The sequence below is a fragment of the Haemaphysalis longicornis genome, unplaced genomic scaffold (genome assembly GCF_048455015.1).
Source record: "Haemaphysalis longicornis isolate Haplotype H1 unplaced genomic scaffold, Haemaphysalis longicornis Haplotype H1 scaffold_10, whole genome shotgun sequence".
Taxonomy (NCBI): Eukaryota; Metazoa; Arthropoda; class Arachnida; order Ixodida; family Ixodidae; genus Haemaphysalis; species Haemaphysalis longicornis.
In genome coordinates, this window is record NW_027526204.1 from 83563353 (window position 1) to 83635441 (window position 72089).

The window sequence follows — 72089 nt, forward strand, 5'->3', positions numbered from 1 at the left end:
GAAAGGAAGTTGGAAATAACAGAGCTTAACGTGCGTTGTTTGATTGTAGAGATTAATTTTGACCACCTGGGTATCTTTAGCGTGCGCTGAAATCTCGAACACACTGGCCTTTTTGCTTTTCGTCTCCATCAGAAAAGCGGCCGCCGCGGCCGGGAATCGAACCCGCGACCTCTTGCTCAGCAGCACAACGCCTTACCCACTGAGCCACCGCGGCGGGTGAGTTTAACGCGCGACGTGTGTATGTAAATGCTAACAGTAAAGCCCACGTTAAGGAGCTTTGATGATGGCGAAGGTGGGGATGACGACGACCTGAATTCTGGTTCACTGGTCGATGGGTAGGCCGCGGGTGCTTCGTTCAGCCGTAGAGCAGACGGTTATGCGGGCACACCCTCGTGAGCGTAACCGTGAGCGACGCACGTATTCCGAAGTTCGTCAGGCGGAAGTGGAGGTCAACATTGGGTCTTATCAAGATTAGGGTGTTTCACGTTGTTCTTTGGGAAAGGAACGAATAATTTTTCTAATACATTTGGGCACGATTGGAAGGTTATGGCGTGAGAATCGACCGGATAAGCGCGCCAGTGGCCTAGGGGTTCGTGTCCATGAAAACCAAGATATCGCACTCTTATCTCCTTTGTTGGATGTTTAAAACAATAGCCCCCATGACTACTCGCCACCCTTTCTGTTTTAAGCTTTACATTCGTTATGATAAAACGCAGACTTTATTGCCTTTTATCTACACCGGATATAACTTAACTGGCAGGGAATATCTGCTAGAACTGGTGTTTCGTCTGCTTCGTTTGAAGGAGTTGCGCTCCCGCGATAACCTTGAAATCGCACTCGACTGTACTCGTGGCACATTTGTTTAATATGCCGGTGAAGCAAGCAAACGGGCGTCCTCATCTCCAAGTAATCGCCTTTTGGTTATTTTTGTTTGTGTTCTTAACGTCCCTAAGTACAAATACACTCAGCGTAGCACCTTGATTGATTGTGGTGTTAACTCGCCGACGCAACGCAGGCGATGAGGCGGGCCGTAGTGGAGTGCTCCAGGTTAATTTCGACCACCTGAGGATCTTTAACGTGCGCCAAAATCTCTAACACACGGACGTTCTCGCTTTTTACTTTCACCAGAAAAGCCGCCGCCGTGGCCGGGAATGGAACCCGCGTACTCGTGCTCAGCAGCACAACGCCTCAGCCACTGAGCCAACGCGGCGGCTCAGCGGAGAAGATTTTTTTCACTATTCTTAAATATTATTTTGTTTCTAGCTGTCAGGTCGAACAGACACGTCCTCCGTAAAATTGCACTTAAGCAAATACGGAATGCTGATTCTAACCACGAGGGAGGTCAAGGAAACAATTGAATAGTGTCAAAAAGACAAAGCTCCGCAATAAAGTGAATCGTGCAGTTTTGTTGGTTGGAAGGAAATACAAGATGGGCACAGCAATGCTTTTCATGCAGCGGGAATTATTGAAGTGCAGTAGTCAATGAAAGGCGATGTCGGTAGGAAAAAAAAACATATCAAGATTTGGTAGTTGACTGAAGAAAATACGGTGAGAAGCTCTGTAACTTATTACACTTTGTACCATAGTAGTAAAGACAAGAAATGACACGCTGGACTCCAGACCGGAATGTACGCATATATGAGGCCTTTTGTGCTGTTCCGCCGTTTCCCGACCTTGCTGTTCAGCCAGCGAAACAGCGCGACTGCCTCTATCGGCTCGCTGCGGGTTCCTGGCGCAGCTCCGTGTATGGTGCGCGAAATGCAGCAGGAGCGATTCGCATTCGGGCACGTCACCTGACTTTATATGTTTACATGTACAGAAAATAGAATGGCCACAGGGTTGAGACGTTGGCGTAGTCCCTGTTTTTTTTTTCTTTTTTTTCATGAACGAGAATGTCCTTAAAACTGCAGGTTCGAGCCTGCAGGCGACTTCAGGCGGTTCTTCAGGCGAGTTGAACCGAACGCCAGCCTGCCATGAAAAATTTTGGAGAAGGTGGCACTAGCCCGTTGTGCCCCTCCCCTTCTTGATACGCCTCTGATTGGAACGTATCAATGATTTGTCGATCGTCTCAGGGACTGGCGCTTGGAATGGCCGACGCTGCATTTCTTTTCGTAGAATATACAAGCACGATCTGCCTTTTCTCGGAGGTGAGGTTTGGTCAATTGGTCAATCTTTTGCGGTTCTTTCGATGGCAGCTCATTCTCCGAATTTCTGCCCCCAGTTTTAAATGGTCCCTTCCTTACGGTTGGCGCCGAATCTGGGAGTTACAGGGTTTGTACCAGGACTACGGCTGCATTTTTTGTGATCTCCACAAGCTCCCTTCATAACAAAATGGAAGCAATGCTTTTATTGATTCATTTTGACGTTTAACCCGCTGACGCTACGCAGGCCATGAGCCGCGTCATGGTAAAGGGCTCCGGATTGACTTTGGCCACCTTGGGATCTTTAACATGCGCCGAAATCTCGCACAGGCGGGCGTTGAAGCAATGCTCTATGGAAGAAAAACAGTGCCAGATTACCTAATCTGTGCGGCAGCGGAAGCCTTTTTGGAGAGACAAAGTACAGCACACGAGGCGGACATAACAAATCACAGCTTTGCGTATAGAAAGGAAGAAAGCATCCTTCTCTTGCCGCAATTTGGGTTTTTTTATTCAGTTCCTCGAAAATGTCAGTCATTGTTGGAAAATAGGAGGAGGAAAAAGAATTGGTTTTACTCGTAGCTGGGAGGGAAAGACGGTACGTAAGTGTTTCGCAAGTTAGAAGTCACTGCAGGGTAGGGTTTACCGCTATATACGCCCTTACATTGGCAAAGGCCCCATCTTACCGAACTCCTTTGCCTCCGTCATGTAGTGGTAGCGAGGTGGACGAGCAGTCTAGTAGACGAGACAGCCGCCTCGGTTTGACGACAAAGAGCCGAAGGCAGCACTGAACTGTTCTACTTCATGGCGAGAGATGAATCTCGACGATACAGAAACAGCACCCTTCCGGGCGAGCTTACAGCATTATTCGGGCAGGGCAACGCCCCTTACGTTCTCGAAGCGTTCTTCCACGGGTCACTGAAAAAGCGGGATTTATGTCCAAAAGCGTCAACAGTTCCACCGCCTTGCACCGATTCGCCCCGGCATAAAGAATACATACACACATGAGCACCCGCCCCTAGTCTCTTGATACGTGACGCACGTTGTGTCGGAGAGAGGGGGGGAAATGACAAGCCTCAATGGACTGAGTCATTCGCAGAGACAGGTCTGAGCACGACGCCGCTAGATCCAGTTTGTTCCAGATTTTGCAGCTACCGTGGAGTGAGTCATCTCCAACGAGGGTCCGCGCGACAGAATCCCTCAGGCTACTCGTGACTTGTTTGAGACGGGCGGGCTTCACCACGCTGCACCTGACTTGCATCACGCGTGCACGGGGTAGCGGTGCGCTGAACGGTAATAATGCTGAATGGGGAAAGCTAGGGAAGTCTTAAGAGGCAAAATACCACCTACACCGGTTTGGAAAAAGGGGATGCAACTAACAAACTCTAACGACTACGAAAAAGAAAAGTTTATTACTTCGACGAAACTGCAGTACAGGTATATGGAAAATAGACGATGGTTATTAAAGCTTCGCTAGCTCTGGCTCATACCAAAGCGAGCATTAGGACGTATGGCATGCGTTATGTAGACAAAATGAAGTTAAATTGTGCCCCGCAAAGTCTGAAGCGTGTTCACTGGCGATGCAAAATTCGTATTTCAATAATTATCGTGCAACCACCAAAAATAGTCTTCCTTAGTGGCGCGGCCAGAATCTGTTTTCGTAGAAATCGGCAGACAACCTATCAGTAACACTGCGGATGTTTATTAAAGACATCTATAAGTTTACTCAGAGCCTATGTGGTTACCAAACATATGCCTAATGACGGGATGAAGATTGAGAATGATACGAACTACTGCCGCCATTTTCTCACTTCTTTCCAACCCCGACCTTATTGCCGTCCTTATTTGAATAATTACTTCTCAGATCACCATCCTATTAGAAATATCTTTAATGTCTGCTTTAAGCAGTCAGGTTCTGGTAGTACATCCACCGAGCTCAGTGCATCATACCATATTAGACTCTTCCACGTAATAATGGTGACGCACCTTGTACACTGCGCGTAATTGCGATGCATCTCCCACTAATCCCTGTTGCATGCATCTGTTCCCTAATCGCATGCATGCAACTGATCCCTGTTGCATGCATGCGATGCATCTCCCACTAATCCCTACTAATCGCTGTTCCCTGTCGCCTACTTATGTAGGCGACAGGGAACAGCGGCAGTCGCATAATCTCTATCCCTAGTAAAAGGGAAACGGCATCCCATTGCCAAGAAGCATGTTCGACATGCGCGCCCACTCAATCCTCGCGTGAGCAGTGGTCGTGCATGAGCGTTGGTGTGTGCGCGAACGCACACGTGCCGGCAGGAAAACGTATCTCCATGGGTAGCTACATCCTTTACACGTACGACTGGGTACAAAGGCGTGTGGCGCACGATTATGTCGATAGAGATGATTATGCGAAGAGTCGCCGCGTCTTAATGTCATCGCTCCCCTATTAGCTCCTCATTTGTAATCTGCCATTTCTTTTTTCTTCGATTGGAGGACATGGTAAGTCACTCTACACGCAACTGCCTTTGTTGATGACAACTCTGAGGTGGAACACATCTTGCATTACATTCGTCGCTGCTTTCTCGACGAGAGAAAAAAGAATAGTAGAGCAGAGCAATTATAAAGCAGAGAGATATTGATGGCTGGGTTGCCATGGTGGGGCCCAAGTTCCAGCCTTTTTACCCGACCCTCCCCACCTCCTTCATTCGTTCCTACTGGAAATAGTTTGCAACTACACTGCCATAAGACGTATAATCACCTAGGCCGCAAACAGCGACGCCCTCTTCTTCTTGTCTGCGCAGCTGAGCCGTTCGTCAACGTCCTTCTTAGTGAGACAGTGCACGAACTGTGGCATCGATTAGAATCGGACACCCCCTTGCTCTTTTCCTCATGACATCAGTTCCGGTTCTTCCGTGCGGAAAATCCTTTGTAATTTCTTACTCAACCCTTCCAATATCAACTTCCCAAAAGGAAAAAGTGGTGTAGAGAACGAAGTGACCCAGCGGGCATCAGCGGTCCGGCCTGTGTGGCAAATCGATTTGTGGTGGTGTAGTGGCAGAAGTGAGGCGTGGCAGGGACGTCCTAAAGCCGCGCTTCTCACTTTCGTTTATGTCTGATAAATCAGTTTTAACGTTCTTATTTTTGTTTCTTTACACAGGGATAGGAAGAGGAGTGTTTCTGGAGGGCGTATCGGATATACGCCGAGAGGGAAGAAGTATAGCTAACAGATGACGAGTCAAAGACACAGTCTGTGATGAGTATTCTGGTGGCCTATGGTTTCAGCTTAAAAAAAAACGGCCAAAAAATATCACAATACGGTGCTAGAATTCCAGCACTCCGACCCCGAACATGGTTTCTCAAGCATCACTACGAAGGTCAAACTGGTGACTGAAGAAAAGACAGGCAGATATTTCTCGCGTCACGAAGTCTGGGTAAATTCGGAAAGAAGGAAAATCTCAATGAATTATACAAATTATGCAAATTATTCTCATTATAAAGCAATAGAGAGAACCGAAAGAAACGGAAGAAAACAAGTAGAGAATAAATGCCGTAGAAAATTACCAAATTTCGTCAGTAATCGCCACACGACCCAGATAACCAGTTTGGTAGTGCGCAAGGAACCTATATGTGATCTATGGAGGGCTCTAGCTGGCTTTTCGAGACGATAAAACTAGAGATTGTGTGGCACGGCTGTGTCGCCATTGGCCGCCGTGTCCTACTATACTAATATAACACCAGTTGCTTCTGACGCAATGTTGTGTAATAACTACCCTGGTAAGTTTCGGTTAGGTTTTTAAGAAACAACGTACAAAAACAAAAGAAATATATTCCGCACGAGTCGATCACTTGGCCCGCTCAGGAGACGCTGTGTATTTGGCCGTTCTCGCAGCTATTTTTCTAACCAACAAATGTCATCCTCTTTCTCTACTTTTCGGTGCCCTTAAGTTATAAACAAAGGTATGACACGTGCTGCGTGTTTATTCTCGTCTGGGCATGTCGGCGCTATTGTCGAGCCCGCTCCCGTTTGCATTTCAATTTCGTCGTGTTTTTGAAAACTCTGTCGGAGGTAAACATTTACACGTACCAAAATACGATCAGCCAGTGTGACGACGCCGTGTTTGGGTTATGGCCACATAGAAAACTTGCCATGGTCTTGTTGCTTGGCAATGCAGTCGGCCAGTTTACAGGTGCTGGCAGAGCTGAAATAGATCGAGGTTTTGGTGCAAACGTCTTTTGCCCTGTGGCCTGTAGGCAGAGCCCGTGTAGGGGACGTACCGCTAATGGCATTTCCTAATAACTGCTTTGGTCATTGATTATTGCAACCGAAGTGCTTGATCCTCCAGCAATTTGAAGGTAGTGACTTCTGGAGGCTGAGGCTGTGAAAAACAAATAATGGTAACACCAGCAACTAAGCAGACGATGCGAAACCAGAAAAAGGACTCCAGTTTCGACGTGGATGCGGCATTGCAACCTCATCCGTACTATATCTTTGTCTCCCTTGAAGACGTTCGCACTAGCTCTTCCCATCTTCCCTGGAGTGACATGTCGTGATTCGCCTGGCCCCACCAACTCGAATGGTGCTGCTGTTACCATTAAATCCATATCGCCGCTTGCGCCATGGAAATCTATCAGCCATAATCGCTTCTTCTAACCGATCAACGAATTAAAAGCTTTCAACAAACAAAGCACAGTTTGAGTGTCTGCGGAACGCGCAGCGCCTCTTTGGACACCCTAATGCTCCTTGAGCTTGCCTAGACGCTTCCTGGATCGATTGTCTCCGACCAATGCATCCAAACCCCCGTATAACCAGCGTAGCTGTAGCACTTTCTGCTCGCCAATCTGAGCGCGACATGTTTTCCACTCTCTGCACAGATAGCACTTAAAGAGAAGAGCGAACCAGTGATGTCGGCGTCGATTGTACCGCCAGTTCAATTTCTGCCGCTCTGTATTTTACACCATGAAGAAAAGTTGGGCGCGGAAATTGCTAAACCACTCGCCCGTTTTGTATCGCGTTCTTTGTGGTTCTTCTTCGCTACACATTACTCCTTTCGACTTGTCGCTAGCCATTTATATTTCTGTTTGGCGCTTTTGTTAGGTCGCAGCAGACAGAGTGTATACACAGCACCGCACCAAAGTCAATGCAGGCCATCTTACTGTCTGGGTGCGACTCGTACAGTTTGCGTGGTACAAAACGTTCCGCTGGGGCTTGTTTTCAAATACGGCTGTTATTTCGGTCGTTTCCAGTTTCCGCCTACCCCGATTGTCTGACATGTTTCCTCCCTGTGCGTTGCTATGCAGGGCTCATTTTTAGCTCCGTTTCGTTTCTTAGACGAGGTTATAATGGTGAAAACAGAGGCCTCTCTGTTATCGGCTTTCTAGCCGCATTGTTCTTTGCTGCAACGATCATCACCGCTCCTTCCACAGAAGGGCTTTTTCTCGTTCCACAGCGCTTTACTCTGAGATATTGCGAAAAGCGAAGGTCGTTCCAGCACTGAAGCCTCCACTGGAGGGCATTCTTGATTTGCACACGCCGTCGTCATTTACTTGGGTTCAAACAAAAACGCCTTTGTTTTTTAGCACTGGCCAACTTTTCGCTCGGAAGTTTCTACTTGATTAGAGTCGGAGCGTTTGGCCAAAGTTTCTTAATTCGTCGTTTAAATGATAATTTACCGCACCGTTCATATATATTGCCCCGAAGTTTTAAAGGAAGGAAGGAAAGCCTTCTCTTTCCGATCTCTTCTGGCCCTGCTATCGTTGCATGCCCACTCGTGTTCGCCATAAACTCGTGTTTGCTCTCCAGCCATGACTCACGAGGGACGCTTAACTACGTTTCATATCTTTTATGCGCAAAGTGTCACTCCGAACGGCATTTGTCGGCCTAGAAACGCCAAACTGGTAGTCGCTTTGCAAACATTCTGCACGTGCGGCGCCAAAACGTTTCTTTGAAACGCCAAGCCGCTCCTTGTGAAGCCGCGCCAACTCGACCGATTGCGAAATACAGCCGAGCGTGGCGAAGCCAAGTCGAAACGTGCCCGGAAGCCAAGTCAAGACGTGCCCGGAAGCCAGTGACGCGTCACGCTTCTCCCATTTTATCACGTATCCCATTTTCCTCGATGCGCCTCAATTGTCACATCCCCATCTCCTTTCAGCACGCTATCTTGCGCAAAAAAAAAAAAAAAAACCTTCAGGCTGATTTCTTTGTTGGCGACGATATTCGCAGAAAATTCCCGATGATTTAACCGCCGTTCAAGTGTTGCCCTTCTTTCCCCACGAATTCGCTGACGTCTTCTGTTCCGCTTGTGTTTTTTGTTTCCGACTACCATTTGCGCTCTCCGTAGTATTTCAAAAAACAAAAAGCTTAGGTTCTGTTTTTAAACGGGCAAGTTGCTCAATTTATCTCATGACCACTGGCCCAAAGGTGTTTTTTAGAATCCCCAAAAATTGGTGTCCCCTTTTTGTACTTTTTTCTGGCCAGTTTGTTTTGCCGTCTGGTTTCCAGGACCTAAAGGCGTCCCTTGAGGAGGCGATATTTCCTTGTGGCGAAAATTTGTGAGTTATCAATATTTCCGTTCAATAATTTGCACCGATATTGTGGGTAGTTGGAAGTTAAAATTAAGGACTGTAAAATAAAATCAATCAATCAATCAATCAATCAATCAATCAATCAATCAATCAATCAATCAATCCATCCATCCATCCATCCATCCATCCATCCATCCATCCATCCATCCATCCATCCATCCATCCATCCATCCATCCATCCATCCATCCATCCATCCATCAATCAATCAATCAATATCTATCAAGCAGGCAAGCAAGCTTTTAGCGACGGTCCTAAAGCACATACATTAACTGCTGCCATTGGGACACGTTAAGCCTCTGGCAATGTGCGGTATCATTAAAGGGACCCTGCAACACTTTTCTCAACTTTTTTTGAAATCTTAAAGGCTGCAGAACGTAGTGACCCAACACATGCAATACTTAGATTAGGGGTTCCCAGAGTACCTCAGCCAAAGATTACTGCTCTATACCGATAAGATAACTTGGAAACTCTCTAAAAGAAAAATTCCCCCGCATTTCCCCGAAGGGGAGTATGAGGAAGTGCGAAGCACGGGGTGATGCTATGAGGGGGAGTTCGTTGAAGTTTGGTGGCATTTTGCCCGTTAGTTACATTAACACCCCCTCGTGATCACGTTCGGCTTAACACGCCTCGTTTGTCCCTCTGCGGAAATCTTGGTGAATTAACGTGTATGTTCGAGAGATGTTCGAGAGGGAATGTAATCACGCACACACACACACACGCAAAGTAAAGTGAAACGACAGTATTTATTTCAGCACTTGTTTGTGTTGTCGTTGTATGCGACGGTCATTACGACCGCCTTGTGGTCGCTAAAGTGGACCGTTAAGGGTTGTTGCAGCCGCTATAACGCCGCTGAGTCGCCAACGCACGCCGCTGACGGCGTAGTTTGAATGCGTTAAAGATATAAGGCGCGTTACTAACACTGATATCAGCGTCGCGCCTCGTAACGTGCACCGTGGCCCTTAACACATACACGGCTAAGCAGAACTCAAGTACCCGATGGCTAATGAACTCCACAGTACTTAAAAATGAGACATTTGTCGAAAACACTCAAAAAGAAATTGAAGCACTGCGGTCGGGAACCATTAGTGTGGAAAAGTGGGAAACTTTTAAAGCACGCATAAATAGTTTTGCAGTCACCATAGGGGGCGAGGAGGCCGCACGAAAAAAAAGAAAAAAAGGGCCGCCTCACGGAGACTCTCTGCGCGCTCATCGAGGCTGATGAAGAAAGACCAGGGGAGTTTAAAGACGATATCCGGTTAATTAAAGAAGAGCTCCGGGGAGAGCTTGAGAAGAGTTTTTGGGGAGCCCTGGTGCGGAGCAGGGAGCAAAAGGGAGAGTTCGAGGCAAGGCCATCGAAGCTTTTTGCAGCCTTCGAAAGGGAGAACTCGGCACAGAAAAACATCACGGAGGTCAAACATCCCGCAGGTGTTGCAAGAAGCAATGAGGAAGTCGCAAGAGCTTTCGCTGAATATTATGCAGAACTATTCTCTCGACGGTCAGCCCTAGATGCAATCCCAGCTGAAGTACTAAATCAAATTCCCAAAATACCTGAAGAAACCAAAGATTTGATCAACACCCCCATAACAGAAGCGGAAATAGAGCGTACCATCAAAAGCCTACCGCGGAACCAATCTCCTGGACCGGATGGTATCATCTCAGAGTTCTATATAGCCTTTAGAAAGGAACTGAGCCCCATCCTAGCCATGGTCTTCGAAGAAATAAGAAAACAGAAGCGCCTGCTATCCTCCATGCGGACAAGCCACCTGGCCTTAATCCCCAAAAAAGTACCCACCGATTCTATCCCCGACGTCGCCGACTACCATCCGATCAGCCTTCTCTCAACGGACTACAAGATCCTGGCCCGAGTTCTCGCCAGACGGCTGGAGAGTGCACTAAGCGCTGTAGTTGGTCCTCACCAGACATGCGGTTTCAAGGGGCGGTCCATCAATTCCAACCTACATCGCATGAGGGTAGCCATCGAGGCGGCTGAATCAGGTCTGCTACCTTGGCCATCGTTCAACTGGACCTGAGGAAAGCGTTCGATCAGGTGGACCACAATTTTCTACTGGATCTCCTCCAACACTGCGGAATCGGTGACACAATGATCGATTGGATCAAAACTTGCTACGAGGACATATCTACCTGCGTAGTAACAAATAGGTCTGTGGGAACGCCCATAGACATCCACAGGTCGGTGCGCCAGGGCTGCCCCATGTCACCCATTATATTCACCCTCTATCTTGAGTCACTTTGCCGTATGGCCCTTGCACCCGAGGTCATCAATGGCCTGAAGATGGGAGACGAGGAGCTCCGTGTTCTCGCCTATGCGGACGACGTGGCCTTCATCTGCACTCGTGGATCACAAGTGGGCGAGGTAATTAAACTAGCAAACCAGTTTTGCCGCTTTTCGGGAGCAGAGATAAATTTACTTAAGTCGAGGGGAGCCTGGTTGGGTGATTGGGCTTCCAAACCAAGTCACCTATTTTGAATGGCCTGGGAAGAGGAGATGTCCAATTACTTGGGAGTCAACCTCAACCAAAGCGTCGCAGTCAAAAATCGGTGGAAACCCAAGCTGTCAGCTGCGGAAAGAAAGCTGCAACCATGGAGAAATAGAAACATTGCTCTGTTCACGAGGGCTCATGTGTGCAATGCGATTGCATACCCCGCAGTGCTGTAAGGGGCCCGCATAACTTCCATCGACGCAGACACCCTGAATAGGCTGCACCGGTCCTGGGCGGTGTTTCTCTGGCGGTTCACATTCGAGCCCATGCGCCGCTCAAACCTCTTCTGGAGCCTAGAAAAGGGTGGATTTGGGCTCGTCAACGCGGAGCTCAAACTCACTATCCAACGATTCTTGTACTTTCTGGGTCTACGCGATCCGTTCCTAGTGGCAGCCACGCAGTGCCTGGGCACCAGACACTTGGCCCCGTGGCTTGCCACGACAGCATCACTCTGCTTTGACACGCGCGGAACGAGGTTCTACAAAGAAATCGCGCTAGCCTTAGCCCTGCTCGAGCAGCATTTCTCTTGGGATTATCTGCTGAAAACAAAACCCAGAAAACTATACTGGGACCTCGTGGAGAAGGTCCTGCCGCCCCCTCTCTACCGACAACCCCCAATACCCAACGATGTCTTGAAGCGAGTAAGACGACTCCCTGGGCCCACCGCCTCAAAGGACTTTTTCTTCCGCCTCCACATGGGGGTGCTGCCCGCAAAGGCACGTCTGGAGGATAAGGGTTTCTTTCTCCATGGCGGCGCGGGTTGTCTCCTCTGTGGAAAACGCGAGACGGCAGAACACGTCCTCACAGATTGTAACGCCACGGCCGTCTTCTGGGACGAGCTGCAGACCGCGTACACCGAGCGATGGGACCTGTCGTGGTCAGGCCTCCGGCACCTGAGTGCGCCCACAGAGAACAAGGCGCTTCGGGACTGCGTGCTTGTTCTGGGGCTCCACTCGCTGTGGAGGGCTCGAGTGGATGCAGTGGAGTGCGCCAGGAACCCCAGGCCTACCTGGAGGCACTTCACGGCAAAGGCTGAATGGACAGTGAGCGTGTTGGGGGCATCAGATTCTGACCCGGAGCTCCGCGACTCACTGCAAAAAGGATGCCAAGCACTGCAGCGCTTTAAAGAAAAAGAGATGCAGCGCTGGCAATGGCTGTGATCTTGCCTCACTAGTACTTTGTAGAGACGCTTTTCCCCTCTGAACAGGCTTTGTACATCCTTGCCCAGAGTTTACACTCATATGTGAACATGTTACCTTCACACGATTCCCAGTTCACGTCCTCTGATATTACACTGTCTCAGGATGTCATATTTTCCTGCTTGTTTGTTCGTTGTTGCCACCGCAGTCCCACTACGTTGCTTACTCTGCGGCTCAAGTGAAGGCACGCCTAAAGGTGATTGGAGTCCCTGCGGCGACAGTATGTACGTGTACCAGCATTGGTCACCGCATCGAGCGTGCCAGTGCATTATGTATATATGTATATCCTTGTAAATAAAAAAATTGTGTTTGGAAAAAAAAAGTCGCGTCCGTGGCTTAGTCGGTAGAGCGTCGCGCTGCGGCCGCAAAGTCCTCGGATCGAAACCTGGCGCCGGATGCTGTTTTTTTTTATATAGTGTAGTGGCCTGGCTGGCGCGCCGAGAGAGGGTGTTGCGAGCTGGAGAGTAGTAAAGGGGCTTTAGGAGAGTAGGCGAGGGGGGAGAGGAGGCGCTATGCGAGCGCCCTCACGCGTCGGAAATCCGGCGCCGTTGCTAGGCACGGTAGCTAGCTCCGTTGCTAGGCTGCGGACGGAGGACGGCGGTGGAAGCAGGAGTAGGCCCGACTAAGAAGTGCTTCGCACTTAAAAGACTTTTAGATGCGAAGCAGCTTATGGTCGAGCTTGTTTCCTCCGCCGTTGTGTGGGCGCCGTTGTGCGGCGTCCACAACCCTACTGCGCAGGCCTAACCAGGCACCGCTGATAATGATTGTGGATGGATGCCCCTAGAAATTGGCCAACCAAAGAATCTGTAGGAAAGCGGAGCCGTGGACTCGGTGAGGCGATGTGGCTCTCCTACATTTATTGGGGTGTGCAAGGCCCGGCCGGAACTGGAGTGGGAGCGGCGATGGCAAGAGACCGCCCAGGCGCTCGGTCGTGTTCCGATCTCTTCTCGCGGCGCGTGGCACCGCTGACGCAGCCCGGCAAGCACCGCCGCTGATGATGATTGTGGGATGCAGGGGTGATGATGATAGTGGCGCTGTTAGCGGGTGAAGCTGCCGCCACTACAAATCCATCACGAGATAGCTTCGCGTTCAACCACCGTCGTCATCTTCCCGTAGGGGAACCCTGAGTAGTATGCGAGGCATTCCTTCTCTCCTCTCCGAAACTCCTCTCCTCTCCGGCATTCCTCCTCTCCAGCTCCGAAGCTCATGACCTCGCCGGGATTGCGCAACGAATGGCAACACCTGCGGCTCCGCGCGCGATAATGCGAAGCAGCTGAGGGTTAGAGGCGCGACGGTAGCCGCTGCATACTCCGCTGGGGGCGCCACTGTAGCTCCGCGGTATATATGACGCGCGCGCGCGCTCCGCTGCCCTCATTCTCCTCCCGCAACGCCGAAATCCAACTGAGAACTAATGGGAACTTGAGTCGACCCCATGGCTGCTTCGCATACTACTCAGGGTTCCCCTACGGGAAGATGGTGAAATTTTTTTTCTCTCTTTTCCGGTTTTGGCATTCTTCGACTGCTCGAATTACGCCACTAAGGCTATGTAGCGGCTGTTGGCAGGCTTTCCTTCAGTTGCAGCAATGAACACTTTTCGATAGCAACTTTTAAAAAAAGAAAAGCCATAACAACAAAGCAGAAATGGAAGGCGTATTTGGTGCGACGAGCAAATCACGCAGTGCCGGTCTTGACTGGCGATAACTATAGCTTTCGCAATGGTTCCAGTCACGAAGGAAAGAGTGAAAGCGCTTATCGAAAGTGTTGCAAGGTCCCTTTAAATTGCCACTTCAAACCACAACTTGCATTTTATAACGACGTAAGAAACCGGTAACCTAAGACACAAACTTGCCACCTTACTCATTGCCTGCTGATACATTCACGAGCTTATACCCAAAGACCTTCTCATGCCCCCATTTTCACGGACGTGTCGTTTTTTGTTACAGTCGCTGCCAGCCCTCTATGCGTAAAGGGGGGCGTGTGGGAAAATCGCAGGGCTTGTTACGAAAAGCTCGTTGTCTGCGTGGGTTGGCAACCCCATATGCACATAATCACCATAACCAGACCACCGTGTTAACCGTAGCGCATTAAGTGAAGGTGACGCAACGAAAATGTAGAGAAAATGACCGCGTAGCTCACTTCGCGGAAAATGCCATTGAAATACCATAATCTAGTGCCGCCTCTGCCATATAGAGGCCTGTTTTATCTCCCCCGCCACCTCTTGTGCTCTTCTCCTGCCTTTGGATCCTCCCACGATAAACATGGAGGAGGTTTTCAAAAGTCACTTCAGTTTTCCCGCTTTTCCCTGCTCACGCTGTCTACTAGAACCTTTTGTTACGGTTTAACTCAAAACACTACCAGACGCTTCAAGAGCGGGGCACGCTTTCGTCTACACCCCGGCGACGGTACCTGCCAACAGTGCGGATCACCTGACAGCCAACAAGTCGCTGACCTTGACTATCTGCTATGGAGCTGCCCTGCCTTGAAGGACCCGAGAAACCGCGCACATGCGCTCATTCCTCCTCAAGTCATGACAGAAACGCTGCGGGATTGGACAAATCCCGAAGGGTCTACAGAACACAGGAAGATGGTTCTGAACTCTCTTCTGGTATATGCTCGAGAAGCCGCCGTACAGGACTACGTTTGGTCGGGACGGTCACTGCCCCCCTTCCTCCAACTTCCTCCCCCCCTCTCCCCCTCCGGCGATGACAAAGGTCAAGGCACAGAGTGTAATTAGGATGAATAAATACATATTACAACAACAAAACACTGCCAGAAGGTCCCGGGCCACGTGAGCTGTTGTATTTTTGGGTCGTACTATTGTTTTTGACATGGATTTTGCATTTGATTTGGCAAAAATCAAGCACACTTATTTTTTAATAAAATAACACTGCGAGTACCGGCTGCGCATTGACTCTTCCCCTTAAATGCGCCTGATGTTTTCTTTTGCACAAGATTGGGCGCTCTTTGCAACAGTTGGCATTGTGCCATACAAATCCAATCATCATTATCATTTATTTTACACAACAATGTCGACATGTATGGTTCCAGATTAGGTTGTTCGGAAACATTACGGCTATATAAATTTCTCGTTCCAGAGTTCTTCTAACTTTTGTCCACACGGCTGAATCGAAGGATAGAGAGCCTGAGATATTACAGATAGGCCAAGATTTTCGAGTACATGTAGCAAAACCGGGATGGGGTCTATCATAATTTCCTTTATTCGCAAGAAGCTTCTAGAGCACTATGAAACAAATAACTACGTTATTTCCGCATTTCCTTTCGCATCTGTTCTCGTGTTAGGTTGTGCCGGGCCGTTGTTGGCTTTACTGGGGAAAAAAACACTTTAGACTTGCGGGGATACATTTCAGAATTCCAATGAGATTGAGGGATATCCGGTACACGTAAGATAAGGGTTAAACTAACAAGAAAACTCCAGCTTTTCCCCAGGTACACTACGAGTGCCAAGCAACCCTCGACAAGCGCGGGTGCCTGCGCGGCACCAAGCAACCTCGCTTTGTTTGCACGTAATTGTTTTTTAAATGCAGAGCATTTCTTTAACTCACGATGTCACCCGTTCTTGGCGTCCGTAGTTGTCCGCATCGCTCGCCTCGACATGCCCGGCTCAGACGTTTCGCTATCGGCGCGATCAACATTCGATAGCGCGCCCAGGCACGTTTCAAGGACACTCTCTCCCCTCTTTCGGACTCAACGTGTGCCGAGGCTGCCAATTTTACTGCTGACGAGCGCTCTCTCGTCAGCAGTTGCCATAAGTGCAAATACATTAACGTAACGCAAACTACTTAACGTCGTGCGCCCCCGGAAATGCTCTGCATTTAATCGTGCCCCTCGCGAGGGGGATGTTTCACTGCGTCGCCATGCGAACAGTTTGCCACGTTTTAGTTTCAGTTTTTTTTTTGCTGGTGCAGAACAAGAGAAAAGAAATGAACGAAGCTCGCACTAATGCGTAAGTCTGTAAGATAGCAAAGCTGTACGTTACAATCATGGCGGTTTCAGTCGATGATTGCAGCCGATTTGCTTCTTCTTCGCTGCCGTAATGCCTTTTACTTCATCACTGCTGCCTGAAGCGTGAGTTTCCCTGAATTTTTTCGAAGTTATAATCACTGGACATCACCTTGGAGGGGCGTATGCTATGACATGTCTTTCTCGTTCCGAGCAAGTGTTGCCACGATTACGGCGAATGCTGGAGCTTTTTTTGGGGGGTAATATATTAACAAGCTCCCCTGCGAGATATGCAAGCCTTTGAAATTCGGAAAGAAAAAGACTGTCAGTTCCCCATCGATTGCATTAACAACAGCGGAAATGGCATTAGTCAACAGTGCGTAGGCCAAGCATGCGCCATGACGAACGTTGTAGATATTTTCATCGAGGATGGTTACCCCCTTCTGTCACGCCACCTGAATGTTTTCTTATAATGTATGTTGTTTTGACTCATAAATCAGTTGGTAGTGTGCGCTTCACTCGTTTATGTAATCCTTCGTCCTTCGTCCAGCTTAGAGTCAGCAATGTTTCAATTTAAAAATCAACTAGCCCCATTCCAAGCTCTAGTTAATCATTAAAAGCGTAATCTGATAAAACAAGAATGCTTTACGGCAAAAAAAATCACGATATCGATTTTGTCGCTCATTAATGTGCAATGCGCGACCTTTATAACATTTTAATTGTATTGCGTGATAGAATAAAATTCGCTTATGTACATGGTGGTCCACGAAAAGTACTCGAAGCAGTTGGAAATGCGTATTGAGTGCACACAAGTGTTGGAGTAATACTGCTAAGCACTTCTTGCCGCAGACGCTTTGAATATATAGGCACGTCTGCGTTGAGAACGCAGTTACTTTTCAAGAGACATTCCTTGCTGTGAAGTAAGCTGCTATCCACTCCTTATCAATACAACCCAGCGACCATCCACAGTCCCATCCAGCTTTATGGGCGACGCAGTTGACATTCCCTGCACACGCCTTGAACGCGGAAGCAGACGCGACAAGTTGTGGTAGACATAATTTGAAATCGCTCCGAAACCGGGTAACTGCACTCTGTAGAACTGAAAGAAAATTGAGGGAGACTCGCAGATGGCTGTGTTCACTGCATTGCTTGGCATGACTAACCAATACATTGACGACTGAGTTTCCGCAGTCGCATCTTTTTAGAGCGGACGCTTGCACCATCCCTTATGAGAAATATTTCTCTATTATTGTTGTGTTCAAGGGTACGTTTTAGAGAAAACATCGAACTTTTTTTAATATAGTGGCTTCGCATGCCTATTTTTTTCATGAAAGAACAGAGTAAAAAGTAGCAAGAAGAACTCCAGAGACTGAGAGATATAAAGTATGTGTTGACGGAAAGCATGCACAGGAAATAGCTTGTATAGGTATGAAACTTTTGAGCGAATACACGAATGCCAACTTTCTAAATTTGGTAAATAATTTCGCTCTAGTATGAGCAGAATCGAAGATGTTAGCGAATGCAACACAAAAATGCAGACCATGTGACAGTGTTGCAACGTAGGCAAAAAATCATCATCGCTGTGCTTGGTATAGAAAGGTACGCTGACCCGTTTACTTGATCACACTGGGAAAGCTATTTGCTGGTTCTTCGATTTTTGGGCTGATACAGCAAGTAATAGCGCTTAAAGAGGCTGGGGTACATTAATAAATAATTTTCTTTGCTTTGGCTTCCCGTTCTAGGTGGTTTGAAATAAAAATAAAAATTTGAAAATGCACCCATTGCTCCGCTGCTCCAACTAAAAAGCGCTAGTATAATTTTTTCTTACAGCGAAACTTGATATCGAGCTCGCTTACGAAGTGACATCGGAGATTTTTGTTCTTCCGAGTAGAGATTGTACAAAAAAATGTAGGGCGATATTAAGTACCTTAATAATCTCGAAACTAACACTGGTTATAGGAAGTATTTTTTATGCAGCGAGTTTTAAAACTCGGCAACCACGACGGACGCTCTTATCATGCCGTTCCCGTTAAAAGGGCCAGTGATAGAATTTTTAAATGTTAGTTTATATATTGATGAGGTGTCAGTGCAACAAATAAAAATCCACCGAATTGCACGACGGGTGTAGCCCACAAAAAAAGACGCAAGTGCCGAGGAAGAAGAAGGGAAGCTGTTCGGTCTCGGAGGCAGCAAGGCGGCCACCCTCGCTGTGTAGGCCGGGGACCGTCGCCGGCTCTCCCGTCCGAGCCACACCCGGGCTGTCAACGAGACGATGGCCGACAGCGAGACGACAAGAATTAAGCTGTTGCGCCTGTTGGAGTGAGCAGTGTTTCGGTGGAGTGGAGCGCGGTCCGCGAGGCCGCGCTGCAGACCTGGCCTAAGCTCTTCCCTACCGCCGCTAGACATCGGCCACCATCACGTTCCTGGCCAGTGGGCAACCCTTCTTCAATTAACGGCGTTAACCTTCTCCGTTGTCCCGTCACTACTCACCGTCGACTGCAGAGAAGTGCCTCTCCGGTTCATCTCAAGACAATTTTGCCTTTACGATCGTCGCAAGAGTATGACTCGTGCTTTTTGACTGTGTGCACTATCGCCCGTCCTTGAGTGTGTTTCCGCAGCTAGCCTGTGTGCTTAAGTGCCCATTCCCGCTTTGTACATTATCCAGTTATAGTTGCTGTGGGTGCGTTCGCGAGAACATAGTCCGGGTTCATGACTTTCTACGCGGTCCGGCCCAACCTTCACAAAAAAGGCTCGTCTCGCTCAGAGGCGGGTGGTGGTTCGGACAGCAGCGTCGGCTGCGGTCCTCGGGCCTACACCTCGAGGTTGGCTGTTTTGCTGCCTCTGAGACCAAACAACTTCCTCTCTTCTTCCTCAGCACTTGCATCTTTTTTTGTGGGCTACACTCGTGCAATTCGGTGGATTGCCCTCTCTTTATTTTTTGCAGCGACAACTCATCACAGTATATTCTGAGGGCCAACTACTTTAGTAAAAAGAATCAACCACTGCCTTGGAGGCAAAAATCTCTAAAGAGACACCGCAACATTGTATTATTTCTAACTTTTTTTTGAAATCTTAATTACTTGCAGAACGAAGTCAACACACTTTCATTACGTATAATGAGGGGTCGAAAACTACTTAAGCTAAAAATTACTGCTCCATGCAAATCAGATCGTTTATTACCTTGCTCAAACCCTTTTCCTCTCTTTCCCCGTCTTGGTGTTCCTCGACCACCGTAATTACATCTTTCCAGCGGTGTAGCGCCTATTGGCCGGCTATCCCTCCGTTGAAGCAACGAACACATTTGATAGTAACTTTAAGAATAATGCCACAAAAGCAAAGCAGAAGCGGAAGGCGACTTTGCTCCGACGAGCAAATCACGCAGTGCCGCTCTGTGCTGGCGATAGCAGTAGCTGTTGCAATTCTTCGAGACGCAAAGGAAAAAGTGAAAGTGTTCATTGGAAGTGTTCCAAGGTCCTTTTAAATATCTCTACTGTAATTGCAGGGCTATTGTTTTCAGTGCGAATGCTCCGGATATATTAAGCATGCTGACAACACTGCAAATGGTAAGTATAGATAAAATACGCCGGTCGAAGCTTCATTGCTGTCTCCATAAGTGCGGGATTCACGCGAGTGATTGTCGTTACAATTGCCACAAGTAAAATTAGGGAATAATATTTTCACTTCTGTAATCCACGCAACAGGAAACATATCTCGGTTCCCGCTTCGCGCAGGCACTTGCCCAAAAAACGTGCACACCTCTAACTTTTCTTATTTACTTTGGGTCTTCGAGTTGGGACATTTCATTCTACACCCACCGCTCACCTCAACGTCTGCCGTTAGGTGCGCTGGAAGCCCAGGTGAAAAAAATTCGAAAGACGAGCACGGTGGTGGGAAACGAAGAGTAGAAAATTTACGCGCATTAAGAGACACGTACAATCAATCATTCGCCTCCCAAATGCGCGCAACAAAAGACAGAGGTGAAAGAAGCAGCCTTCAGGGGAAAGAGATGGTGTCTGCACGCTGTGTCTGCTTTGCCGAATCAAAAAGCTAACGTAAAAACGGCTTTTCCGTACTGCCCTGCGGAGGAAAATAGCGCTGGCGCACCAAGCAGGCAAACGACAGAAGCGAGGACAGCCCACCTCGATGCGTTACCGTGCTATCATAACGATGTGCATTTATCTTCTTCTCGCTTTCACCCCGTCTCTTTCACGTCTATGTAGTCTATGCATCCCCGTCTCTGTCTTTCCTCTACTTTTTCTCTTTCCCTTCACTGCCTTCTCACCTGGACGTGTCACTTCTCCCCCGTCTGTTCTTGTTCCCGTGCGACAGCGGCCAGAGGAGTGAAGGAGGCAGGAACAAGGGTAGTAATGAATGCGAAAGGGCCAGGTGATTAAACACCAATTTTCTTCTTTCTGGATTCTTCAACCTCACTTCACATTCCTTTTGTCCTTCTCTATCTGTTCCCAAAGGCATTCCGGACGCTACACATGTCTTCAAATCCCTTGGCTAATTCGCTCGATTGCGTGCTGTGGTTTCGCTTTTGTGTATTCTTGACGGTGTATCTTGTAGCATGGCTTGCGTCCTGTCCTAGTTCAACATGAGCCTACAGCATATCATTGTCTGGACCATTTTGCGCGTGCCGCGGCAGCGTAGTGTAACTGTGTGCTACTCACGCTTGGCAAATCCAACGACTCACTGTAGCGCAATCGTTAAAATTAAAAGCAGGGCTACTAGGCCGCCGTGCTCCTTCGCGCTCTACGGTAGCGTATTTCTGCTAAGTGCAGTTACTTAGTAATAGTGCGTTTGTCGCTAACCATGATCCTGTCTGTCGAGTACCGCTTCATCTATCGCATAGGGGAGAAATCTACTTCCATCATTAGGGCTTCTTGCGAACTTCACAGGCGCCATCTTTCAAAGCGTTCAGGCGAATTAGCATCATTGATTCAGTGCGACGGCTCATCATGCGTCTAATTAGCTATGGGATGTTTTTGTTATGATGGCCCTCTGCGTTTGATATTGGATCCGGGTGAAAAATGGTCACTCGGGGTGTGATTGAAGCGACACGTTTTTTTTCCATTTTTTTAGGTTTGTTGTAAGTATCACGGTGTAGTAACCTGCGCAGACGCAAAACGAAAAGCACATTAGCACTATCGTGTCTGGGAATAAGCACCGACACTGATATTGATTGGGTCGCATTGCCTGCGGGTCGCTGGTGGGACGTTACTGGGGGGCAGTGCGGTCAGTATGTCGCGCAGATAGTGCCGTCACTAGAAGCACCTAACATACTTTATATTGTCAGCTGCTTCCCACGTCGAAGTAAAACACACGCCCAAAAGCTTGCGATGGAAAAAAACTGTTTATTCTGAATGTTTACTTATCTCGGAATCACGCCTTTGGTTTCACCCGTAATTGGCAGAGCTTTTTTAGGTTTCTGGCGTAGTCGCTCAGGCTGTTTCTATTTGCGAAGGCACGCGCTTGGTTTACTGGCGCGGCTCCTGTATTTCTTTAAGAAAATGCAACCAAACCTAAGCCTACCAGCAATGCGGGTAAGTAACTCTGACTTAGGTAAATAAAAATGCATTTTATAGTTAAGGCTTACTGCAATCCCTGCTGTATATCCTCGACACTTTACAAGACTTCGTGACACTCCTCAGATACCGTAACACACCAGAGCTACTGCTATATTCAGGCAGTCATTCTATTTCATAGTGTTTGACAGCAATTTTTGAGCTTGAATAATTCGAACTACACTGATGACATTTGTTATCCTTTCTCCTGATAATATCTAATTTATAGCGACACAGAGAACATTCTCAAAGGCCAAAATTACGCAGGGTCGGTAATACATGTTTCGTTTGTTCAGCAAGACGCTTTTTCTCACCTTTTCGTTCCCGTTCTCTTGACAGAAAAGTTTCGCAAGAGTATTTCTTCATGCGAAGCATTACTTCTTGACTGTAACAGGAGCCTATAATGTCGGACCAGTATGATGTATTGTTTACAAGTAGATGGTCAGTACGTGCCGGGTCAGGAGGTGCTTTGATTTTGATTTTCTGGGAACTTCATTGGTGTGTGCGAGTATATCAGCCGTTTGCCGCGCGTCTTTCTCCTGCCTTAAAATTGTTGCGTCCTGGTAGACGGAGGAGTACACAGCAGTGTGGCGATGCACCTAGTTAGGAGGAGCCACGCGTAACTGAAGACGATTGCCAACGGGAGTACTGGAATGGTGGGCCTCAGTCAAGCTGGCTGAATAAATCAGGCACACGAACGCAAGATGCGGGTTCGTTGTCACCGTCGTCTTCAGTCCATACGTGCAGCCTGCAGGCACGTATTGAACGTACTCTCAACAAGGGGTTTCACGAGGCCAACATTCCGCGTGGTAAATGCCCACCAAAGGAAGTGTTATGGAATCTACGCGACCGGCAGAACACAGGAAGGGAACCACGGAATATGCGAGGCATGAATTTACACTTTCTGCACCATGTCGGCCATTAGAGAGCCCTCGCATTTGGCTTATCCGAATCCATAGGCTGTCCCCGCAACTCTCTCCTTTGTTTGTTGTACCGGTGACATATCCCCCTCGTCGAAAACGACCGTCCCGGTCGAGGCCGTAGTAAATGTACAGGTGCGGTCAGCATGCGCTATGAGAGGGAAATTGGAGTAGTCCTCGCCGCCATCGATGACGTGATGGTCGTGGTGAGCACTGGCCCTGGAACAGCAATGTCCACCGACGCAGTGAAGAAACATCAAACGGCCTCGGGTACGCACTGGAAATCTTGACAGAGGAACTGCGCCATCGTCTGTTATGGTTTCAGCTGGTGACGCCAGTTGGGCTCGACCCTCCATATGCTGGAGACACGAGGCCGGGGAATGGGTGCGTCCATGGTTTTCAGGAGTTTGGGTGGGCCGATGGAATCCGAGAGCCTTTATTCAATGTTGGAGAGCCTAAACGAAGCGAAGCATGTGCCAGGTTGTAGATGAAGCCCCCGAAATTCAACAAAATATGTTACGTGGCAGCAGGACAGAGGAAACTAACCACGAAAGATAAGAGCGATGTTCTTACACTACTTACGCTATGTCAGCCACGGAGAGCCCCCGAAGCTGGCTCAGCTTCTCTTTTTCTTCCCAAGAGGTTGTTCCCACGGCTTTAGTTTTCTTCTGACAACATCAAGCAACCATGGCGGTAATAGATCCACTAAGCTGGAGGGTAGGCGACCTTGAAATGAACTTAACGTAGAAGCAATTCTAAACGCACTTCGCCCACACATAGCTACACCATTTTTCACCCCTTCAATGTAGAGTTTAGCATCGTACAGCTGGTGTTCGGATTTGGCTTTTGCTCATAATCTAAGGAAAAGGATCCCAATGTTTTTCGAATACGCGAGGAGTTGCGCACCCGATAACTTCGCGATTAGTCAGATTGCTGAAAAGACTTTCTTCTAAAGTATCGTTCGGAAATTTGTGAATTTGCTTCTACTTTTTTTTGTCTAGTGCATTTCTTTCCTATCGTCAAAGTGAAGCTCGCGTTCGTTTCTTTTCGGTCTGTGAAAGCTTTTGCCTCGTTTTCCTTCGCTCTTCCTTTCGCTTCTCTCGGTTAAAATTCACAAGAATGAGCAATTTTTCGCCTTGTAATTTTATCAGGTGTACTGAGCACGTTGGCTCTTTGCGCCGAAAAAAAGGAAAACCGCTGTGAAGCGTTATTATTAATCAAGCTTGTTACAAATCAAACGCGATCTCTTAAAGCCTGAGCACCCTGATAGGGAAATGATGGTAAAACATGCGAGCGTAATGAAACAGGGACTGGAACGCGCCGATAACAAAAGTCGCCGATTACGCAAATCTGTTTTTCAAACTTCTTGCTCCTGCAGATTGTTTGCCTCTTGACGCATATGAGTCCGCCTTGCCGGTTTATTTGGGTTTGCGTTGTGCACACAACATTACGAGACACTAATAAAGAAGAAAAATAACACCGGCGTGCAAGATATTTCTAGATTGATATATTGTAGGAAATTTCGCCTTTCACTACAAAAACAGCTTACACGTCCTTGTCCTTCATTTTCGTCTCCTCATTGTTGTGCGAATGCTTGCAAAGCAAGGAATATTTGGATCTTAGCAGTACCAATGGAGGAGAAAACTAAGTTTGATTACCTAAAAATGCAACGAGAAAAACTAGATGTTGTAATCGGATCGTAGATATTTCTCACTGGCGCATGTTTCACAAGCTCTGTTTATACGATTACATCACTTCTGGCGTCACATACCTGCGAAAATTCCCGCAGAGTTTCCCATTTTCCTGCCTCCAGTATAACCCAGCAAATGAAATCCCAAGATCCTTACGCAGCCTCCGGTAACAGTACCAGGTTATCTTTTTAGCTTGTTCCTCTCGAGTTATTTCTTACAAAAAACACATCATTCTATCCCCCGATATAAAAAATTCTCTGGAGTTTACACCAGCCCGTGAAAACTAAATTGACTTTTGGATGTGTCTTTTCTTTCGATAAATGTGCGCCTGAACTTCTTCTCATTGTTTTCGGGTTCATACCAACATAATGCAATAATGCTGTCGAAAGAAACGAAACCACACACATTCCGCCATTTTAGAACGGAGTCTAATAAGGTAACCAGTTGGGCTAGTTTGTCGATCATATTTAAGGGGACGTATAGCTTTGTCCTTGTGCATCCTTTCTGTCCTTCGTCGTTTTGTATGCTGTACATCCCCTTAATCAAAAACGCGTCACTTTTTTCAGTATCCTAGCTCTTTTTCAGCAGTCAGTGATAGCTCACTTTCACAGAAAAAAAATTACACCACCTTCCCGTGGGGAACCCTGATGAGCATGCGAAGCATCATGGGGGTTCAGTGTGGTTCCATTGTGTTGCGATTATGTTGATTGATCTGGTGTTTAGTAGGGCCAGAGGCAATTCCGCGTCTGGGTCCACACCGGTGGCAGAGGCACACAAGTACTGCTGTGTTACGGTGAGTAGGCTGTGGTTCTCGAGGCACCGAAACTCGTGCATCATGTTCTTGTCGATGTTGTCGTCTCTGTGGTCGAATCTGTAGTCACCGTCAGCGTTGGTGAGGTAAAGGTTGTTGATGTTGGTGCACCGGCTGAGAGCAACGTACACGCCCTCCTCTTCGCAGCTTTGTCTTCTTCTCCTTCTTCTTTTCAGCGGTTTCCCTACGGGAAGATGACGACGGTGGTTGAACGCGAAGCTACCTCGTGATGGATTCTTTGGTTGGCTAATCCCTAGGGGTATCCTGCAACAATCATCATCAGAGGCGCTGCGGACGGGGCACGGACGCGGGACATCCCCCCAGCAAGAGATGCTTCGCATCTAAAAAACAGCAAACTGGAAAACACTCAAACTTTACGGCGTTGCCTGCGGCATGGCGAGGTGACACTACAAAATGACCTATCATTCCTCCGGACTAAAAGTAGAACTGCTGTGTGTTTTCTTATGCTTTAGCCTGTAATGCAACACCCATAGAAACTGATGCTAATCCTCGGAAGTGTTCCCGTACCAAGGCACGTTGAACAAACATTAAAGAGTAGAACTGTCCAGAAATGCTTTTTTAAATCAAAATCTTCCGCCGTAAATCGTTCATGAGCTTTCATCTGGCGTGCTTTTGTTAGCGTTTTTGATCGCCTTAGCTTATTTATTATCATATCTCGTGCACCATCTTATGGCGCCTGACCACATGTAATCAGCGATATCTTGCCTAGATACCTTCTAAACAAGATAACGCGGCCCTCCTAAGCTTTATCTTGTTATTTCTAACGCCGATTGGAAGAAGGGCAGTATACCTCGTCAAGAAGCGTCAGCGATACAGCTCTCAAGAATATCGTTAATAAAAAAGTTATAAAATGAAATTGATTTTAAGGTCTTGTAACGACCAAATAACGAGGGATTTTAGAGTTGTGATTGTGGTCCTATGTTTCGTTTTTGTTATAAACCTTTTCTGGAATGCCGAAGTGAGAAAAAGGTTTATTTCTAAAGGACAGAATGTTTAAACAGTCTTATTATTTTGTTCACGCCTTGTAAAGCTGTTAAGCTAAACCGAGATCTCTTGTACACCATCCTTTAGTGCAGCAAAAAACGTGCTTCCTGCCCAGTTTTTTTTATTCCGGGCTTGCTACGAGCCCTCGCCCTTTTCCTCTACGAAGCTGATAAAGCCGTAATTACGAGACAATCTAGAATCATAATCATTGCATTCATCACTTAATGGTTTATCAGTGCACGGTATTTTATGTATTGCCTGGAGGGTATTTTTTTTCATTTTCTTTGTTTCAATTTTCCGTTTTGTGCGTGCTGTTTTTTATTTCTCTTGCTGCTCTTGTATTATTGTTTACCTGACTCTAGCACCGCTGTTTTGTCAAACATTTGAACAAACATCTACGAAGCCATAACAGTGGCTTAGCGGCAGTCGTCTAAGGTCTCAAGGCCAACATCTTTTCTCAGTTCCTTGGGAATCGCCAAGAGGCACCAGTATTATAGAAGGATTCCACTCGCGCTCAGCAGAGTAACTCCCTTTGTATTACTCTCGCGACTGTTTTTAACAATGTCTCACTTTGAACCTCTTTCGCCATGGCTTGGAAGCCCTGTTCTCTATTGATGGGGCTAAATCGTAATGCAAGCAAGACTTCCACCTTTTACCCAACTCTTTCATAACGTGTGTCAACCCTTGTGGCACAAATGTCCCGAAAGAGGCATAATTTATCACTCGCAGTTGCTCTCGCCTGCTCCTCTCGCGCGCATCATAAAACAGGAATCGTTATTCTGAAGCACACTTTCACGCGACGTTTAAACTCCCTGCTTCTTGCACTTGAGTAATAGTTCGGGCCTAGCGTATTTTGCACTGCTGCAAGTGCCTCGCTGTTTTCGATTTTTATGCCACCTACAAATAAAATAGTCAAAGCCTCCTTTTAAAGAGAAAGATGGTTAAAACGCGAAGCTTCCTCCACCACAACCCAAGTCAAAGTCAAGGTCCAAGATCCGAGCTCTTCTACCCGTCTGAATGGCGCAATCAGATCGATGTTGGCTTCATAACGCCAGATACCAAGGTTCGATTCCCACTACAGAAATTGTTTTTTTTTTTTCTGTGAGAAGCTTGATGTGCCTTCGCGTATCATCATTGCTTTGTGAAACCACTTGTGTAAATGTGGTTTTTCTGCAGTGCTATTTGAAGACACGACATGGAACGTCATCAGTGAAGGATAGAAAGCTTCCCTTTAAAAAAAACTAGGCGATGTGTTGTCTTTCTACCAACCTACAGGCTTCTCGATTCCCTAAGTTGAGCAACGATTCCTAATACGGAAAATTACTCTTCAACTTCTTTTCTCGCTACGCGCTGGCCACTCGTTTAGAGTTTATGAAGTACATACCACAGAATCAATTGCAGAATTTGATCAAATCTGTAATTTTTAGGAACATGAAAAGCACGGGTTGTTTCTTAATTCGCACCGGCAGCAGCTTAATGATTGGTGACATAGAGTGCGGCCAAGCAGCTCAGCTCCAGGTAGAGGTGGAGCAAGTGAACTATCGTCTAAGCAATGATTTGTGCATATAGGTTTCTCTAATGGCCTAGCATTCTTGATTGACTCCGTAAGGCCAGCGATGAAGACTGAGCGAATGAATTGTCTCTCGATCTGCACTGCCAAGGGACAAGACCATGGAGCAGGCCGGCATGTAGCTTTCCTATGCCTGTGCTCCAAACAGCTCGTAAGCATGTCTGCAGCATCACTTCTCAATTTTGTATATTTCACTGTTTATTATTTGTCTTTTGCGTGCAAAAACAATGACAACCGATCGACTTGTAGGCAACATCAACATCGCCGCCCAGACCAGAATCTCCCCGGGCGAAATTTTAGCTCGATTCGGATTTTTTTATTCTTCAGTGTTGTTTTTACCTGGCCCAATGTTTGTGGGTTATGTATCGACGCGACGTGTGGGATTAGTGGTGTTTTTCACCGAGACACTGGGGCGTATCTCTGCGTTCTATAAAACGTTTTCTGTTTTACGCTTCCTTAAAACTGTTACTTGCTTTTGTTCGTCCATCGCGTTTACTGTATGTGTTTTAAGGAGGCGACAAAAAAAATTCAGGAAGCTTGCACTGAGACGAAGACTTGAATGGCGGAGCGGTTGTAGGCGAGCATTGCCGGAGACATAGTTAAGTTTCGGTATCATTGTTTATTCGCATTGTTGCGCTCGTCGTTATGCATCGAAGAGGTCGCGTCTTGTTCTCGTCCAGCGGTGAACTCACAGTCAACCTCAGCGTTGTAGACCTCCACCAGCTCTTTGTAATCGGCGCGAGGCAGTGGTGGCGGGATCTGCAAATCGTCTCGGGAAGGATTAGTACACTCGTAGACATGTCTCCAATTATCCATAATGGCTTCCAGAGAATACGGCGGCCGCGGTGACCTCTCCCAAGCAGAGCGTCCTTTTATCTGCGTATTAGCGCTGGAGTTTTTTTTAGATGCGCGGTAACGCTTAACGCCAGCGCTAGAGTTTTTTTTGTGCTATAACCAGTGCGCAAGCCGGGGACTTGGTGGTCCCCGCAAGGCACTCACTCAGGAGGGGTCGCCATGTTTCCGGTAGTCGTTTCTGAAATGGTGAACTTACTGCCAGCAGCAACAGCTCCGGTGTTAAAATATTTTGAACATGTTTATTTCCTGAAAGTCTTTCGTATTTCATTTTTTTTGTCGTGCTTACAGTGAAATGAGGCGGTGCAATCGTCGTCTTCCTTTTAGTATCGCTTGCGGCTACATCACTTAGATGCAAATAAATACGTTTATACTCTGTCATGCTGCAGCAAAATTTCAATTAAAGTTTCACTCTCCACCGATGGTAATGTTAGGGGTCATTTTAAGAATATGAACACAATGCTGGGCTTCTGTACTCACCAGCAAACGATTAGCTCAAAGAAGACAGGGCACGGCATGAGAGGAGATCGGTCAGGTCTGCGTAGGCAGTGACGGCGGGGAAGGGGTTTTGAAAGATGAGGGAAACGAAAGACTCTATCGCATAGCGCCTTTTCCTGTGTGTGGTAGCGAAGACGATTTACGTGACCATTTGTCGGCGGCAGAAGCAAACAGCCAGCGTCGGGAGACAGCAGTTTGGAAGGTGCGCGTGTAGCGAAGCTTCACATTTCAGAAAACGCTGCGAAAAAACAACGGAGAAAAGGTCAGGTCAGTCTATCAGCTCGTAGTGCCGAGGGGAAGAATTAAGGTGGGCGAAAAAGTATTCAAACAAAATACCTCACGATATCTTTGTTAAATGTGCTAGACTGTAGCAACAATGAGGGGCGAGAGCAGTTCCGTACGATAGGGTTCACCATCGCTCTCACTATTGAGCCTGACCAGATAGTCTGAAACTTAAAACTTTCCAAAAATTGTTGAGCTAGTTGGTTAATTGTTTCATTGGGAAGAACAAAAGGGCGCCAAACTGATGTGGACTGATTATACAATATAGACATCGCACCAGTATACGTCTGTCGTGTCTCCATCGTCTACGTGCTTTTAGCACACTTTGTTTGAAACTCGGCTTCGATAGAAGTAGTCGTAGGTACAGCGGCGAAAGGTAAGAGCAGAATGGCTCTGTTCTGTGCTATAGATGGTACCTCTTCGAAGGGAATCAGCTTGAATAAAAACGAACACAAAGAAAGAGCGAAATACACGACACAGTGCTGACTAACAACTGCAGTTTTATGAAGGAAACGCTGATATCTACATACAAAAATACAAAAAATATATAATTTGTTCAGTACGGTCAGTGATATGATTAGCCAAGATCACTGTGCAGAAACCAAAGGTAAATTCACATTGCCTGCCAGTAACAGCACGTACTATGAAATATGTTTCATTTTACGGCAACGGATGCCAAGCTACAACCGAGTAAAACAGACGGTGAACATAATGACTCTCAAAATGCACCAATTTAGAACAATATGAGATAAAAATTCAGCCGCAACACACAAATACAATTGCTAAAATCTAGTCAACCACGCCTGAATTTTCTTCGCCGTTGTATCAATTTAATTTACTGTTCTGAGCTAAGTGCGTGTTGACTGGATTTATGTTTTGTGACTGATGAGCTCATTACTCGGCACGTCATCTTCATGCGAAAGCAACGCGTAGAAACTGACGCAGTCGGCTTCGCCTACCAACAAATCATAATGTATGCATTACGCTCCCGAAATGCGATTTTAAATGTATATATGTTACCCACGAAGAGAAAATTGTAACCAAGTTTTAACAGTGAACACACTTAGCGTTTAAGCAATGCCAACTTGTCGCTACTTTGTGAAAGTCGGCATTAGCCGTGGTGCTCCTGTCACTGGGGAATACAGCTCCCTGGAACCTTGTGGCTTTCTACGGAAAACACAACACACTTTTCTAACCAACTACGCGTCAGTATCAATCCATTTTATCGTGTACTTTAAATTTACTTCCGAAGGGCCACGGGAACTCTCCTTGATTGATTGTAGGGTATAACGCGCAGACGCAACGCAGGCGATGAGGCGCGCCGTAGTGGAGGGCTCCGGATTAATTTCGATAACCTGGGGATATTTAACGTGCGCCGAAATCTCGTACACACAGGCGTTTTTGCTTCTCGCCTCCATCAGAAAAGCGGCCGCCACGGCCGGGAATCGAACCCGCGACCTCGTGCTCAGCAGCGCAACGCCTTAGCCACTGAGCCACCGCGGCGGGTCAGGGAACTCTCCTTCCCACGAGGTATCTTAACATAAGAACGATTGCTGGCTATGTGCCTATTGGTCACCACTGTCATTAGGATCTCCTGCGCTAGTTTGCTGCAGGTAATAATAGTGCAGAAATAGTGTTTTCAGTTGACTTTTTTCGCAGTTCGAGAATGCCTTTCTCTTCGTACTTCAATTGTTCACTTTCACGGGGATATCTCGGGGTGCGTAAGCTGTCAGTACTATAATCCCTAGCAATTTCTCCCGCGTGGAAATATTAAAAGCAAACAAAACGAATTTCTTATCTAACGGCCTGGACGCCAACAGGGTAAACAATAACGCCGTTACCTTCCACAGGCTTCAGTCGGGAAATGGTGCAGGCGTCGCTTTTCGCTTAACTTTTTTTCATCTTTCCGAAACTTCACTTACTCTGCCCCCCTCCCTGATCAGTTCATCCTTGCTCGACGTGTAAGCCGTTTCTTTCACGCTTCCATCCTTGTAAATCAAATTACCAGCAAAGTCCCCGAGACCGGATAAGAGACGGGCAAACCAGCGCAAAGTACAAGGATCAGCGGCGAACGAAATGGAAGACACGAGATAGACGGGAAATTCTTTAGCCACACAAGAGATATATTTGCTGGAATTGCGAGTCACTGAGAAGACTTTCGATGCGCCACTGGCTCCGCCAGCTTTCGTTGTTATTACGCTTTCTGCAACCACTCTGCCTTATCATTTTTTACTGTCTGCTTTTTGTTTCTTTACGGGGATGTCTAAAAAGCGAGCTAAAGTTTCGTATTGAGCTAAGGATAACGCAATTGCTGGGAAGACGATATCACTGGGTCAATATGAGGTTTTATTATAATTTGGGTTTGTTTTTATCCCGTTTTATTTTTTTATAGTCTTTTCCCCGCAAAAGAGCTGCTGCCGTTCAGACTGCCGCAGTTGATGCTATTTTTGAACTCGCGTCCTTGCAGGCTACCGTTCTATTTTTGTTTCATACGATTACTCTTTTTTGTGGAATAAGAAGACAGGCCAGAAGACACCGAACCATAAAGCATATTTCTCAACTTGTCATGGTTCATTAGCTATACAACCTGTCAGTTATTTGTTTTCGTAATATACACTCCTGTTACAAAACTTTGTTCGCAACATTTTTGTTCTCGTGGCCCTCGCTTTTGATTTTGCCAGAACATTTCTTTCTATAACAGCGCTGACGTGAAATACAATCACTTATAGTAACTTTCGTCTGCATAAAAGTTTGTTCGCCTGAACAGAACCTACTTTACATGCACAGGTCATCATCATCAGCCGATGTACGTGCACTGCAGGGCTAAGGCCTCTCCCATAGATCTCCAATTATCCCGGTCCCGTACTAACTGCGACCAATTTATACCAGCGAACTTCTTGATCTCATCTGCCCATACAACTTTATGCCGCCCCCTTGCACGCTTGCCTTCTCTAGGGATCCACTCGTACCCTTAATGACCAACGGTTATCTTCCTTTCGCATTACATGCCCTGCCCACACCAATTTCTACATTAATGCTCAATAAACTAAAGTAAGCTAAAATAAATTAATGCTCAATAACTTTGAGAGAGCACAGCAGTTTGAGATAGGTGGTGGAGTGGGGAGTGCATTCGGCAGGCATTCTCAGATGATGAATGGCAGCCAACCATTATCTTTGAAGAATAAAGTGTATGACAGCTGCATCTTACCAGTACTCACCTACGGGGCAGGAACTTGAAGGCTCGCTAAGAGGGTTCAGCCTAAATTGAGGACGGCTCAGCGAGCAGTGGAACGGAAGATGATAGATCTAACATTAAGGGATAAGAATAGAGTGGAGTGGATCATTGAACCGACGCGTATTAAGGACATATTAGGAGAAACTAAGAAGAAGAAATTGGTGTGGGCAGGGCGTGTAACGGGCACAGGTATATCCTTGTGAATAGTAAAAAATGCGTCCATGCACTCCGTACAGATGGTTAACTAGCTAAAGTGCCACGTGTGGCTGGGGATTTCCTGTGTGTTACTGCTTATGGTTCACTAAAGGATTTTGTTCATTTTACGCCGCGAGTTTCCTAAAAGTAGACGCAGTTTTTCCAATTAGTTGGCTTCGAAAAGCAAGGTATAAAATTAAAAAGAAAATAACACAGTCATAAACTGCCCCATCAACCTTACCCTTGTAAAACCGACTGCAACCGCCAATTACCGCTTGAAGCCCGGTGTTCCAAACAGAGGTTCACAATTAGGGAGAATCATTCGCTGGTGGAGGAAGCTTCCAAAGGCATACTCGCGAGATAAGTTCAATCAAATTGCTGTAACAAAATGAAGTTGAAGAAGTGCGCCTTTGTTAGGTTTCACTCCAAAACTGACCTTTTTATTTCTTCATTTTTCGCCGCTATCGTTTTTTTAATTTTTCCCGCTTTTCTCGCACACGGAGCGCGTAGCCAACAAACCGTGACCAATTGAACGCCTTTCACTAGTGTTCTTTCTTGACCTTTTACAGCGAAAGCTTTCTCAGTGGGACCAATGGCATTCTGTCAAAGAACTAATGTATTTCCCTATAGACCGGTTCGTCGACTGAAAACATCTGATAACATCTCTGGACGCACAGTGCATGCTTGAAAGCGGCCTTCCATTTGGTCAAAACGGTTGCTTTAAAATCGCAAAAATGAACGGTTGTAGATAAGATAATGCACGCGTCGATCATGAATGAGATGTACAGTACTACAGTTAAACCTGGATGTAACGAAGCTGACAAAAGTTCGCAATTTCTTGTTACATCCAGGATTTCGTTACGTGCAGGTTTCGATTTAAAGCTAGCGCGAAAGAAGCAGAACCTGGACAGAATGGCAGACATCAGTGATGGTGACCTCACTCTTGAAAGAGTCATTTGACAGTGAAGTGCTGCGTGATTTGCCCCTGCTAGTTTCGCACGAGCTTAGGCGCTACATGGCACTGCAAAGATGCGAGTTCACTTACCCCCGCATTCACGAACGTAAGTTTAGTATCGCTCGTGCCTTTTGACACTTTTCGGCGCCTAACGCGTTACACGACTAAACTTATGCTGAAACGATGCCTTTTTGCGAACTTGATGCTTTTTAGCTCACCAAAGAGTTTTGAGAGGGTCCTAGCTGGGGTACTATATCAGGCGGCAACGTTCTTCTTTCTCGGCAGCGGAGGCGGTGTTTAAAATTGTGCGCTTTTCTTGAAAAGACACAACTTTTTGTTTTCGAGCAGTAGCACTCATCGCCGACGAACCTATATACCACAGATACAAGTGGAGACGCGTGACTAGACGCCGACAGGACGGCCTAGAACCTCAAAACTTAAGAATGAAACGCAAACCGCACTCACACGTGGAAACGCATGGTAGTTTACACTGCGGGGGGGGGGGGGGGGGGGGCGAACATAAAAGGGAGTTACTCATGCCAGCTGGTATGGTGTCACGCTACACAAGCGAAACGCAGAAGTGAGTGACGACTACGTTAGCCACGGGATCGTGATATCTTCTTCGTTCATCAATTCATCCTCAACATCATCATCAAGACGAATTTTGTGTTTAGGTGACTCCGGAAGTTTTCATTGCTGCTGGCTCCTTACCGTAATCCTAGTATTCGCTGTACTAGTTCATTTCTCCGGTTTATTTTAAGTATGAGTGCCAAAAAACCATATCTAAACAGCTCGCCGATTTCGTTATATCAAGGTTATCAGCCGCGGTGTTTCGTTACAAAGAGGCCGCAAACACATGGGCTTCAATGGGGGTGGAAATTAGGAGTTTAAAAACTTCGTTACACCCAGGAATTCGTTACATAGAGGCCCGTTACATCCAGGTTTAACTGTATACCTCTATCTCATAAACTGCGCATCGGTGTACATATAGATTGTTACTAGATGTGTTTATTTAATGTGGAGAAAATCGTCGCATGGGCTCGTTCTTCGTTTGCAAGTTAGGTCTTTGAAGGTTTGACAATCGATTGGGAGAACGTTTAGCTTTCGCGCTTTTCTCAACTTTCTTTAGAGCGGGATGCCAAATTTTTGGAAACCACGCGCAGATGAAAGTTTCGCATATTGAAGAATTCTAGGCGACCCTTCAAAAGCACCAGGACTTAAAGCGGCCGGTCCACATCCCTGTTTTTTTCCTCCCTGCCTTCTAACTAAGGTAAGCAGCTTCCAGTGTAGGCTTGCCTCCTCTTTACTCTTCATTTTATCTCCGTGCGCATTGTTCTCATAGCTCTCTACCTTAATTTTACCTTCATCCGCAGGCGAAGTTCCCAAATAATACGTTTCATTTGCTTGAACATTAGAGAGTTTTAGCAGTCCGTCTGTTCCGTCGTGTACGTAGTTACCATGATTGCCGGGACCCGACTACGCATGCGCGTGCGGAAGGGCGAGGAGGCACACCCCACCGTGGCAAATGCACGGGCGTGGCGAGGACCAGCCCGTGGAACAAATCTCTCTACCTCGACGAATACGCAAGTGCTCAGACGAGTCCCAGTCAACACGGTAACTACGTACACGACGGAACAGTCGGACTGCTAAAACTCTCTAATAAGTGCTCAAACGTCGCAAAGGCCCGCTCATACTTCGCCGGAAAGTGGTGCGTTTTGAAAGGTGGTGAGTAGGGAGGTTCTTTTGAAATGCGTAATTATATTTCTCCACCCAACTCGCAAATTTAAAGCCGACTTTGGCTTGTTAGTCAAGTGCGCCCGCAGACCGTCTGCTATTCTCTACTTCACACGTCTCTAGATTTTAGTTTTGTGCTTTTATTCATGTGTCCCATCTTTGTTTTTTCTGCATTTTATTTGTCCGTGAATTGTCTCTTAGCCTTCTGCGTTTAGTCAGGCCTAGTCGAGTCCCGATGATTTTAAGTGGCGTCTAAAATAAAATTTAGAGCTCGGTAGCAAGGTCCTTTTTTCTGATAGACACAGGTTCAGGAATACTCATTTTTTTCTTCGGCAGTTTTTTTAGGTGTAAACGCGTCAATTTTCAGGTATTTTTACTTGCCTGCTCCGTAAGGGGACCGATCTATGTGCTTGAGCCTAGTTCTCTTTTTTTTTGTCTCTGGCGAAAACATTGGGCATAGTTGAAAATAACTTGCTTTGACGAAGGAGTTGAAAAAAAAAACGCCCCAATAGCCTTCTCTTTTTTATGCATAGATATACAGCATGAACCACAAATATAAACTCAAAGAAAAGAGTATAACCAGAAGCATAACTTTATCTACGAGAAAACGCACATGGCTCGAGATCTACAAGGCGAATACTTAAAACGAATTGTTTGCTTTACACAGGAGCTTGTCGCTGCCTACAGAGGAAATCCTTCAAACCTCATAAATTCGACAGTCTGCTCTATATAGCGAAATGAAGAATGGAGAAAATTTGCTCTCGGATGGCTGTCAAAACATTTCGGGCTCTTTGCTCATGGTAGGTGCAGCTGTAAACATAAATCGTATGCGCACAGGACCAGTCATCACGACGAAGAAAAAACAAAACCGTACACATGCTTTGTCTATACATAGAAGATCATACTCGTTCAGTAGTTTAACGCGTAGTTTCACGAAATGGCGAGTACGCAAAGCGACAAACAAGTGCTAATGATCAGTAACCATGCGTTTATACCGTAACCAAATTAGCGAACAAAAATTCTTTATTCACCAAATCGCATGTTCATTAACATTGCCGTTTCAGCTTATGTACCACATCTTGGGATTGAAGACAAGGTTTGGGCGTTAATATGATTCTACCGGCCTGTAAGAGCGTCATTGTTTCATTTTAGCTAGTGACCTAAACGGAATCCAGGATAAACTGGTTCAAAGTACCATGAATCTTTGCTAGTTGGAAATCCAACTTTAAAACGCCACTGTTTGCTACTACGCGTTAATGCTACTCGTTTTTATTAGGAAACTCATGCAGTCTTATATCTTAAATTGTGCTTTGCATTAGCAGAAAACCTGTGTACTGGAGAAGAGGTGGACGTGGCCGGTATGTGTTATCAACGGGACGTCTTCATTGCTTTCTCTGCAATAGTGACTGAGCGGGAAACCTGTACTCGTGCTAAGCGACATAGCGCTGATTTCAATTTGTTCCTGGGATTCCCTTTGCGGCTACGATAATTTTCTTCAGTGAATTTCGCGTTGATTGCGCTTGTTTGAAAGACAATGCCTCAATGAAATATTTTTTTTTTACTCCACGTCACCCAACTGTCCAGCATTTCATTGCTTCCTTTTTACGACCTAGTTGTTCGCCTTTCGGACATTACCAACAATTCTTGCCCACTTCCCACGCGTATGGCTTCAACAATCACAGCAGAAGCACTCACGTCGCTATCCGACCTCCGACAACAAAAACAGTGCGCCTGACAGCCGTATCGCCTGCTACACGGCACAGTGACCCTGCACCGGAAGGGGCAACTGTACGTCAAACTACGGATCATTCCCCAAACGGAAGTACGCCATTTTTACGAGGGAGGGGATACGCGTACTCCCTGACGGTCTCCCTCCATGTGTCTTTCGTTATCTTCCCCTCGTATGCCCAGAACGTAATGGCAAGCACGCATGACCGATCGACCTTTCTTCCTTCCGTTGCGCGAATAACGCGTTCAGAAGTACCGATTGCTTCGTTTCGTAATGTCGACACTTGTTTCCGACCCCTACAATCGCCATCCAAGTGTAGTAGTGTGGTGCAAGCACGGGTCATGATACACGTTTTAACGGCAGAGCTATTTAGGACGGCACAAATCCGCCCGGCGGAGGCAGAAAACCCAGAGCGCACGTCGAACGCCTGCCGTCGTCCGGGCTAGCGGGTGGGCTCACGCCATATAAGAAGCTCCCGCTGCCTTCGTCGCCGTCGTCATGTGGCAACCGGTGCACCACGCTTCTGTCGCACCGAAGACGATGGAGACGAATCTGTCAAGCCATTCCTTCACAAGTCGCACGTGGAGACAGCCACCGGACCAGATAACGTAGACGTGGAGGTCTACGAGGTCATGGCACGCTACAGGAGGATTTGCCCTACGCGGCATGCCATCGTAATACGACGACGAATGGGATGACGACGATCGCTATTGAATAAAACACTGTACATACGTTACTGGTCCGTGCTTTAGAGTGCGTCCAAAACGGCTTTACACTGCTGAGGTCCGGCTGCTTCCTCTCTCCTGGGATGCGCTGTCAGTGGGGGGCGGAGCTAAGTCGACCCCCAGCTCTAGTGTTTCTCCAGCCTTGCGCGACTAGCGCAGGCTACGCCCATTGTTCTAATAAGCTGGGTTTAGGTGACGTCATTTATTGCCTAATCTAGCTCTTTAAGTGAGACTCACCATTTAATACTTCATCACCCATTAGCTTAAGAACCATTGTGCACGAATGCGAAATGTTTTACTAATAGATGCCAACGTTCACAACAGCCTAGTTTGCTTATTTTAGTAATATTTGACTTCTGTACACAACAAAATAGACAACATTCTCGCTTAGTAAGGAGCTAGTGCCATCTAGTGAAACTTAAATAAACAAAAATCTGTTTATTGTTTTTTTATTACAGAAGGGATTTATATCTAAACATATCTAAACGAAGCAAATTAAGCCATTAAGGACATTTTTATTTATTTGTAAACATTTTCATATTGGTATACGATGCTTTTTAAGCCCGTCGGTCCCAAATTTTTAAGCCTCATAGGAATGGGATCAGGTTAGTCCCGTTTAATATATCTATTTGTGCATCCTTACCGCCGATTAGAGAGAAACAAAGCGCGGGTGCTACGCGAACCGCCATGTGTCTCGAACAGCTAACTATGCCACGTGAAGCGTCTCGATTTCACTGCGTTGTACTTACGTGCAACTCCTGAATCCAGGATCTGGGGGCGCTGGCTACCACTCCCACACGCACACGCACCCACACACGGACCTAGACAGACGAGGGCCTAGTAAAATGTGCATGAACATTTCCGTATAAACGCGTGTTAAGGACATATTAGTAGAAATTAAGAAGAAATGCGCGTGGGCAGGGCATGTAATGCAAAGGCAAGATCACCGGTGGTCGTTAAGGGTAAGAGAGTGGATCCCTAGAGAAGGCAAGCGTTGCAGGGGGCGGCAGAAAGTTAGGTGAGCAGATGAGATCAAGAAGTTTGCGGTGATAAATTGGTCACAGTTGGCACAGGACCGGGGTAATTGGAGAATAATGGGAGAGGTCTTTGTCCTGCAGGGGGCTTAGATACGCTAGTGATGTTGTTGATGATAATGATGGTAATTATGATGATGACGGCGACGACGACGACGACGATGATGATGATGATGTTTTGCCAAATCAGACTGCCACGCCAAGAGCGACGGAGGTGCGCACTCAGGCAAGTCGCGCAGAGATGCGATAAAACTGTACCTAACCAGCAGTCGGTTAGCCGGTGTGCAATAAGTTCACAGTTCTTAAGTCACCTTCAACTTCCCGTGAACTATCAACACACATCCCCTTACCGCACGCAACCAAGCGAATCGTAACGCAGTACCTCTTCCTTACTTCGCTCTCGAGGCGACATAGAAAAGGACGGTCTGTCGAGCAATGAGTCAGCTTGACTGATCGCTGTTCGCACACAGTCACGTGCTGTGGTTTCTGCTGCATTTCCTTCCACTTCCTTCTTCTACCACCAATCCCATTTGTGCTTGCCGTCGGTGCCGTGGTGTGGGACTGCATTAATTTTGCCACCCCGCCAATCCAGACCTGCCCCAAACGGCAACTGACAAGACCCAAGACCGCATACACAAAAATAGAGGCAAAACTCAGTTTTACGTCATCATCAAGTGTTAGATATAACCGTTTAGCAAAAGTTTGTTTTGAGGACGAAGTAAACGGGAAGCCAAAATTCTGTTGGGGTTATCAGGCAGGCAACTTGTGGTGAGGCGGGGGAACTTGCGAATACAGAAATTCACGTTTAAGGAGTCAAATGCAGGCTGCGCGGCAAAAATTTAACGGCAAAAATAAAACAATAAAGGAAGTATACCATCGGTACCTTTCACTGACGCCAGTCGGTTAATAGCAGGAAACAAAGAATAAAAGAGCAGGGTGTTGGGGTAAGGGTATTGGGAAACCCTATTTTAGGTTATGTAAACCGAGGCGGAACGGAGTCTTACAATAGACGGAAGATCCCGGAATAGAAATAGAACAAAACACCTCCCCGCCCCCTCTCCGCGCACCCCTCACAACATCAACAGAGCTCGCTGGCTTTGTTAACGTGTTCCTTTTGCCCCCGAATGGTAATGGTTTGCTGAGTGCTGAACACGTCCCCATTCCTGTCACGTATGGAGCTCCCGCTCGGCTTCCTTTACTTTGCACCCTTCCACCCAGCCGGTCTAACGCCGTACGTAACCACTACGTTGTAGTTTCTCTTGGCCGCGTATGTTCATTTCTCGCCTTACGTCTGCCCTGTTATTTTCCCTCTTTTCCTCTGTGTTTTCCCGCATTGTTATTTTTTCTTCGTGTTACCTCATTCGGAACAGGGAGCGCAGCGGACGGCAAGGTGTGTTCTTTTCCCCTACCTTTCCCCCGTGCGCAGCCGACGAAACCACGGTTCTGTTTTTGTAGCGCTCCCATTTTCCCTATCCTCCAAAAACCGACGCAAGCCGGGAAGTGCTCCATCCGTTGCGAATTGTGCAGGGAGGCGTTTAATTGCGCTGGGCCGTGTCGGGAATCAGTTGAGGAAGCCCCTCCTATCTGTCCGCTGTTTTTTTTTTTTTGTTTCCTTTCATAGCATTGGGGTCAGCGATTCCTTCTTTGTTCCATATTCTTGAGAGTACTCTCATTCCACATTTGTAGCTTTTTACCTTCAAAACAAAACATCTGCCCTTTGTAAAGATCACTCCCTAGGCCTTCTGTTGCTCGGTACTCGGACACCTATACACCGGGTCGGCAGTTTCAATTAGTTAAACTCGCACCATTCCGGAATCCAATAACTATACTATGGAACCTTTTTCAAAGAGATATACGATCTTGTGCCTGAATGCCCGGAATTGCTTTCGGTTGAAGATATAGACCTCTTTTATCGCCTGTGAGAGAATCACATCTCGTAGCAGTTTATTCTCCTGTTTATTCTCCAGAAGCACCCAGCCCCCAAACTATGCTGTATGCAAACCATGGCGAATAACAGGTCTTCATTTCCATACTTCGGCAACGTTGGAAGGGCCGATTAACAGCCGCTCATAAGTTATTTTTGAAATTACAATGCTTCTCTTTAGGCTCACGAACTCCCACGTGAGCCTGTACTCCCGCCGACTCAGCCTCAGTGAGGCTCAAAACCATGATGCCACCCTATGATTACGGTTACCTCAACCTAGGCGTCTATGCCTATATGAGCCCGAATGTGGGGACCCATTAGTCGGGCCATTGAACATTGATCATGCGTAAGCTAAACCGAAGAATGTACGAAGAACAGCATCAGGTAATGTTCTGGGTACGGCGAACGCGTTTAGTTGATCTCCATTCAGTTGTTATTCTCCGCAATGGTGCGTGCTTTTGCCTTGACAGTTAAGACTTGGCGCACCCTTCATAAGCACGTTTTATTTTGTAAGCTGTTGCAAGATCTAGAACAAAGTATCCTTACTGTCTGCTTATTGGAGTTGTTCCTTAGGCGTGCTTCACTAAACTAACATCTGGTCTTTACGGAATTCCAACAAAACCTGGCAGCGCTTCCGTTTTAAGCATGTAATGTGCGTCCTAAACCCGTTGAAGCAACTTTTTTTCTTTTTAATAAGTAGCAATAATGGCAGAGAACAACCCAGTCAGGAGCGTGACACGCCCTGAATTTCCACAACAATGCAGGTTTGGCGGAAATAACACATGTAATGGTTATAATAGCCTAAATGCCGATAATCGTTTGAGCGGAATTCCCAACAACTGAAAACTAGGATACAAAAAAATACCATTTTCACGAAAACAATCTGAAAATATCGAACATATGCATTTTATACAGCCACATCAAAACGGAACAATAAACCAAAAACGCCCGCAAAAGCTTTTTAAAAATGTCTAACTGAGTGATGCCGTGAATTTCCGGAAAAATACATATTTGGCGGCACTGACACCTTGAATCGTAGAATCGGATAAATTTAGACAATTCGTATAGCAGAATTTCGAAAGACCCGCAATAGTAAAAAGAGAAAACAACTGCAACGAAAAAAGCACTGGCGAAATTAAAACTATACAGCCTATACTATTGCCCAACAAACCGAAGTCTAAAGAAAAAAAGTCCACGAAAGAACTTTCGAAATACGTTTAAAAAATAGAGCACGCCGTGCGCCGTACATCTCTAGAAGAGAGCATGATCAGCGAAGTAAAGGCACTTCATCGCTATAATGGTACAACGTCATTGGCAAAAAACAAACAAAAAAACTTGAAAAGAAAAAAATGACAAAACACCTTTCTCGCTCCTGATAGCCAAATTCACTCAAAGAACTCACACTTTAGACAAGCGGCATAATACGCAGCAGCTGGCAATCATCTAAATTTCTGCGTACTTTTTCTTCTGCGGGAGAATAAGGAAAGGATGACACCGGGGATATGGCGTAAGCGAACAGATGCACGAATAAAATAAACAAAACTGGCAGCTGCGATCACTTGTGGCTTGCAACAAATGGGGGCCCACTTAAATCGCCTTCTTGGCACGGGACCATAATATTAAGAGAGTGTACTTAATGACGCCACGTTTCGCCTTTGCTAAACGTTGCGGCCACTGCACGCAACGGGTGAAGAGGCCGCCAAAGTGGGATGAAGGGGAAGAACAAGAGAGGAAAGAACCGCCGATTTGGTTAGCGCCAAATCGCTGCGCGTTCTTAACCAAACCACTGTATTTATGCGTTCAACTGCATGTTATTTTCTTCGGTAATGTTCCCAATGGATGTGGAGATTTTTCTAACTATGTGGCGCTGCAAATCGATTTCTTTCGGTTGAATGCCTCTTGTTTCGCATTTGATTTGTGTTCTTCGCCTCTTTGCAAGGGCTCTACGTGAACCTAGTTAAGTAGTAAAAACATCACACAGCTTGTAGCACGAACAACAATTGTTGCCTATGCCGCCGTTGTACTTCGCACCGACAGGTTGGTAAACCTAACCATTAATAATGTCCCCCGCGGCCTACCGACCTTTCGGTAATACCGGAGGACTTCTGCCGCGTGAGGTACACTAGCCACGGTTGAGCAGTTTCGCGTGGCTCCTAGAGAGCCATGCTTGAGGACCAGTGACGTCTCACGGCGCACAGAACGTTCCCGCTTCGCGGCGTCTCTCACACACCCCACACGCCCAGCGTCTTCGCCTACCTCGGTTACGCACGTGGCGGCCCGGTCCACTTGATGATCACGCGAGGGGTGGCCGGGTGTGGAACCGATGGCTCGTGCGTCGCAGCAGCACCGGCGCGCGCCTGTGAAACCAGCTTAGCTCTGGGACGATTGCTGACGCTGCGCCGGAGCCGCTTGATAAATATACATGCGTCACATAATCTGTATACCACGTGTGTGTCATTGAAGCAGCAGTAAGCATGATAAACAAGGTAATCCTAGACAACCAGGAAAGCTAAGAATAACCAGCTGAACCTTAGCTCACGCTACGTATCCTGGCATAGCCGAGCTAAGTCACTGCTATTTTTTTTTCACTTTCTCTCCCCCTTTTTTTCTGCACATTTTGTAATTTGCACATTTTGTAATTTTTCTGCACATTTTCTGCACTTTTTTTTCTGCTCATTTTTGCACATTTTGCACCCGGCCGCGGCGGCAGCTTTTCTGGTGGAGGCGAAAAGCAAAAATGCCCGTGTGTACGAGGTTTCGGCGCACGTTAAAGATCTCCAGGTGGTCAAAATTAATCCGGAGCCCTCCACTACGGCGTGCCTCATCGCCTGCGCTGCGTCGGCGCGTTAAAACCCTACAATCAATCAATCAATGTCCCCACATTGCTCGCTCTTCTGTTTGTCCAGCTAACGTTACTCCGTCCCCTCCACACCACAGCCGCATTCCAATTTTGATCTTATCTGATTTTAGTCGAGGTGCATGAACATGCACAGTCGGTCAACTTTTTAATAAGATCGCGGGAGCTTCGACCGGCGGCTGGGTCAGCGCCCTATCATGGTGGGAAGCGGTGAAATGATAGAGTGGTAGCATGCGCAAAATGATCTCCCCAGTGCAGCTGTGGTCTGCTAGGCTGTTCCCGGAAACACAGTGCAACCACTTTCCACTGGTAATTAGCCGACTATCTTGATTGCCGGGCAGTGCGCATTGTTCACGACATTGAGAATTGCCGCCTGATCTTTTGCGTGTGTTTTGGGGGTATACGACGGTGTTTTTGACGCATGAAGATCCCGTGAGGGCTGGCACAACCACGTAATGTTTTGTTTCACTCTTCAAACACTTGAGTGCCTTATTAGCGAAATGTGAAAATAACGCGATTTTCACTCACAACTGGAATGCAGATTTTAAACGCACGCAAAATATCGGCAGGTGGGACGAAGTGTGCCCGACTGGATCATTTCCAGTCACGTGAGAACACGGGCGCTTGTTAACGTGTACAAACCATTCGCGTACGTGATGGCTTCGGTGGATCTGGGTTGTTTATGACTATCACAGCATTGCGCTTGTAGTTCTTGTATTTAAGTGGTGTAGTGTACGCCTAAACAGATATAAAGTCTACTTCACGTTATATATACAGTGCGATTTGTATTATGCACGTGCTTGGCATAGGGTTATAAAAATAAATGGCAGATGTGTTTGTGGATGATTAGGAATGCCTGAACATCTCAACTCTCTTCATCGCAATATTGATGCTCAGCCCAATGCCTACGTTTTGGCTTCGAATTTGATTGCCAGTTGTGATACATTCCAAAGGATAAGTTTTAATTTATTATTATGTCGTTTGCATGCTCATACAGTAAAAATATTTCCTCAAGCATATTTACTTTTTAAATATTTTTTAGTTCGCTTGAAATATTTTTTCGGTTCGAAGTTTCAATAACGATTGCACAATGAGGCGCTATTGCTCGTCCATTTACTGGTAACTGCGTAATTTATGCGTACTTGCTTAACGTACCATTTGTGTGATGCGCTTTTGCTTGGTGGTTTTTATGCGTGTGTAAAGGTTAATAAACCTAGCTTTTCTAACTACCGTTTATTAACTAATCTTTTCTAACTAACCTGTCTAACTAACCTTTCTAACCTTTCCTAACTAACCGGTAGCTTTTCTAGCTAACTATTAGCAAAAATCTGGTTCTAACTTTCGGTCACATGATTCACCCGATAGTGTAAGAACGACTGTTCAAGAACTGTGTACGAAAAAAAAAATTTTCAAATTACGGTGATTGGTGGCGTGCGTCACCCATATCAACATTGTTCAGCAGAAAGCGAACATTAGTTATATTTGAAGCGAAACACACGTTCATGACTGGTAGTAGCAGCGTTCTTCTATTAAAAAAAAAACTGTAGGATTATTCTTATTAGCAATACGGTAAAACGGTCCCAAAGACAGACGAGATAAAAGACGCAAAAGGTGTCTCCCCGAGCTATTCCAGGAATACTAGAAACACAAGGTCTCACGAGATAACAGGCAAGCAGTGCCGGTCCGGGAGAAATTAATCATATTAAGCAAATGAATTCGGCCCTGCTTGCCTACAGATAAAAGAAATAAGGAAGAGATTTTGGTGATAAATATTTAGTGCCGAGTGGCATGGTGCAAATTTAAGCACTGCAAAAACATCATTCAAGGTGAATAAAAGCCTGCCATGCCGGTGTCTAAGCTAAATATCCGGTGTTACCTAAGAACTGGTTTAAAATATAATACCGAAATTGATAACACGTTTACGTAAATAGGCACTTAAAAAATTCCCCGCATTTCCCCGAGGGGAAGAATGTGAAAGTGCGAATGCACGAGTTGAATTTGCGTGGTTCGGTAATGTTCGCGAAAGAGAGATCTCACACACACACACAACTACAAAGAAAGAAAGATGCATTTATTCACAGACACCTATTTGTGTTGTCGTTGTACTGGATTGCTAGAGCGAATCTCAGCTTTGAAATTTCGTGTCAGTACTCCTTTAAGCAGGTGCATTAGCCCTTCTCACGCCCGATTCTTGGCCAATCCCCCACGTGGGTATGTGCCATGTCAGCGGCCAGGCAGCGCGCGCCCATCTCCCCCCGTTTCCAAGGAAGACGAGGAGATTCCTGGCCAATCCCCCACGTGGGTATGTACTATGTCAGCGGCCAGGCTGCGCGCGCCCATCTCAACGTGCGCGGACATCGCCGGTGGACGCAGGTTCAGGGTCACTTAAGAAGTGCATTGCACTTAAAATCCCCAGGGGCGTGCCATGCCGTTGCTTAATCTGCTGTCACGGCCTGTCATTTTGTCACTGGGCTGTTTCGTCAACGTGTTGCATCGTCACCACGCCGTTTTGTCTCTGGTTCAATGTGCGCTTTTGTCACAATGGTATTTTGATTATTCGCTTTTTTTTGTATTTCGTCACTGCTCTGTGCTGTTGCGCGCTGTTTGAACTTGTCTAAGGGCAAAGTTGTACCCTCGAATGCTGCCGACGCCAGTTGTTTTAGGAAATATTTTACATACTTGTTCCTAATATGGGAGGACGGCGAAGCGAAAGATATAGTGAAAAGAGAAAAAGCTTGTAACAGTTTCTCAATCGCATACGGTCGCAGCTCCGTGAGAGCGGCAGTCACGAAGGCAGCCTGGTGGAATGCAATATCGGCGCCTTTTTCCGAAACAGCTAGAAGCGCTGCCGCGAACGTACACTCAATGCATGAGATCTTGCGCTTTAGCATGTGGCGTCTCGAAGCTTGCCGGTAAGCTCTCGCGAGCTGTCTTTATATATGTTTCTATGCTGTCCTCAAAGCCTTTCGAAAAATGCTCCTTCTCTTGTACAGTACATTTTCCGTGACGATTTTTTAACTTATCCGAAATTCCGGACGTCGTAAAGGGCCCTGATAGTACTTCGGTTTTGATGGCTGAGCAGAAATTCCTTTACTTCGAAACGCGGCACTAAGACAAGCCCAGTCGATTGCAGCGCGTACAGTTGTTTGCGCGGAGGCCCTCGGTCACCAATAACCGCGCTGTTGAGAGGCAATTACGCAACGTGGGAGGCAAGAGAAAACATTAGCAGTGTTAGTTGCATGTACGCGGCCGACTGTTTTGGTCTCGCTTGGTTTTCTTCCGTGGGTTGCTTTTTTCGACTCTGTTCAGAAGCATCGGCAGGGTCCATGAAAAATTGTTTGCTGTTCGATCACACGAGCATTTAAGGGGTTAGGGAAGCGCATGTATGGCTGGCGAACTCAATGAGGGATGGATGAGTTGAAAGAAAAGCCATACGAAGCAGAGCCATATGAACGAACTGGGGGGAAGGCTGCGTGAAGAACTGACAGATTTTATGCAAACTGCAGATTTTAGGACTAACTCAGGTTGTGACTGGCTATTCACATGCGAAAAGTAATCATCCTATTTTTATGGAGCTGATAAACAAACTACATGTGTTCAGTGGAGCAGCTAGCTAAGCGGAGGAAGGAGCACTGATTAGGGATAGTAAATTGTTTGTTAATTTGTTTATTTGTTTAAAGAACACACAGTCGAACAAGTAAAGCCTCGTGCAAGCGGCCACGGGAGTAAAGTAAACAGAATTCCTTAACCAGAGCGCTAATCTGGACTGCGAGACGCGCCCTAGGCTGGCTCTAAGGAATAATTTACGCTACCTGGGGATCACTCTCAACATGCCCGAAATCGCTACACATGCATGATCCTGTTTTTGGCCGCCAGCAGAAAAAGGGCCAACGCAGGCACCAAGTGTATCCTCGTCCTCATGTTCAGTAGCAGAATGCTTTACCCCCGGAGCCAGCGCGGCGAGGGATGAAATAAAGCGCAGTAAGCCAAATGCTGGTTACTGCTTAGTATTTCCTTGTTCACGTTTTGCTAAAACGATAGCGAAATTCTCCAAAGACGTATATGAAAGGCGATGTTTTGCCTCTTTCCGAGGCAAAAATGGAGGTATGTCTCTGTGAGATGAACACGCTGGCTACAGCCGCTTCTGCCAACTGTCACCACATGCAGAGGAGTACTAGGGAAAGAGACGACGGACACAACTACGGCTACAATCACTCACGTCGTCTGTTAGGGAGGGGAAGGCGGCCAATAGCGTTCATCAGCTCGGCTGGCACTGTCATGCTCGTATCTGCACGCACTCACGCCTGTCAGCGTACGCGGAGGAAATGACTTCTACTTGCGAGTTTGGAGTAGGCTTTGTTTTGGCTCAGGAAGTACGGAAGGACTTTGGCAGCGCTGCTCCTACCGGAAGTGCGTGTCAGGGAGCGCAAAGAACGACGAGTGAAAGGTAACGAAGGGAGGTTTACGACCTCCACGACGCCTCATCTATGGACTCTAGTACGCGCCAGACTAGATGAGAACAAAGTAAAGGCGAGTAGAGGCTTTCATACGCTGCTAATTGTGTGAACTGCAGTATGGCTTCTAAATGCGTGGACCGTCCAATGAGGCAAATTATTCATTAGAGCATAGGTTCAGTTAACAGAGACGCTCTTATTTAAGAACACTTTCGGCACATACTCATTTGTCTGACACCTGGCAATAGTTTCCCGAAAGTTATGGTTTCTTTTTTTCTGTAGTTTATTAACAAATATTTTGAAAATTAAGCAACAACAAAAAAGATTCATTCAACCTACCTGCCTGTTAGGAGTAACGTAGCATTTTTTCGTTTGTTGTCCAAATGTCGCTTATCTAAAAGGAAACCCCTACGTAGGAGTTGACGTGACTTGTTTGTCGGGTTTAACGCGCCGATGCAACGCAGGCAATGAGGCGCGCCGTAGTGCTCAGGGTCAATTTTTGATCACCTGGGGATCTTTAACGCGCGCAGAAATCTCGAACACACCGGCGTCCTTGCTTTTCATTTCCACCAGAAAAGCGGCCGCCGTGGCCGGGATTCGAACCCGGGTCCTCGTGCACAGCAGCACAATGCCTTAGCCACTTAACGACCACTGCGGGTCCTACGTAGGAGTTACCATACTATGCCAAATACAACAGAATATGCTGAAGCTATTTATTCTTTCTCAGAAATGATGAACATTGAGTTTTTTATCACTATCTCATTACTGAGCCCCACCCCAAGCATTCTTCAAAAGAAATAAATTTTCACATTGACTCCGCTGCAGTAGTTGGCACTTGTATCAATAAGATACTCGGTTTAAGCTCATGCAAGGGAAACAGGGGGGTTTCCACCCTCTCAGCTGCCACAGTGCTGCACACATTTAAGGGGAGGCCGGGGACAGCCGCGAAGCGAAGTGTAATAACGTCGAAAGCCCAGTCGACGCCACGATCACTGAAGTGAGAACCAGGATCCGATTGGGTATCCGCGGGCGATTATTCAGCTTCTGAACTCGCATGGGCGAGCCTCTTTGGAAGTGATTGATGAGACATCCCGTGACCTGGCTTTTGCACGCTCGCATCATGTCGGCCGCCCTCGATAGTGCCTGCTTTCTCTGCGACCTAATCGGCGGTTGCTTTGTGGAAGCATTTGCCGAAGCGACCCCCCACTCGCACTACCTGTCCACGAAGGAAGACAAGTTACGCATTGATATTACCTTCGTTTGTTGCTTGCTTACGAGCTGCTGAAACGATTTTTTCAATGTAGCTTAGTGGCTGAGCTCAACCAATATGGCGTATATAACTGAGGGTAATGCATTTGAAGACCATAGTTCACGATTGCAGTTTAGTGTTCTTATACCTGTAAATCATCCGTTAGCTAGCATTACCTTGTACGACTGCCGAAAAACAATTACGCAGAGATGACTCTCACAGTTATCTAAATGATGTTAAAGCATTTCAGCTGACTCCCTTTCTGGTGTTCATCATATGCAGCGGCGTTCATTATAACGTCGAAAAACGCCCCGAAAAAATCGCAGAAACGGAGCTGGGTGGTTACGCAACCGAATTTTTTATTATGTTAGCGTGAGTAGGGGAGAAAAGTTGCACAAAATGCCTCCCACGTAGGAATTCTCGACACGCGTAATCTTCTCGTCGTACACTAATTTCCTCCCGTGGGATTCACTGCAATAAACGGACTCATTTCTCGGATGGCATGTTTCCAGGTACAATATAAACAGTCCCTGAAGCCTTTTATTAAATACGTACATAATGCCCTATGTGTCCCTATGAAGCGCAACGTGCCAAACAGGTGGCATCATACCCAAATGCATTGTACGAAGAGATTCTTTTTCAGGGAGAATATTAGAAGTCTCATACCAAAGCATGCAGACCAATGCACCTGTTAATAAATACTTCAATGAACCCTCCTCCTATATCGCAATTGGGAGTCCGCTATGAATTGCAAATGAGGGACTCGCTGAATTCGCACAACGGAAAGCCACCATTATAGAACGGAAGCTCTAGGGGAAGTGGTTACTGTTTTTATTTTTATTTAAAAATTTATTCTTGTATTGTTTGAAAGACCGCAATGAAGCAGAGAAAACCCTGCTCCCCGGACATAACAGAAACCTACCACTTTTTGAACACACGTTCGAAACCATACACTCCATAGGCTAACGGGGAGAACAACGCCTCCCGGTAGCCTGCCATATCTGTCCTTTTTTATTGCTGCTGTTTTCTGCACTCTATCTCGTTCTATGTATTTAGTCTTGGCTGTCTTGTCGCTGCTTGGAGAATTAAACCATAATAAATCAAGTCCCAAGCCAAAGGCGCAGCGGAACTGAAGCCGTAGCGGGCGAATGCCTGCGATCCCTACAATGCGTGGGGTACGAAAGAAACGTTCCCAGATGGCTGCTGGCCATCACGATTCTCACCGCCTGGTCTGTCACGAGCGTCGTTGTCATCTGTTTCCAGGAAAAGACTAAAGAAACTGGTAAGAGGTGTTGAGAAGATGAGGGACAAAGTAGAGGGGAGATGTGAAAAGGAAGCAGACCCGAGACGAGGAGAGGAGGAGAAGAATGCGACCGGTGCCGCCTGACTGATCGCCTTTCATCGAGGCACTGATCGGCGGTTCTCCTTCACGCTTCCTCGTCCGCCGGTCTCGATTCTTCCGCACGGCTTTTGCTGATCGTGAGTAATTGTTTGGTTCTTCTCTGCCCTTCTATTGCCTAAGTGACCATTCATTTTGCCTAGCGCTCAGCAGATTGCCCCGTGCTTACGCCGTTGTCTTGTTTTTGGAAGAATTCGTGTTTTCGTTCGTTGAAAACCGCAATGATTGTGGTCTCACGAACGACTCTCAACGTGCTGAACTGCGGCATAGACTGTTCGATGCATGACATGAAAAAACGAAGAGATGGTTATTGGGAATTGGAGTGGGCGAGTATTTCTTGAAAATGCCGAGAGCGAAGTCACGTTTAGGACACTGTGTTCTTATTTGTTCCCCTCTGTGACAACGTTGGTACTCCGGAAATATGAGATACTTATACCACTTCCACAGCTTGCGCTAGAGAAAAGGTATACCTCTGCTTGTCTTCAAAAACTCTGCGAGGCTTGTAAGGTCGAAAAGACAATATACCATGTCCTGTGCCCACGTCCCAAGAAAACCTCTGAAAGGCATGCCTATCCGATGCTGAAAGACTGGAAAGACTATCAGAAGGACTGGCCAACACCGGTTCAGCGATGTTGAAACCTCAAGCACTGGTCATGCCTATCATCATCACCAAGGACACTCACAGCCCTGTTTAAATTGTTAAGGTTAGCCGGCCTGTTGTGAGGCTTCAGTAACCACTGCAGCACAAATGAAACTTGCATTGGAAGTTAAGTTTTTATGCGAAGCTTGCGCTTCCGCATTTTCGCATCTCTTTTACGTAGATTTTTTGGTGCCTGCTTTGCATCCCCGCTTTTCTTTCACCGCCACTTTTATTTGAAGCCCTTTTTAGAAAATCAGCCGTTCCAAAAGCATATCTGGGATAAAAATCAATGTGAACATGATGTCTAAACAGAAACACCTTTCGGCGTGAATAAGACCGGCTGAGCGCCAAAGTAACTTTAGGCACATTTGTTGCAAACGCAGGGTCATATGGGATATTACAAAACTTTATTGTCCTAAGCATATGCGCTGGGAAGTTTTGTTGTAACAGCAAAAATATGCGGACCCTCCGGACAGGGAATTGTTGGATAAAGGCAACTCGGATGCACACCGGGCCCTTAAACCATAACTTTACTTGTTTCACAAATGCATTTAGGGGAAGAAAATTTTCACTGCACTGCAAGGAGTCTACGAAGAAACTGGGGAGGCCCTGTCGCCTGTTATTTATTACTTCCATAAAAGCGCACTTCGAACCACTCTGCGCAATATAGCGAGCTTCTTTAACGTCGGATTCACTATTTCACACAAATAATCCGCCTCAATTAACTTCCAAACCCCTACGGGAGAAACAAAAGAACGTGCCAGTGCCCTTCTTATTAGGTGCTATCAATTGGGCCGATTCACTATTGTCGGACACCTTTAAAAGAATTTTAGAAGCTTGCACTAAGTCGCGCACGGGTTGAAACTTAGCGGAACTGGAGGATTTCTTTCTATGTAAGCACTGAAGGACACATCACCACGCATTATGTTTAAAATTGTTCAGTTACATGTTCTGTCGGCGCTTTTTTCTGCGGTAGTGGGAGTCATGGTCATATCCATCTATATCGTCGTCTTCCTCATGCATGACTGGTGGGCCTGGATCGTCCTGTCCACAGGCTTTCACATTTCTCCCAAAGTGTAACGCGTCAGCACGCGCTAGAACCGGCGGCAACCGGCTTCGCGAACTGGGCGTCCGTAGCACGAGCTGTCTTGTGCTCCCCCCTGTTTTCTTGGTATTTTTGGGGGAGCGCCACGCGCAAACCTGGCCGATGCCTGGCGCTCCGCGTTAGGCGCGTGCGGTAAACGGCGGAGTAACTACGAACGGAGATTTCCTGATGACGCCGCACACAACACGGCCACTAACAACAGCTCCGCTGTTATTAAATTACCTTTGGTTGCTTTCCGACCTACTTAACCAGTGGCACATGCTTCTCAACACTCCATAGGTTAAACCGCACGGTCGCGAACATCTGCTCAAAGCAAAATAATAGCTTCCTTCACTCAAGCGTGACGATACCACCCCCCCCCCCCTCCAGAGCTCGCTCCCTGCTTTCAGAGACATGGGGGCGGGTGCTTCCGTTCTAAACTAATGGGCCACGTAACCTCGAAGGTCAACAGCCGTCTGCCCTGTAGACGGCACGCTGGTAGTTGGTACATCGTGCCGGCCTTGATCGCGGTGCGATTGTTTGGTGCCTTCCTCAGTCCTCCTTATTTCCGCTGTGTAATTGTGGTTTGTTAAAGTGGGCCCTACTGATTAAAGAGTAAATTAACATAAAACTAAACGTAGAAGAGAGTTTTAGCATAGCGGGCTCCGTCCGCTAACGACACGGCGGCGGGTAGCGGGGCCCGACTGTCAGGCGCAAATTCGTTCCGGTAGGGGGGATTAGTTCCGCGGGCTGGCCTTCGCCATGCCCAGGGGGATAAAGCGAGCTCCGAGAGCGTAGGGATCGTGGGCCCTGACATGATACAATTCCCATGGTTGCCAGATCAATTGTATTCAGCCTTCTAAAAAGTTTTTCCGTCATTATATAACTAAAACAAGAAACCGAATCAAAATTGTTACAAAGTATTGCCTCACTTTATAAAACTAGCTCTAGAAAAACTTTTAGTGTAATTAAGCTCTAATTAGCGAACAAAGAGTAATTGCGTAGTTCAGTTTTGGTTTCGATTTTCTTTAAGTGTATTGGAAGCGGCAAGGCCCTTCCGCAAGCCTTGCGCAGTGTGTGTGTGCAGTCTCCAGCACAGATTTGCGTGTGTGCAAAACGTGTACAACTGGTACAACTCGGATGCACGCGCTAAGCAAGTGCCTCCACGGGCGCTTGGGAGGCTGTCATTTGTTTCTTCACGTTAAGCACCCTATCTATTGCCCCTGAACTGACGCCGGAACAGCGATTCCGATCTGACCTTCACTACCGCAAGTTCACTACAGGCTACGGAGTGGCAGCCAGCGATCGTTCCCGTTGGAAGAGAAATAAAAGGAGCTTTTATAATCGTTCGGTTCCAGTTGTTTTATTCATGGAACTTCTCACAGCTCTCCGTGCTTTGAACTTTCGCGCAAACGTTCGGGAAGGTAGAAGGAAAAATGGAAGTAACGAAATGCGGTTTCTTTTTTAATCATTCACAATAAGTCAATGTTCTCTCCTCCCGCGCTCTGTGCGGCAAATTGCTGCCCATTCAATACTGCCCATTCAGTCCCGCAAGCTTACCCTTTGAAGTGGTGGAAAGCAGCTAGAACTTGACGAATACAGACAGAAAGGGAAGCGGGACACGCCGCTGACTGTATTTCGCATACTCCTTTGGCATGCATTCTGCCATTCCCTTGGCCTGCGATCGACCGCGCTCTTTCGTTCCTGTGCTTCAAAGGGCCGCGACTCACCGGCAATATCAGCTTTGGCCCATGCGATAACGTTTTATTATTTTTTTTCGGTGTCAATAAAGGTTTTAAATTCAGCTAAAGCCACAGTTCGCTTCGTTTGAAAAGCATTGAGCGACTCGCAAAATGTCACAGAATGGCAAATAAAGCGGCACCGCGCAAAAATGCACGGAGATAAAGACGGAGATTCATTTTTCTGTGCGCCCCAGTACGGTTCAGCTGATCCATTGGCGTCCTCGCGCATGCGATCAGTCGCAATCGAGCTTGCGCGAAAGTGTTGTGTGAGCGTTGCCACATCTCGCTCAAATAGTCTCAGTACATATAAGTCACACCCTAAACCGAAAACACGTCGCCTGGCCAGCGGTCCGCCATGTTACAATTAATCCCGGCATGGTTCGCTAGCCGGACGCGGAAACGCCACAGCAGCACGTTGCCAGATTACAACCCATCGCTTTCGCCGTTTTTAGTAAGCAAAAGCTCAGCTGGCAACCTTCAAATCGCTGTATCATGTCTGCCACTGTGTGTCGTACGGTTCCAATGCATTGGCTCAGCGGCGCGCTTTCCCTCTAGAGTCAGTATATTATCTCTATGGCCATGCCCGCGCCTTCCTCTCCACCCTCCTCAACCTTCTCACCCTCCCCGCGTACGCCTGCGCAGTAGGCCCCGCTAACCCGGCGCCGTAGCGTGAGCCTCCGCTAGCCGCTATGCTAAAACTCTCTAGAAGTGAATAAGGGTATTTAGGAAGTGTTTGTTTGTGAATTGTGCTGTTTATATTTATAAGAGCAGTGTCGCGATCTTCACGCTCCTAAACGCAAGTTCGTGGTGCGTGTGCACGTTCGGTAGACTAATAAGGATGACTAGAAATGAACATTTCCTGCGAGTCATAAAGAATTGACGCCAATGCAAGCTGTACGAATGTATTCATTTCGCAAACACGGAAAAAGTGCTTTGGAAAGAGGCTCATACAAACGGAGAACAATTGACTGTCTGTATGCCGCCATCGTCTATTTATTTGTATCACTGAGTGAAATGCTCACTTGTTATGCGTTAAGGTGGACATTCGAGGTTACATGGTTGCGTGATTGTGGGTCCAATACAAACCGATAATGCTTAGTGCTCCTTCTACGGCGTTTAAGATATACTCCTCCACTTCAAAAGCACCAGTCGCTGCAGTTAACATCACGCATTGGGCTGTGATCGCTGAGGAGTTTTGATTTTTTTTTTTTGAACAGTCGAACAGAAGATTCTCTAAGTCATCTCACATACTCTCTCTCTGGTCGCTTTTAGGATTGAGAATTTTGCGTCATCCTTAAAGGGGCCCACAAAGACGTTTTGAGCACACTAAATATGAACGAGCGCAATCGTTAGATTGGGTCGTCAACGTCATCTGTGCGAAGTATTACTCTTTTAACCGCAGCGGAAACCTCACACTTTTGTTGCAAAGTTTGTCGCCCTTTACTCACCCTTCCCTGCGTGTGGGACTGAATTATTCACGCATAATTTGGCTAGAGAACCGCCACTTATAAACAGCATTTGTTGCTATTCCCTTTTGCGCTGAAATGTTTATGAATAGAAAGTGGTAGTGTCTTCTATGCAAATTCAAGTGCCAAAACAAGGGCATGATGCAGACAGTCTCACTGGCAGACATATATACGAGCTTGAGGTACCAATTTACGAATATGAAAAGGCTATTAGAACCCAGAAACATTAGAAGGCGCCTCCTCCACCCCAACCAAAATAAATTGGGCTGGAACGTGTTGCGTGGTTTTGACATGGAGCTTCACTGAACACCAGAATGCAGAGTGCGAAAGGTGACTGCCTGCAGCCCTTCCATCTGGATTTACCTCTAGGGCACTACTGCAGGTGTATGAAGACATTCACAGTGCCCGTACGCGGTTTTGGTCAATGTTTCCTCCACATTATCACAATAACTCACTGCTAAGAACCTTGATATCTCACATTTCTCTCTGAAGTATGCTTTACAGCCCAGATGTTGAAACAGCTGCTTACACTTCTGTTCAGCTTCTTATTTATATACGTGAGGCACTTTCGACAAATTTGACACTCAGACTTCTTTATCACATCAAAACAAAGTTGCATTTAATGAAAAAAAAGTTGCATTCAATAACCTCCCAATGTCCATAATATGACAGTCACATTTTATCGTGTGTTACAATGAGCCTGAGATTATTACACATGCATTCGTTATAAGCAGTGTACTCTACATGCACAATACTCGCCACGGCTGCTTTTCTGATACCATTCAACACGACACCAAGCCAGGGATGTGTTGCAAAATTGCAACTGCACCGTCAATTGTAATTTTTTTAATTACATATTACATACATTGAATTAAACTGCAAGCTTTGACTTCAAATCACAGACCAGCACACCTGTAGTGAGAGCAAAATGTACACATCCTCTATGAAACAACAAAACATCCTATACGTGGCGCTGCCATGAGAAGTTCATTCAATCACATAAGTAGCATACGATGCCACTTAGAACACTGCAGTGATTTCCCTTATACCTTACTTCCAAATGCTGCCGGTGCAAAGGGGTTTAGCCGTGTGAGATGGTTATACAAGTCGTTTTTTGCCTCAGTACCTCGGCAACTCTTCATTGCCAGCAGTTTCAAATGAAATAAAATCACTGTATCGTCCCTCCAAGCCTTCGTCATGGTGTGTCCAGCGTTTACCCAAGTTTCGTCTGTGTAGAACACCTCGCGGTGCTGGTGCCTGTATTCAGCGATCTGACGAAGGTACCTCTGCCGCCAAATCAGCACGTCCTGACGCTCGATCATCATCGAGTTTCGTTCGCGTTTCTCGAAGGCGAAGCCGATGTCACTCAGGAGGCAGCGGATGGTCCACGTTCGAAGGCGGGGGAGATGCTCACTCCTCCGAAATTCTTCCGCAATCTTCCGTGCAGTAGGAGGCTCGTTGCGCCGGAAGAGATCGTGCACAATGTTTCTCAGCGCGCACAAAGTGAAGCCGTCATACATCGCAGTGCGGCGTCTGCGGTTCTCGCTTCCGGGCCTTTTCCGCGAAGGTGTTGTCAGCTTCCCGCCCGTCGCCTTCGCTTTGGATTTGATCTCCAAAATCCTCCGCAAACTGACACCGGTGAACTCACTTGTCGTGCGGCAAGTTTCTTTCACGCCAACGTGCGGGTCTCCTCTCGCAGCTTTATGTATACGTTCAAAACTGTATGCTGAACGTGGCGACAAAGAACAATGCCGCTGCAGTTCTTCCTGTACAGATGCTTCGGCGTTGATGGGCTCTTTGGGGGAGGTGAACTCGCCCCAGACCGCAAACGCGACGAAGAATCTGGAGTCGAAGAAACAGTAACAAATGCGGCTGCAGGTGGCACTGCGTAGTCATGCATGCTCCGCCAAAAAATAGGCCTCGTACGAGACGTCCATGTTGGAGAATGAGATGGTGGAAAATGTGGGGACAAAAATACAATGCGCGAAGCAAGAATGCCACTATACGCTAATATTTCGTAATTTTAAAGCTTGTGAATAATGTATACGCGTGTAAAATACAACACGTGAGCCACAAAAAGTAAACTAACTTTGTTATTTTTTTCTTAATAAAGTTCTGTTTTGTCATTTTTGCCCCGGGTTTTGAATGGGAATGGCAATTTTTAATGATATTTTTACGTTTTGATACACGTTAGTGGTGGTAATGTATCTCACATTGAAATTTTAATATCGCAAGAACATCAAGTTTACTTGTTTTGTTTTTGGGGGTTCTTTTATTTTGTGCTTCCAAAAATATTCGCAGTAACGCACTCTTTGCGCCGAGCGGGGGAACAGCCGGTTGCGGTGATGAGGCGCAAGGGCAGCTTCCTGTGCCGTTCTTAAGTTGTAACCGATTAAGGGACCATAGCTCAGAGCCGTGGCGGAGCCTGTTTTGCCAACGTTGCCGCTCTCCACCTCATGTCGCCCCAAGCTGAACTGGTCACATGATTGAAGTGCTGGGAAGGCTACCGATTGGGGGAGAGTGACCAGAGTAGAAGAGGGCTTTATTGGCCGCTCCGGCCTGATGAGGAACGAGCGCACGATCCTCCCCGTGCGGCTGCGAGTTCGCCGCCGATAAAAAGTCACGTGCATGCCGCCGATAGCAACCGCAGCAACGTACACCGCGAAAGGACAAGGCCAGGCCGCACACATGTGGCCAGGTCTTTCGTTCGCTTTTCCAGCCTTGAGCGCAGTGCGGGTTCCATGATGTCAACAAAGATTAAAAAGCCAAAAGAGCTTGCCCGTAGCAGACGGCAGTCTGTGCAGCGCAATAGTGGAAGTACGTCACCGCTGAGGAGCGCAGCATCATGGGAGGGAAGGCTATCGCGCCGTCAACAGCGAAGAAAAAGTTGAAAGGAGGAAATGCGGCGCGACGATAAGGCGCGGTTTTTGATTTACGATTTCTCAGCTAGTACTCATCGCTTTAACAAAGTTCTTGCGGACGGAGATTGCTAAAACATTGCTTTATTTGGTTACATGTACCTCCATTTATCGGTGGAAGGTATTTCAGGACCCTTTCAGGACCCCTATCTTTCTGGATAGTAAAATACTGACAGTACTTATAGATTGTGGACTTATAAATTGCCTCCAGCATCCAAAAAAAACACTCTTTGCGAACAAAAAATGGCACTCAGGGGAATTTATAAATACGAACAAACTGTCGCACGCCCAAAGATCATGAACTTGCGTTCCTCCACAATCGCAGCGTTATAAATCAAATTCTCGCGCCTACGGCGGTGGCATCACGTGTTCCGTCATGATTCATCAATGTTATGGGCGTAGAAAATCTAATCTAATCCGACATATCCAATGTTCAGGAAATACATCGCACGCAGCATTCACGTCTACTGTACATCATTTCACCACGACAGGAAATCAAACAGACGACCTCGTAAAATAGCCTTGAAAAGTGCCTCGTGAACTGCGTCACCACTTGGTAATTGCACCAATATGTGCCTCATTTGACGCACAACCGACAAATTTAGTGGTACTGGTGTTAGCTTGCTCGTAATTTTAACACAAAATGTGGAATGTGATCGGCGTGACGACAGAGCGCCAGCCACGCATACGGTAAACGCTGTGTCCTTAATATTGCCATTATCCAATCCGGTCCTGCGTGCTTTATTCTTGCGTAAATGGCAAATATGCATCTAGCTCAACGCTAAGCCGTTCTGAACTTTGTTTAGTCTATTCAAATCCGCAGTATTATCCCGTGCTGTGTTGCACACGGATATGAGAAGTCAAATTAGTTCATTGCGGGAACCGTAGAAATAACATAGATCACAAACACGACGCAGGGTCTCTGTGCCCTGCGTAAATTGCGATTTTTATATTCTCTAATTCGATTCATTCAGAATAGGTTCTATCGCGAAGTATCTAGCTCTGATACTTCTCATTTTTTGGTAATTTTGCTGTAAAACCAAGTTTACAGGCTTACTTTTGGGAGCATTAGCACAGTTTATACACCTCGAACTAAGCTGCCCATTCTTTTTCAGTAAAGGCCGCATTCGTAGATGCCACCATGCGATCATATTAGCCCTAGTTCGTAGAGAATAAAGTTTATGACCCGAGTTCCAGATCCCTCGGGCTGTCTTTTTGGAACGAGGCCTTTCAGTACAAGGGAATCATCAGATGAAAAAAATAAACTCCATCATAATAAGCAGAACCGCCATCATTCTAATCTGGTCGTTCAAAGGAATGACTTCCGGACTGTTTGGCTCGTCACATTTTACTGCGCGCTCTACTATTTCGCAATCAGGAGGCACTGACCCAGCAAATTTCAGAACTACATTTTTGAAAATATTACTTTTAGTGGTAAGAGAGGGGGGAGGGGGATGCAGCCGCAGAGGGTGTTTGTTCTGTTTGGCAGTTCAGAAGGCGAGTGGCGGCCAATTGGGGATATTTACTTTTGCGATCCCGGAGAAAACAGAAGAATGAGGCAGCAAACAATGACAGCGATGCGGGAAAATTTCTTGATTCTTTACGAGCGGCTATGGTTCGGGGATTGCGCTCGTCTATACATTACACGGTGATAGGGCCCGGGTAAATGCGAGCAAACATACTTGAAATACCCTTAACGACAAGCCTGTTATAGGGATTAGGGACAACGTACAAAAACAAAAAGGAAGAATATGGGGCGGCGCTCGTGAGGCCTAAGAAGCTGAAAAAAAGAAATTCTACCCTAAACATTCTATGCTCGTAGAAAGATGAAGCATCGCAAAATTATTTGCAAAGCTCCGGAATGTTATGAGCCTCGACAGTCACGCAATCATTTTTGATGGGACACAAAAAACGATGAGAGAGAGAGAGAAAGAGAGAGTCGCGAAAGGAAGAAGAAACAAAGGGAAAGGAAGATATAGACAGAGGGAGGGAGGGGGGGGGGGGAAGTACCGAAATACCGGGGGAGATTGGAAGATGGCTTATAGGGACAAACAGGGAGATAAGTAAGGCAATTTGTTTTCTCAATTTCTGTACAATGCAATGTGTGTAGTGCTCGCGTGGTACAAACTGCCACCTGTGCGTCACAACCCGTTGTCACAACTAATCACAGCCATCGAGTGGCAGAACTATGCCATGAGAAAACAGAGCAAGAACTGGGACGAAAGAAAAAGCTGATACTACAAGTGCGAAAACCTTTTTTTTAACGCGCCGACGCAGCCCAGGCGATGAGGGGCACCGTAGTGGAGGGCTCCGGATTTATTTTGGCCACCTCGGGATCTTTAACGTGCGTCGAAAGTGCAAAAATTAGCCACACAGATAGTCGCCGACGAATGGGCGCACACGGAGGGATCCTTTCCGATATTTACTTTGCCATATACCCTTCCGCTAGAAAAGTGAGCAAAACCCTCGCCTTAGAGCTTTTCTTCGTGCGGCTGCGGCATATATGCTCTAACGGCGGGGGATTTTCCTGCCACCGTATGAAAAGTGACGTCTCTCCCCTTTCCTTTCCCGCTCACCTTTTTGCTGAAATGGTCGAGGCCATGCTGGAGCAACTTTCTCTCTGTCCTCTTCAAGAATTATTTGCAGTGACTTTGCTGTTTTCTTTATAAAAAGTTGGCTGCCATGTTTGCTAAATACTTTCCAGCGAAGCTGTTCGTGGGTAGGGTTCTGGAGTACCTTTTTTGTGCGTACTAAAACTAAGGTGAAGAATTTCACGCAACATTGATTATACGAACAATCTTATACCTGTCGTCACTTGGATACACATTTCGAGTATAAGAGTTATCAATGGGCACCGTTTTAAAGGATCAGTAAACTCTCAGGTGGACAACAAACATTTCTCAAAATTCGCCGCTGTGCGAATCGCATAGGCCATGTCTACCCTCTTTTTGTCTGCATTCCAAGGGTGTGTGTGTCTAGTTTTCTCCGGCTCCTCGGGGTGGCGGTAGCCGTTCCTCATTTTGAATTTCACTTCTCTTGTGCCAACGTAAGTAGGGGTACGCGCATGCTCCGGACTGCAGCTTCGTTGGACATACAACTTCACAGAGTTGGATGGCGGGCGCATGAGCTTCCTTTATCAGTTTAGAGGAAAATAGTTATCAGGAGCAATAAATACCTCTATTCCGCAGTCACTCCTGGGGAAGAAACCTCTTTCCAGGAAATCTTGAAACCATACTACTTCACCAGCCACAGCTAGTCGTCTGGATCCGAGCTCTACAGCACCTCCTCCCAATGGGGCTGTGCTTGGGTAGAGGGATCTACCCACCGCCGCGCAACTGAGCACGCTATATATTTTACGGCGATAATGCATTATGCCTTCTACATTGCAAGCAAAGCGTCATACCAAACCTCGTAGTTGTAAAATATTTGGTTTGGTTTCGCTGCTGCTTTTATTTCAAAATTTCCAAGGAGGAGAAAAACTAAGGAGGAGAAAAACTAATCTATCATTCCGCGCTGATACCCGCTAGATAAACAAATAGGTCTTTGGCAGCTTCCGCCTAACGTTCCCTATTCCGGAACTGCGCAATTATGCGGGTATTAATTCTCGTCAGCGATTAAAATAGCTGATAATACAGAACAAATAGCGGCTTTAGCGGACAAGCTTAGCCAATGGCTAGTTCTTCTTCCTTATGTGTGCCGGCCTCTAAACTTAAAATCACAGGATCAGTCGGACGATCACTCGGCTTCGTATCTCTCGATCCTGTCTGCCAACCTGTTTTCCTCATCATTTATTTACGCCAGCGCGGAACGGCGAATCAATCTGGCGGCCAATATTGAATGAGTCAGGCTGCGATTTCAGGGTATGAATAATGCACGCGATGAAGGATTAACGTTCTGGCAGTAGCAAAGCAATTATTAATAGGGTTCGGGAAGAAAGGCTATGGGGAAGCAGGGATCGAGAGTCATGCGAGAGTAGAAACAGAAAACAGTTCAGTTAACGTCCCTGAGAGGTAAGTCCGTGGATGGGCCCGAGGACTGTAAAATGTTTACCAGCCCCGACGCCATGGTTTGGAAGAAAGAGGGTCTGAGGAAGGGCTCGCGAGGAAGGGCTGCTGGCGAAACCACCTAGCAAACGGGCCTCGAAGCTGTACGCAAGCTCTTGAGGTCCGCTCTTCCAATTTCGCGAGAACAGAGCAGCATCGCGAGTTCAGTTAAGATATTAAATGATTAATTACTGCGAGAGCAGAGCAGCTATGGAGGGGCGCGGCCGCCTAGCTGGCCTTCTTAAGTAGGCCGTGTTCGAATTCCGAAGCTGAACTGCTATTTTGGTACAGCGAGAACGGAAAAATAGAGGACCGCAAAACATTTTAATGATAGCGTCCCCAATTCTCTTAAAGACTGCCCGACTCAAATAAAAATGAACAAAAAATATAACAGAAATTAGATTTGCACGATAAAGCGTCCTCGCCATAAATGAAAATGCAAAATCACTGCAGCAACAAGTAATTGTTGTGGAGTCGGGAGCCATAGGTTTCCTGTTAGTGTGGCAATTTTGTGCTTTGATTCAGTCGCAGCCTTCAAACAATTGATTATACCCTACTCCAAAAAAGTATTTTGACAACATTTTTGTTTACCTCGACGGTGAAAAATGCGACGACTGCGTCGTCGCACAGTGCAGTCCTTGTCTGGATTGGCTACGGCTCTGTTTATTGCGCTCGCTGGCCATCGTCTTCGGATTGCGTCGTTCGGGCAAATGAAAGAATCCGACTACGTAATTCCGTTTGCTACCTGAAAATAAGAGATCATCGCAGTTTCGTGTCTCGGATTGCGTTTTGTAGTGCCTAACGAGGGATACTTAAGAAAAAAGTGGGTTTTGTGATTTGTGCTTCGGTTTTTAATCTACGTGTGAAGTACGCCTGGTCCTAAGAGGTGCAGTTTTGGTTTGATTCACACCCACACTCTTAAAAAAAGTTTGTGGCATTTACTAACGGAACACTAACAAATTAGTTGTACCAGTATAGACTAGGTACTTAGAAACCGGAGGTAGTAAAGGCTGCAGTAGTAAGGGTTACTAACTGAAGCAGGCAGTAAGCGCCACTACCTTCAATAGTGAAGTCCTAGCGATAACATCCTTCTCAGCTACATGCGTTTACGACCTGGTGATGCATTGTGTAGTCATAAGCACGACCTTAATCTAGTGTATACTACTTCCTACACCCAGGTAATTTCCTAACCACGCAGTTGCTAGCGGCAAAGGCTACGTACCGTACGGCCGGGTAGTAAGCTTCGTAAGGAGGTAGTAACTACCTTTTTACGATCTGTTTTATTAAGATTGCACTCCACGTGGTGACCTCTATGTGGTGACGTCATGCACATTCTGTGGTGGGTGAAGATGCAAGACGTTTTCCCAGTTCGACTTCGAGAGAAAGACAGAGAGTACCCTTATTACAAAATGGAATATTTAGTCTGATACATATGTTCCCAATGTTTCAGTTTTACGTTTAATGTTGTAGTTGGGTCCCCTTGTTTCTTCTGTTCTGTGTTTTTTTTTGTTTTTATTAACGGCCGAACCTAAACAGGGGGTCATATTTGGAGTCACAGACGTTGTTGAAATGTTTCTTTCTAATACGTAAACCAAGCTTCTGCACCGTCTATACCACATATTTGCTAAAAGCGTCGCTTTCCTGGCATTTCCCAGCATATCTGCAACAGCACATGCGCAATCACATCACATTGACGCGCCCCTCAGTTGGTGCGCATTAGCAAGCGAGGTTAACCTAAACACTGCCATGTACAATAACAAAATACAATATACCTTGCATTGTCCCTTTTTTTCGTTTGGTGATGTTTTCCTCCACGTTGAACGAAATCAATGCGAATTCAACTTTAAGCCGGAGATGTTCGATTAGTGCGGGAGACGGTTAGTTGGAACGATTCATTACTGCACTGGGACACCGGCCTTAAGGCGGTAACCATCTTGACAAATCACACAAAAAGCGCGAATGCCGTGAGCCGAGAGAGCAGGGCACCTTTCCAACGCTATAACACACTGTTTGACAATCCCTCATGGCTACAGACTTCAGTGTTTTTGGCGGCATGAGGTTTCATGTGCGTGATGTCAGCGCTCCATAGCAGCAGGCAACCTGTTAAAGTGGTGTAAATAACATAGACCTTCGACTACAGGAAAGAAAAACATAGGATAAATCATCCAGCACACGTTTAGCGCCGAAAGACGTTGTTCTAGGCGAAAAAAGATAGCAAATTATGTAATTTTTCAAATTTCGCTCTACACGACGTTATCATTGACGCAAGAGGAAGGCTACTCAAAATCGAGTTAGAGGCGTGTTCGCTGCACGTTTGCACTAGTGAGTTACCCTTAACTCGAAGCCTTTGAGTCACCCCTACCCTCAAACCATCACGTTACTTCGCGCCGGCTTCTGTACGCGCGGCTGCCATTTGCGCAAACAAGTCTCCGTGACGTCATAAATCTCCGAAGAAGTGTCTGGCTGGTGAATCCCGACTGATTATGTATCTTTTACAATCTACGTGTTCCTTTTGGAAGTGTGCGTTGAAATGCGTTCTATTTTGTTTGGCTTAATGAAACAAACATGCATTTTGTTTTTATGGCCACTTTAAGCGGGCGCGCACAAGAAAACAATAACCCCGCGTGTTTACGGCTTTCACCATAACCTATTAAGACATCGAAGCGGTTCCCCAGATGGAAGCATAACGCGCTTAGCCAAATGCGACGATAAGGTACCATATAGTTTCGTACGCTAGAGGGGACACTGGCGCTAGTGTCTATGCGAGCCGCCGAATGGCGGCTTCAACCCACAGAGGTTCATACGGATATATACCAGAGGAAAATCTGTCGCAGCAGCCGCAGACCGCCGTTGGGGGCGTCGTTGCCGCTAGCGACATTCCTAGCCTACTTGGCTTAGCTAGCCATATGGCTTTTCTTTTGTCCCGAAGCCAGAATTAACAAAAAAGGGCAACTTTTTTTTGCTCATCCTGCATGAAGCTTCTACATAATCACTGACAAATTAGTCTTTTAGGAGTTTCAATTTTATAATAACAAAGCAATTTTGGTGAACCTTCTACAGTAATAGACTAGTAGTGCCGGTTTTTCGCAGCCAGAGCCAACTTCACAGCCTGTTCCTGAGCCATGCCACGGACATGTAGAACGCGCCTGCCCGGTACATGACGGAACGCTCATTGAAGCGCGGGCTCGCCTGGAAAGTGGCGCCGGATTTCCCTCTAGTGTATATTAGTAAGAAAATCTATGCTTCAAACCCCTCTGAGGCGGCCATGCCTGTAGGATACGTGATTTTCGAACTTGGCTTGACAAAGCTGTTATCTTGGCTTGATTTAAAGCACTTTTTAATGTAAAAGCCAACATAGTGAAGCATTTATATACTACTAGTCGCGTAAACAAGTTGTGCTTTCTGTTAATTTTATATTGGTGTTTGGAAGTATTCTTCTGTTAGACGGGAAGAGATTTGTAAAATGCATACACAGCTGAGTTGGGAGGAGCCGGCAATTCCGTGTCAAAGAGGTTCTTTTCTTGCGAGTGAGTCGGCGATGCCGTGCGGATATGCAGCACCGCCATCTTCCAAGTTGTGGTGCTCGGTGCAGTCATTCGAGAAAAAAAAGGTGAAATCTCTATTCGCAATCAAAGGCTTTATTTCCCCGAGCGGAAGATCCTACTTGCTATGCTGTTATAGTTGGTGCTGGTAGCGTTGCTGCCGCAGCGGCCCACAGTGAACGCGAACAGCGGCGAATCTATGTGCCATCACAAAAGTACCATAACCAACACCGGCCCCTACGGGACGCCATATCGAGCTGTGGCTTCTTCCGCCTTGCTCAAACAGGGTCAGGCTGCAGTAAGTAGAAAATGTGTCAACGCCCAGACGAATTAAAAAATTCCCATCACCGCGTATTTTTGGTTCCAGTCCAACTGCAAATCTCTCATATTGACAACGGCCGTTACTCCCAGCGACTCCATTTCATAGAGCACGAAGTTGGGTCTGTTCTAATCCGTCCATTTCCTCCACAAAGCCGTTCCAACCGGCAGCAAGTTCTTTCTTACGACGCGGCGTATGTCACCACCACTGGCCGCGTGACTGAGGTAGCCGAGGGTAATAGTGTTCTAAAACATAGAGCGCGCACGCTGTGCCCGTAACTCTTGCCCCCCACCCCCCCTTCCCCTGCCCTCCTAACCCAACCTCCGCTTTTCCACCTACCCGAAAGGGAGACTTCATTCATCGGCAAAGTTCGACTACGACGTCGGCTTTGGAGGAGCGATGTGTTTCCCCGGACCGACTCGCGAGCAGTGGTGGTTCAGGGTGCGCAGAAGAAGGGGAACGTACTGTTCCAGGTGACTGCCAAAGCTCCCATGTGAGTCGTTTCAGTGACCACGCCTTGCTGACCGGCAATCAATGATTCAGCCGGGATGGCTTCGGCTGTACTTGTAAACGCGAAGTAGGTGTTGTTTATGCGCCCTTTTTATCGTCTGCTTCATCATTCTTCATTGGCGTCGTTTCCTAGCACTTGTCTCCCATATTAGCAGGATGCCATACTCCAGGGTTTTTATGTCGTCTGCTTTTCTTCCTTTGTTTATTTACTTCGTCGACAGTCTCTTCTTTTGCTAATTTGTGATCGCCTTACTAGCAATTTCCTTACGCATGTTCTTACACGTCGGTACCATTGCACTCGCATCCATCGTCATCGCTGTTGTTATCCTCGTCATGCTCGCTTCACTTGGACAAGGCCAACTCTAAATCATCCTCAACAGCACCTAACCCACGTAAACATAATCTTGAATCACCAACAAGCGTCTTCACTATCCTCCGCCTACTTATTCCCAATCCTGTAACACTGATAACCATTTAGCTACTTGTGTAAACGACCTGCGTTTCAAGCTCCGCGTTTTATTTGTGCCATGGAACTCCAGTTCTTGCTCTGCACTTCTCCTAAGATATCCTACGTGTCTGCTTTTTTTTTCAGTTTTCTTGTCCAGCTGAACTTAATTTTTTTACTTTTTTTTGTTTGCAATTAGCGTTTCCCTGGTTTTCTGCTCTTCTTTCGCAACGGCACCTCGCACACATTTGCTCGCGCCCAATTTATGGGAATCTCTCTTTTTATCTCTTTTCTTTCCGGGATTACCGCTTATGTGTCTACGCCGCATAATGCGTCATCCTCGTTTCTATCTGCACAGTGCCATCGAAAAACGAATCGGCTCTCGCTCCGCTTGTCGCACTTTTCTCTTAGACCGGTAAACCTAGCTTCCGCTCACATTTTCGGTGCATTATTGTGGGGGTCACGCTGTCCGCGCCTATCTCCCCGGTTGCTCCTGCTTGCCTCGTGACCTTTGACCAATAAAGCATACGTGCTGTTTTGGCGAGCCCTTTCTCTCCGGTCCTGAACACGTGAGTTCAGCACGTATTGCTTCTTCCAATGTCGGACCTTCCTGTTCCTCCATTCTCTCCATCACTTTTCCGACAGAATCCTCTTGCACATCCACTGTCGAACCAAAACTGTCCTTATCAATTTTCCGGGCTTCCCTTGGTTACTCAGATTCAGTACTTACACAGCACCCTACCTTCTACAAATCACTTTCTTCAGGTCAACTTTTAAATGCATCCCTAATTTGGGCCACATATTTTCCCCTTGGAAGGAACTCATGAGCGCAAAACCAGTGCTTCAGAAATACTGTGCTGTTACTCTGATTTATTAGTCCAGCTTTAGGATCTAGAAACGATATGTTAGAACTACTGAAAGCTTGGAAAGGCGGAAGTTAGTTATAGAAAACCGTCACATCGGGCACATCAAAACAGACGAGATGGGGCGCAGACTGCGCACGTATGCGACCTGCTCTCCCTTTGTGCGCAATTCTGCCGAAAACCATTTTCCCAATGTTTTCGCTTCCGCAAGCACCTATGGGGAACATAAAACGCCAGTCAGCAATGCCTCATCACATTGCAGGGAATTTATACCACCTGGACAGAGGGCCCATCGATAACGTTTGTTTTCCCTCACCCCTTCCCTACTCTTGGGCTATAAAAAAAGCCTCCCCAAATTTTGAAAATGTTACATTGAAAGGTCTGGTAGCAGCGAAAGGAAACGAAAGACAAAAAGGGGAGGAAACGTCGCAGATCAATTCACGTTCTTGCTAGTTTAAGAGCTGATGTTCTGTCGGATGCGTTAAGAGTGACTTCCTTGAGCCTCCGTGCCAGTCCGAGCCGTGGGGCTAACATTCCGGGAGGGCATTACCTTCCATTTGCCCATGAGGGCTTGGCTGACCTGACGGCTCCTTGGTCCCCGGGGACTCGGCAGCATTCGTAAGAGCACGCAGGAAAAAGATGAATAAGAGAAAACCTTAAACAGAAACAAATAAAATAGGCACAGCACAGGTACCGGTCGCATACTGAAGAACGAAACAAAGGAGCGGGGAGTAAAATGGGCGGGAACGGTGCAAAGATAATCGATGTGCCCCTGCGAAGGACGCCGCGGCGTGGAATACGGGGATAGAGGACACTGGCTCGCCAGACGGGAAGAAATTGGTGTTAGGGACTTAACGTTGTATTTTGTGCAGGGAGGAAGGAAGGAAGGAAAGAAAAAAACGTAAAGGAAAGTAATGAATGTTAACCAGGCTACGTCCTAGTGTGCAATCCTAAACGTCGCAAAGGGAACAATGGGGAAAAAAGGAAAGTAGAAAAAGAAATGGAAAAGTAAGGACAGAGCGTAAAGTGGTCCAGCGGTAGGACACTATAGACAAAAAATTTAAGTGGGTTCATAAAGGGTAGCCTTTTGTGCTGCGGTCTTCTGTAGAAATCCGTCGTTTTTGGAAAACACAGGACTGCTTTTGTCGCCTTGTGCATAGAGCACGGAGAAGGCCAGTGGCTCAGGAATTTCTCCTCGGAGAAGGGCCGCCGAGAGTCTAACTTCCGGAGAGTTGAAGAGAGCTATCCTTCCAACGAAAAACGTGGGCACTCGCGTAGGACATGTCGTATAGTCTCCGGTGCGTCACAAACTTCGCACGCCTCACTGGCTGCCATTCCAATCAAATAGGAGTAGGCATTTGTTAAGGTGTCTCCAAACCAAAGACGACAAAGAATAGTTGCATCAACAATAAATGGAGGTAAGGTAAGAAAGCTAGCTGCCTTAGGCTGGTTTAAATTACTGTTGCACTGCCTCCGAGCGCCAAGGCTATGGCATCGGCAATTCCTACTGCTGTCTTCGAAACGTTCGCTTCATACAAGGCCACATCACAAAAGTTACGTGTAAGCGTGTTTCGTTGATGTAAAAAGCAAACACCAATGAGAATAGACACACAGCTGTACACCCCACAGCAGTGAGGTGTCTTCCTCTCATGTAAACCATTACCGTTTCATATGGGATTAGCAGAATGCTACCCCTGCTGTGTTCTGGACCGACAGAGAACGCGTTTTCTAGGTCAGATGTTAGCGTCCCTTTCGTCATGACTTTGCACTACTGCAGTCATCATCATCTTCAACAGAGAAAGGAAACTTCCTGAATCCGCCACCCGTTCTCCAATAAAGCGAAGGAGGATGCACGTCGCTCCCCCTGCAGAAGGGAAGGGTTGCTGTTCCACAGCCCAAAAGAAGAGGAAAAATGACTTTAGTGTTGAAAGATATTGCCATTTGTGTCATTCGCTAACTGAATTGCTTTGATTCCACGAATGTAGGATGGCTGTCTTCGCGCAGGAAGTGAGCCATATTTTTGTTAAACTAAGCCCCAATTTCAAATTGAGATAGTGGAGAACTTCAGAAAAATTTGCAAGAAATGTTTATAATGCGGCCAGGTGACATGAAGAGTAGCGTCACGAGGGGCTCCAGACTGGCGACGAAAATGATTGAATTAGAGAAGCAATTCCTAAGGGGACCTGGACACACCCTCGCAATTATCATGACCACCTCCCTTCCCCACCCCCCACCCAAGGCAGAGAGAAAGAAAGAAGTAATCAAGTGGAGGCCAGACACAGGATCGCCTTTCTGCACGCGACACTTTAGCAGACTGGGTTCCAGCCATGTGTGCATAGGCATGTGTAGATATTGGATCAGCTTGCACGGTCTACTCCTCCTTCCTTCAGTGCCGAAAGACCTAAAAACATGTTAGAAGTCTTCGATTGTTGTGATTTCTTCTCATCCAAAAGCAGAGTGATGGTAACGTTACTTGCTTCTCAAGGCGAGGGAAACAAGGCAAATGGGTTTACGGCCCACGTAAGCTACATTTTTGAACGTTAGCTACAACCACTACCTTCGTTTGCCTCAGCACACAATCGCTCTTTCGTCCTCCAGAGTGACCAGCCTCTCCGGTGTGACAGCGACAAGAAAATAAGTAGAGCTTGACCTTCACGGTTTTTAGATGCGGAGCGTCTTACTTATGCTCGGGGGTATGTCCCGCGGCGTCGGCGGTGGTCCGGCGTCGGCACACCTCCGTTTCTTGGCCAATCCCCCACGTGGGTACGTGCCATAGAAGAGGAACAACAACAACAACAGCAACTCCGGCTGTGCTTGCGCTTGACTCCGTGATTCTTCAGATGAAGTAGGATGGAAGCAACAGCCCCGTCAGTGAGTGTGCTGACGCAATTAAGTGAGAGGATCAGAGCAAACACTAACAGCAATTACACCCAACTACAATCCACCGAACGTGTATCGATCTCGTCTTTACCAACTGCAACGGCGACGACTGCATACAACCGCTGCTACGAGATCCACTGACTGTGCACTTGAGCGACCATAAGGCCGTCATACTCAAAGTAAGAAGACGTGCAAACCTAAATAAAGACCTTCACATACCACTTCAATCTCGTCTCACTGGCGTATATACGCATACAATAAGGAAAATTACACACGTCTCCCCGAATGGAACCATGAGTAGGATATATGACCGTTACGGGGTTCACTACATTTCCATCAAATTTGGCTAACAAACATAACGGAAACGCAAACGGAACCCCCGTGACGCTCCGCATCCTACTCATGGTTCCCTTCGGGGAGATGGGTGTAATTTTTTCGTCCTCTATTAGAGTTTCTGTCTTACCAGGCAGCTCATTTAGCGCAATATAACAATCCTGGTTATCGCTACGATTAGGCCATTCCTATAAGCCAGCAACTGTAAGGGATGCCGCGCCCAGACCGTGATACCCCGTATGGCAG